Source organism: Carex rostrata, chromosome 22 (genome assembly GCF_964058835.1).
Source record: "Carex rostrata chromosome 22, lpCarRost1.2, whole genome shotgun sequence".
Classification (NCBI taxonomy): domain Eukaryota; kingdom Viridiplantae; phylum Streptophyta; class Magnoliopsida; order Poales; family Cyperaceae; genus Carex; species Carex rostrata.
In genome coordinates this window covers 94,730-166,818 of record NC_135939.1, presented here as the reverse complement: position 1 = coordinate 166,818, position 72,089 = coordinate 94,730, and the positions used below count along the sequence as shown (strand labels likewise).

The 72,089-nt window shown below is 32.7% G+C and overlaps 6 protein-coding genes across 9 annotated transcripts; 2 read left to right on the top strand and 4 right to left on the bottom strand.

Moving 5' to 3' along the window:
- Positions 1-3,526: 3,526 nt before the first annotated feature.
- On the top strand, positions 3,527-5,568 carry LOC144574114 (uncharacterized). The gene is made up of 3 exons (XM_078323977.1): positions 3,527-4,154; positions 4,261-4,453; positions 4,830-5,568. The coding sequence occupies exons 1-3, from the start codon at positions 3,771-3,773 to the stop codon at positions 5,270-5,272; spliced, it is 1,020 nt and encodes a 339-aa protein (XP_078180103.1). The 5' UTR covers positions 3,527-3,770; the 3' UTR covers positions 5,273-5,568.
- A 15,301-nt stretch (positions 5,569-20,869) lies between these two features.
- LOC144573786 (Guanylate-binding family protein) lies at positions 20,870-30,234 on the top strand. Of its 3 annotated transcripts, none has more exons than XM_078323532.1 (17): positions 20,870-21,348; positions 22,439-22,541; positions 23,013-23,082; positions 23,176-23,214; positions 23,331-23,448; positions 23,633-23,690; positions 23,988-24,052; positions 24,436-24,442; positions 24,530-24,590; positions 25,117-25,176; positions 25,278-25,297; positions 25,407-25,472; positions 25,998-26,165; positions 27,380-27,637; positions 27,923-28,135; positions 29,189-29,460; positions 29,615-30,234. In XM_078323532.1, exons 1-17 carry the CDS (start codon positions 21,245-21,247, stop codon positions 29,751-29,753), a joined length of 1,821 nt encoding a protein of 606 aa, XP_078179658.1. In that variant the 5' UTR covers positions 20,870-21,244; the 3' UTR covers positions 29,754-30,234. The 3 variants fall into 3 exon arrangements, with proteins under 3 accessions (XP_078179658.1, XP_078179660.1, XP_078179659.1); XM_078323534.1 differs by having other exon boundaries at positions 20,904-21,348; positions 22,450-22,541; XM_078323533.1 differs by having other exon boundaries at positions 21,256-21,381.
- Positions 30,235-30,867: 633 nt separating this feature from the next.
- On the bottom strand, positions 30,868-32,568 carry LOC144573787 (uncharacterized). Its single transcript, XM_078323535.1, has 2 exons — positions 32,312-32,568; positions 30,868-31,352 (listed from the first exon to the last, which is right to left on the bottom strand). The coding sequence occupies exons 1-2, from the start codon at positions 32,438-32,440 to the stop codon at positions 31,251-31,253; spliced, it is 231 nt and encodes a 76-aa protein (XP_078179661.1). The 5' UTR covers positions 32,441-32,568; the 3' UTR covers positions 30,868-31,250.
- Positions 32,569-37,327: 4,759 nt separating this feature from the next.
- LOC144574193 (bZIP transcription factor RISBZ2-like) lies at positions 37,328-41,207 on the bottom strand. 2 transcript variants are annotated; one of them, XM_078324082.1, is made up of 6 exons: positions 40,620-41,207; positions 39,806-39,905; positions 39,499-39,694; positions 38,992-39,067; positions 38,656-38,781; positions 37,328-37,908 (listed from the first exon to the last, which is right to left on the bottom strand). In XM_078324082.1, the coding sequence occupies exons 1-6, from the start codon at positions 41,037-41,039 to the stop codon at positions 37,483-37,485; spliced, it is 1,344 nt and encodes a 447-aa protein (XP_078180208.1). In that variant the 5' UTR covers positions 41,040-41,207; the 3' UTR covers positions 37,328-37,482. The 2 variants fall into 2 exon arrangements, with proteins under 2 accessions (XP_078180208.1, XP_078180207.1); XM_078324081.1 differs by having other exon boundaries at positions 39,806-39,908; positions 40,620-41,195.
- Positions 41,208-47,352: 6,145 nt separating this feature from the next.
- LOC144573964 (tryptophan synthase alpha chain-like) lies at positions 47,353-52,609 on the bottom strand. Its single transcript, XM_078323758.1, has 9 exons — positions 52,348-52,609; positions 51,732-51,878; positions 51,548-51,613; positions 50,953-51,061; positions 50,396-50,472; positions 49,248-49,325; positions 48,587-48,664; positions 48,237-48,296; positions 47,353-47,615 (listed from the first exon to the last, which is right to left on the bottom strand). Exons 1-9 carry the CDS (start codon positions 52,546-52,548, stop codon positions 47,481-47,483), a joined length of 951 nt encoding a protein of 316 aa, XP_078179884.1. The 5' UTR covers positions 52,549-52,609; the 3' UTR covers positions 47,353-47,480.
- Positions 52,610-55,772: 3,163 nt separating this feature from the next.
- On the bottom strand, positions 55,773-56,741 carry LOC144573714 (F-box protein At3g56470-like). Its single transcript, XM_078323468.1, has one exon. The coding sequence runs from the start codon at positions 56,739-56,741 to the stop codon at positions 55,869-55,871; it is 873 nt and encodes a 290-aa protein (XP_078179594.1). The 3' UTR covers positions 55,773-55,868.
- Positions 56,742-72,089: the final 15,348 nt, after the last annotated feature.

The window sequence follows — 72,089 nt, the reverse complement described above, 5'->3', positions numbered from 1 at the left end:
TTTTTAAGTTATTGCTTGTTTCATTTTACCGAAACAAAAGGTTACCAAGTTTTGCATAACAAGAGGGAATCACTGTTTTGGATGGTCTAGAATCAAACAGTGATTTTGTACCGATATAAACGAAATAGTAAACAAAGTTCCAAAATAAAAGAATCTGATCTCTAAGGATATTTTAATATGAAAATTATATTGATCGGTTTGAATTGCATGTTCAAGCTTTGAAAATAAAAATAAAAATAAAAATGTGGGGCGTGATTAAAGCACAAAATTAATAATGCATTTTAACCCTACTATCATTAAATATATTATTTTTATAATTTGTGTTCCTTGAATTTATGATTTGCCCTATTCTTCTTTTTGAAATATAAATATAATTTTTCTTGATTATTATATACATAATCACAAGTTTACGATCTTCATTTATGTTTTGTAATTTATAATAAGTACATAAGCCGAAGTTGCATGGATGTCTCAAAAATTAAAAGGATAATAAAATGGATTCAATTTCACCCCCCTTTGCTCCCTTGGATGCTGACAACAGCGTACATTTTCTTTCGTTGTAACGCTTAATTACCTATTCTACATGGACAAGCTAGTGCGGTAATTAAAACTTTCTAGAAAGAAAGAGATCTCGGAAATTAATGTAAAAACAAGAAAAATTCACTCTCGGACTCTCGGTGGTGGGTTAATTGACGAAATTGCCCCTCAACGTCTTCATCCTTACTCCTTTCTTCAATTCGAATACCTACAGTACACGGAAGGCATAATTCCTCTACTCGGTCCCGAGTGCGCATCCTCTAAGATATCTCAACTTTTGCGTGACCAACGTGTTCGGTTCCTATTCGGGGAAAGAAGGGGGGCCAGTATTTTTTTGCTTTGAGATTCGTGTAGAAAGTATTTGAACAGTTGAGAATTTCCAAAAAAACACGCAACAGTTTAGTTATCTCAGAGGATGTGAATTGCTCGGTGCCGTGATGCTAATTATAATAAATATTCTCTGTGACACAATCAAAGTAACTATCTGTGCAGACATGACTGCGGAAATGCTTCACCACAAATTTCCCAGAACACAACTCGCCGCAGTGGCTTCATTTCTAGTGTGAATTTTTCTGTGTAGAGGAAAATGTAACGGATCGTAATGCTATCACTGAGATTTGGGACGGATCGAGATAATAACCAGTACCGCCGTACGGGATTTGGAAAAAAGAAAAAAATAATGACGACATCAAATGACACGTGTCCACCAAGAGAGAGTTTTTGCTTCTGCAGCGGTCTCCGCTATTAGCTAAACGACAAACGAAAAAATAGCCCAGAGACCACAGTACCAGACACTAGGGATTTACTTTACTGAATCTTTATGTTTCTCCCCTTTGAAGTTACCTATTTGCAAATTGTACAGTCGTAATGTTTTTATGAATTTTTTTAGAAACCATAGATAAAAAAATAGATTTTTTTAAATTAATTTGATTACTTTGTTTTTTGCTTAAATCATGAAAATCAAGATGCTATTTCGGTTCCTCTTTTTTTGGGATCAAATTCTCATTTCGGTCTCAACCGTTTTCACAGATTTCAAGAAAAAAATATATTGAAAAATTGTGAAAATACCTCGAACCGAATTGTCATTTCGGACTCAGCCGTTTTCACAGATTTCGAGAAAAAAATACGATAAAAAATTGTGAAAATATCTCGGACTGAAATGGCATTTCAATTCTTATGGTTTTGTAAAAAAATAAATAATTTATGTTGGTTTCAAAAAGTTTTCTTTTTTACTATGGTTTCTAAAAAAAAATCTTTTTTATTGCAACATATAAATATTGGATTTAAAAATATTTACAAGACACTAGTTACCGACAATTTCTGAACTTTCGTTCCAGAAAAAAGTTGGAAACATCCTACAAAATTGAAGATAGTATATAATAATTCTGAGTTTCACAAGGGTCTGAATGTAAATTTCATAAATTTTCTAAGCAGGCTTTCCCTCGTACAGTTGGGTCCCTTATTTGTAACTACAGCCCACTAAGTTCTCCCTATACTCTAAACTGCCACTAGTGCACAGAATAAAAAGACTACACACAATCCAGTTATTACCTCTCTCTCTCTCTCTGATTTTCTATGTACCTAACTTTGTATCCAACTCTATTTCTAGCAACTGAAAGCCCCCTATCCGTTCGACAAACTGATCCAGTTAGGCAGTTACACGACAAATCATTAACAGAGATACTGCTATAACAGATCAAAAGGTAACTGTAGTTACACACCGCCTTTACTTCTCTGTTCCCGAGGTAGGTACCTCGCGCTCTCACACGGGCAGTAGCAGGTCGTACAGGTGCGGACACGAGGCTGAGGTCAAGCAGTTTCTCGCCTCGTACGAACCTGGGGCCATTTTGGTAATTTCACAACACCCTGTCTTTGCCCATGGTTTGATTGTATGGACACGTGGAACGATCTCACGTCTATACGGAACCACAACAATGGGCCTTGCCACGTAGCCAGTGCGCCTTATCCTCCAGTTACTCACTTCCGTGAAATCATTCGCATATCCGCTTTGAGCAACTGCAACTCTGGAAGTTTCCATATGCGCTTAAAAGTATTTTTGTTTTTCATAAATGTCAACAAGTTCATTTTAACTAGAGTTTTAACCTATCATGCAATACATTCGTAATTAGTTATAATTGTAGTCAAACATTACATATTCATATCCGTTTGTCAAAATTAAGATAACATGCGAAAAAAACTGACATAATATTGATGAATAGACTTATTAAATTTATAAAAGGTGTTTCTTAAAATATACGTTAGTATATTCAAGAACGCTTGTCGTTTATTCATTTATTTGAACGAAAAAGAAAATCGTAAGGTATATTATTTCAATATAGCTACACAACAATAGATCACTGAAAGCTGACTGAGTAATTGATTTCTACTTAATTAGCTCGTTTTTGTGGCCAATCATCGCGCTTGATTAATTATTAAAAAACTATAAATATACGACAACGAAATATTTTATCTTGTAGTCAAATTTATTTATTCACATGCATCTACTAACGCTGACATTTTTAAAATATTATAATTAAATTACATGATTACTTTTTATATATTTAAATTCAATACAATTTAAATGAGCTCTGAAAATAAAAAAATAAACACAGCTACACAAATACGCCAATCTCTTGATAGTGCATATTTCTAAATTGATCATTTTATTATTTTTTCATAAATATTTTATTTATTCATTCTAAAAGCATTGAAATAAAAATTTAAGTTCACCACTGTAAACAACCCATACAAAAAATTAAAACCAGTTCATATAAGTAAACTTGAAAATATTTTCGTTAGTAAAACTTTTGAATTCCATTTTAAAATTTGATTTTGTTTCGGAATTAACATTCTGCATTGTTTGAAACCAAGTCATAGCGATGTTCCCTGCTACATTTCTTGGAGATCCCGATCAGAGCCACTCCACAGTTCTACTAAGTACTAATCGGGTCTTTTTAAATCGCTCTCACCAGTCACCACTAGCCCGAAAGCCCCCCCTCCTCTTTCTTCTTCCCAAAAAGAGCGAAACCATGGCGAAATCGCTCCCTCTAACCCCTCTCTAACCTTCGGCCTAAACCCTCCTGATTTCTCCAAATCTTAAAACCTTCTCTCTGAGATTATCGTCTTACTAAACTGTACTCCCTCACCAGAAAGATTTTGCATCCAAACGGTGTTTTCGTGTTTCTGGGGATGGAAAATAGACAGTAGAGGGGTATTTTGGGGATTCCAGTGTGATGCCATTCCAAACTAAGATCCAACCCATGGACTTGGGATCAGCGGCCAGGATTGATCCGGTGAGGACTCGGCCATCTCTGCTTCGCCGCTTCTTTGTGCCGAGGACCACCGTCACGGCAGCACCAACTAAGGCTGACGTTGACAGGGACTCCGACGACTCCGGTGGGGGCGGAGCAAAGGCTGATGTGGACTGCACGGGGTCCCTAGATCACATGGTCCTGAGCTTCATGGAGGATAATACTGAGATGAACAAACCACTCAAGAGCCGGTGTAATTGCTTTAACGGTAATTATGACGAGAGCTCAGACGATGAAATCGACTTGCTGTTTGGTGATATAACTCCTGTTTTGCCAACTCCTGGGGATGCCTCAGAGATCATCAAAGTATGAAACCTTCTTAATTTGAGTTATATATGCATAATGCAAAATAAGATTTGGACTTTATTTTGAACAAAGATATTCAATGAGGGTTGTTTTTGTAACTTTACAGGGTTTGGTGCCGTGTACAAATGTAACGGAGAGAAATCTATTGGCTGATGCATCCAAGATTATGGACAGAACAAGGAGCTTCAAATGCGGCAAGTCAGAAACCCGCAAGATCGTCTGTGATGGGCTCAAATCGCTCGGGTACGATGCGGCTGTGTGCAAGTCGAAATGGGAGAAAACCACTTCCGTCCCTGCTGGTAAGTCATTTTACTGCAATTTGCGTGTTAGATTAGATTTACTTATTCATTGCTCGCCTTAACTGTTTGATGTGTAAGTTTCAATTTTTGGGAAATTGCGGAGACACCTTGTAAGCCACTCAGAGGAGGAAATTGAAAGGGTTAAATTTCTGCTGTGAAAAAGAAATACGAACTTTTGTGGGGTTGTACGTAAATTTTAGTTTCTTAATTGAAATAGGCAGATAGCACCCTAGCAGGTTAATCATTGCCAATTAGGAAAGTTAGTTGCACTAAAATTACAGAATAAGAAATATAAATAACGTAGCACTTGTCAAAATTACCCCTTCTTTTGTCTTACACTTGTGATTATCCCTAATATAATTTGAAATCTAAACAGGAGAGCATGAGTACATAGATGTGATAACCAGTGGAGCCCGCCTGTTGGTAGAGGTTGACTTCCGTTCTGAGTTCGAGATCGCAAGGTCAACCAAGACCTACCGTACCTTGCTCCAATCCCTGCCATCCATCTATGTTGGCACTACTGATCGGTTAGTCAAAATTGTCGCACTCGTAACAGAGGCAGTTAAACAGAGCATGCGCAAGAAGGGGCTCCACTTCCCGCCTTGGAGGAAGTGTGAGTACATGAAGTCGAAGTGGTTGTCAAAGCATGAGAGGTTGGGGATAGCCAGCTTGGATTCGCCAGGTGACGATATACGTGATATTTCGGTCAATTTTGAGGTGTGTAGTGTGGAGAAGATAACAGTAGTAGTGCGCCCGTCGGAGGTGGTTATTGGCAAACCGAAAAATAAACCGGTGGCCGGATTAACAGCTGTCCTGTGAGAGGCGAGGCGAGGCGGTTTTGAAGGAGGCTTTTGGGGGTCCTTCGATTTTATTTCATTTTTTTTCCTTTTCTTTTTGGGGTTTTGGTTTTTTCTCATTTTGGAAAACAGAGAAAATAGTTGGTGCTGTTGGGTGTTTTCTGGAGAAAAGAAAAGGGGTGATGTGGTTTTTTTTTCCAAAACCCCTCCCGGTTTGTTTGTAAGAGCTTGTGGTAAACTATTTGCTAGTGAAATTAGTAAGAGACTTGTAGTATTCTATAAATGGCTTATAATTAATAGAGTTAAATTTTATGGAAATTTCTCTTCAAATTTCTTTATTTTGCTCTTTTTTGGGTTGATTTTATGAAGCACTCCCCTACATTTTAAATTTAAACAAATACAGTATTTTCCTAATGAGTGTTAATTACTCTTTTTAATTTTATTTTAGCCAACCTTCTGGCTTTGAAATCCTATTGAGTATAACTTTTAGGATCCTTCGAACTTCGACGAAAAGGTATGAAACTGCCAATTAACTTTAAATATATCCCCTAATCCAAATTGATCAAGTTTAACCAAATCATGTGAGAGAAGAATTTACTGTTAAAAATCTAGTAGCCAAGTTAGTAGAGCGACTACAGCTTTAGCTTCTGTTTTACACTACATTTTTTAGATTACATGTATGTATATTTTTGCAAATTTTTCTATTAAGTCTTTGTTAAAATGAAGAATTCTCTTTCAAATAAATCCTCATGATCAGAATTGATGTTCAATCAGTACAAACTACAAAATACAAAGTTAAGATTTTTTTTTTCTTCAGTTAAATTTGTTGGAGAAAAATTGAAACGCCAGAGATAATGACGAAAATATATGTATTTTCATGATGCGGTAAAATGAATATATCAATGTTAGTTTAGTGCCTCTTTAAAAAAATATAAAATATATCTTTATATTTATAAAGAAGGGATATTAAATATGGAGTAAGGCTACCATACATTACAATATATAGACATTTTTGTACATTGAACTATAAATTATCAGATTTAAAGTTCAAATAACCGATTCAAATCGTTCATCTTGTTCTCCATATTAATATATTATCAGATTCAAAGTTCAAATAACCGATTCAAATCGTTCATCTTGTTCTCCATATTAATATGTGTTTGGAGATCGAATTTTACATCTTTTTTAAAAAAAAAATTACTATTTTTTAGATTTATTGAAAATTATTATTTTTCATATAAATCTGGACCATAAAAAACAATAATTTTTAAAAAAAATATAAAATTTGATCTCCAAAATCATATTAATATGGAGAACAGGATAAATTATTTGAATGGATTATTTAAAGTTTGAATCTGCTAATTTATAGTTCACTATATAAAAATAGATATGAATTACAATGTACTGTAGCTTTACTCATTTATCTTGATAAACAAATTTATAAAATGTAAAGGTCTTTGAACCTTTTTTCTTTACCAAAAGAGGAAATATAGTACAGGCAGAGTCGGAGGCAGTTACTGAGAAGGGAAACAGAGAGCTGTCGGCGAGAGAAAGGGAAGAAAGAATTTAAAGGGCTTCTGAAATTTGACCCCTTTTATTTTAATAAAATTTTCTGTTTTGGTCCTGGACGATTATTTTATTGCTCAGATATGCGGTGACTGGAAGTCTGGAAGTTAGAGAGAGAGAGAGAGAAGAGTTCAGGTCAGGTCTGGTATCCGTGCCTCGTGCCATCTCGAAAACCGTGCAGGTAAAGAATCCCCATAAGAATTGCGTGATCTCTCCCTCTCTCTCTCTCTCTCTCTCTCTCTCTCTCTCTCGCCTTCTGTTGTTAATTTTTAATTATTTTATTCTGGGTTTCTTTATTTATCCCAGGTATTATTCCAGTCGAGTCGGAATATAATATGCTCTGTTCTTGGACTTGAAAATATCGTGCCTAGCTCCGTTCACTTCACTTTTATTGTTCCTCTCCGTTTTCTTTGAAAGATAGATCTCCAGTACCTGTTGAAAAGAAACGAACGGTCAAAATTATCGGTTTGGACTTGAGAGGTTTTGGAAAAGTTGGCATTCATATTTACTGTCCAGAATAGTAGAATCTTTCAACCTTCTGCTTTAACTGACGTCATCTACATTTTTTTTCTCTTTTTTACGACAATCTACATTTTGTCGTACTCGTAGTCTTCTACCGGACTTCGAGGCTTCGAGCTAATACCACTTGGCAAAATTTCGTCGGAGATTTGGTTTAGTTGTGGTTGTGGTCCCGCATCAGCACTGCGTAAGTAAGCGTAAATTTTTTTAGGTGCTAAAACTTTTGCGTTTGCAGTGAAACTCTTTTTCAGTATGAGGTTTGCAATCTTTGAAAATCTGGGAAGCAATGATGACGCTTTTTCCCAGGCGTTGGAAGTAGAGGGGGCAAAAGGTAACGAAAAATGAAATCGAGGGGGGTAAACGATAAAAGTAAGTAATGAAATAGTACTGGGGTCGGTGACCTCTTGTTGTTTCGTAGTGGGGGCAGTGGGCCCGGCTCCGACTTTGAGGCGATAAAGCTAATCACACTTATTAGGCCTTAATCCTATTACAATAATTTTTACCATACTCCCTCCTTTACTTATTTATTCTTTTTCCTAGTAGGAAACACTAAATTTAATCAAAATCATCCACAATAATTTGTCTAATTATTTTCAAAAGGAAATTAGTTTAAATGTATCCATCGTATCATACCTCCACTTTTTAAATTTTCTGATAATAAGTTTAAAATTTAAATGTCAAAATAAATTTTGACGCACATAAAAAATTATCATATTTTTAATTTTATTTTTTATTAATTAATAAGTTAAAAAATCCAAATTGGTATATTTTTACAAGCACTTGATATCAATAAAAACAAAATTAATTGGATGTGGTTGTACAGTCTATGGGAATCATTAGCAGTAAACGATAAAAAAAAAAAATTAAGAAGAAAACAAGTCTTTGAGTAGGTCTATACCCTCGTAATAACGACATTGTATTAATTGTAGAGATAATGCATTTTGTCTTCGTGAAAGCTACTTCTTACCTACTCTTTCTTTCTCTCTTTTTTATTTTCTTTAAACCCTTCCTAATACATGATATATCAAAGCTGTAATTTTTTTGTGAAGTGTTCAAATGCCTTCATTTTTTTGTACCCTCCATCGTGTCTCTATTTTTAAAACTTTTAATAATTCAAAATTTAAAATTAAAAGTCAAAATAAAACCATTGGATGTAATCTATATCATTTTAACTATGCACATTTAAAATATTACGATATTTCAATTTTCCATCATTGTAAAAAAAATGTATTAATGTGAATAATTTCGAGACGTTGATTTTTCAACTTATTAATTCTCATAAAAATAAAATTGAAATGTGATAGTATTTTATGAGCATATGGAAAAAATAACATAGATCACGTTTAACGGTTTTATTTTGATATTTATAATTTAAATTTGAGTTATTAAAGTTTTTAAAAATCGAGACATGATGCAGACACAAAATATGAAAATGAAGGCATTTGAACTCTTCTCAATTTTTTTTTCTCTGTTTTGTAAACTAGCTTTGGCCCACCTGTTCAACGCAGATGCATTATGGATTATGTCCGGGCAATTTTGAGTTTGGATTCGGACCGTCCGATCAGAATCTAGATTAACAAAGTCCGAAATAAAATTTACGATGTACCTTTAATATTTGTGTTGATTTTGATATGACGGGCCGGATCCAAATTTAAATTTTGAGTTTTTTTTTAGTAAAATCTGGCACAGGAATATTTTTGAGGTATAAACGGATCGCCGATTTTTTTATATATATCCAACAATTAAATCAAATTACAAAAAATAACCGAAGCACCGTTGAATTTCAATTATTACCCAATCCGGTTATCCAATAACCGGATTTGATAGAAATGTTCGGTTATCCACTCCCCGGACTCAAAATGCACAAATCCGGTTAATGGTTAACCGGATTTGGGAATTTTGCTTTTTTTTTTTTTTTTTTTTTTTTTTTTTTAAACAGAAATTTTTATTTTTTGTATTAAAATATTAGAAATATTGAATATATTTCTTTGAAAATAGATAGAATAGAATATAATTTGATTTATTAGAAAGACTGCAACAAATAACCCGGATCAATATTTTTCAGATCGGATTTTTCGCGGCTGTAAGAAAAATTAATATATTTCTTTATGTGTTATTGGAAAAAAATAAAAATAATTAGATTCTGAGTTATTGATCCCGGTTCAAAAGTCACTTCTAGGTAATTTAGAAAATATTGTGATCCTTCTAGTACATTTAATTTATAAAAAGTTGTATCTATTTTGAGAATTCTTTTTGAAAAACAATAATTAAATAAATTAAAGTTACCAACGTTACCAACGTTTTAGTTTAAAATGTGATTTAGGGTTTTAATTTTCTGACAGCCCAGTAAAATGTTACAACGTTTGTAAAATGTTGTGTAATGTTTTCTACTGTAAAAACTTTGATAAAAAAAACAGGAATTTATGAAGCTCAGATTTAATTAAAAACGTTATAACGGTTTTCAAACGTTACAACGTTTGTAACCTAAATTTTGAATTTGATACAACTGTACTTAACGTTTTGACATTCCTAAAACGTTACAACGTTTCAAGTTGATACTGTACAGCTATGCTTCAGCAGTTCTGTCAGTCCTAAAACGTTACAATGTTTTAAGATGTTTCTGAGTTTGATCAAATTATTACTTCAGCGTTTCTGACAGACATAAAACGTTACCAACCCTGTTTAAACAGCTTCAAACATACTTTACCAAGCTTCTGATTTTAAAATTTGTATTCTTGATAAGTGTCTTCGTGATCTATTTAGTCCAAGTATTCCATAATGTAATTCCATTTGACTTGAACCTACATATCTTTCTAAAAAATAGAAGACATCGTAAAATTAAATAATTGTATGTTTTTGCAAATTAGTCAAATAAACGAAAAAGATTATTGCTCGAACAACAATTATAATGTAAAAATATTATTTTGTTGAGTGGGTTTGATTGGTAATATTTAAGGGTTTAATATGTGAGATGTGATAGAGAGCGATTCCTCTGAAAAACTTCATCCTCTGGACAATTTATAATTGTTGGTAAAATGAAACGATCAGAGCACCTAATTGTTAAACGCAACAGAAATTACAAATTTTCTATTTAAGTTGTTGACTTTGTTAAGATGTGATTATATATGTTTCTAAATGCCGAAATTACTTCAGGTCCTCAAATTAGATAAATTAATTTCTACTCTTTTAGTTGATATATGATAAATTGTTTGGGGTAACAATTATAATTAGACTTTCATCAATTTTATATAATTTTTTCATATTTTGTGCACACTCAAATTTATTCAAGACCTCTTTTACTACACACCCGATACAACTAAAAATATAAAAATAATTATCGACTCAAGAACAACTACAATTACAATCAGTTTCATTCACATACCAAAATTATAGTAAAAAAAATATTGATCCGAAGTCAACGAATTAAAAATAAATAAAGAAGGTCAGTAGGAATTTGAATGTCTGAGGACCACAACCAAATAAAAGTATGATATTCAACGGACCAAAATTGTAAAAAAAAATTTGAAAAAAAATCTTAAATTATCTGTAAATTTTAAAATTTTAAAAATTTAAACGATTCCGTAAATCTAAATTATTTGTGTCGATTTTAATACTAGAAACGGTTTAAGTACGGTATGAATAAAACTTTACTCAAAGTTTTTTTTTAACAAAAACCCCACCTAAAAGTAAATCTATCTATAGGAATTAGGAACCTTCACCGTGAAGGAAAAGTGGAAAACTTGAAATGAAAAGGAAGGAAAGAGAATTCCCGTGGGTGAAAGGGTTAAATGTCACTCTCAACTTTGCTTTTTTTTTTTTTTTTTTTCCTTTCCTTTTCTTAAATTCAAGACTCTCTATCGCTAAAAAGTAAATTACAACTTAGAGAATTTTTTTTTCTTTTTGGCTACCATAAAAGATTAAGACATTTTTGTTATTTTCTTTGTTGTCATTAACTAATGAAACCAGGTGCGGTTCCATAGGATCCACAAACCAGGAGCGGTTCGATAGGCATTGGATCGTGTTCAATTTTACGTGAGATCAAAGCTTAGGAATGTTTAGCCATGATTTCAAATTTTTTAATCATATATGTTGAAATTTAATTGAATTTTTATTTATCTTAAAGATGTTATATAATTCAACTTTTTTTTTCATAAATTATCACATTTTTATTTGTAGCTTGATGGTTTAGAACTTTAATATGTTATTGTGAAGGCGTTCAAATCATAGCCATACATTACATTTTAAAATTCAGCTACTCTTATCTAAATTTGCTAATCATGTCTCTACATCTACAATAAGATTTGTATGAAAATCTATAAATAAAGTATGCACAAATCTTAATACAGATCAGACAGTTCTTACTAAACACCATACCAAATTTAGTTGATGCTTGTGGGATATTGGGACCACCCCCTCCTTAATTAATACATTTGATATGGAGTTTTTGTTTTTACTATTGTATAGTAATGGGTTTGAGAAAGGTTCAAATGCCTCCATTTTTTGTGTCTTCATCATGCCTCTATTTTTAAAAACTTCAATAACTCAAAATTTAAATTATAAATATCAAAATAAAACCGTTAGATGTGATCTATGTTATTTTCTCTATATGCTAATACAATATTATCACATTTCAATATTGTTTTTATGTGAATTAATAAGTTGAAAAATCAACGTCTATAAATTATTCACATTAGTACATTTTTTTATAATGTCTTGATGACAAAAAAAAGTTAAAATATTGTAATATTTTACATGTGCATAGATAGAATGATGTAGATCATATCCAACAGTTAAATTTTGACTTTTAAGTTTCAAATTTTGAGTTATTAAAATTTAAAAAACTAGAGGCATGATGGAGACACAAAAAATGAAGACATTTGAATACTCCTCAATGGGTATTTAATGTTCTACAATAGCTTGGGGGATAACTAATATTTATGAGATGGTACATCAAAATAGGTTATTGTATAAGCTCGTAATATTTATGAAACGCTAAATGAAAATTAACCTGTTGTAAGGTTCTGTACCTTTCAATTAAAATTATCTTTAATATTATAATTATGCCTCAAAAAGTGAGTATGCTAATTGAAATTACACCAACGGAACGGAAGGGTGAATAATAGAAGCACATTTTAGGGTTGACGAAATAAATCGGAGCTCGTGATTCGTTCAAGATCCATTCAGAATTTTTTTTGTTTAATTCGATTCGCTCAGCTCGCTTATAACATTGTGCATATTAAGTAAATAATATGATTTTTTTTTTATCCGTTGCTGTCAAAGACTTGGAGACTATTCTGCATCATTATATTATTATTATTATTATTTTTTAATTTGAATTGGTAGGTAATACGTCTGCTAGCCAATTTTTATGAAAAAAATAACAAGTACCAGAAATAATTAGAAAAAAAAGGTAAAAAAGAGAGAAATTTACCAAAATGAGAGCCACTCGTTACTATCGCCTTTAATTGTTGGGACGTGATATGAGTACCCGCACTCTCATTCCTTCATTATTCTCCCAATTTTATTTGTTCAATCTCATCCACATTTCTCATGATCTATAAGAAATTTTGCGAATCTAAAACCACGAACGTCTTCTACGCAATTTTATCTTTCAAATGAGATCCATGATGACATACTTTCGAGCTCGTCATCACACAAGTATTTATACCTAGTATTTTTCACATATGACACTGCTGACATTTAAAAGTATTAATATCAAGTATTACAAGTATTTATACCTACGCACGGAAGTATTTATACCTATGTGGTCAACTATTTTTGTTAGAGAGAGGTTGACGCAGGGACGATTAGGGAAATGTGATGCCGAGATGCGGGGTCCAAGATTAGGGATAAAATACTTACAAGTATAGGTATAAATACTTGCACGATGAGGTATAAAATACTTGCACAATGAGGTATAAATACTTGTGTGACGATGAATCTGAAAGTACGTCATTATGGATCTCATTTGAAAGATAAAATTACGTAGAATACGTTCATGGTTTTAGATTCGCAAAATTCCTCATAGAACGTGAGAAATGTGGAAAATATTGAAAAAAAATGTGTATGATTCTTCTCCCATGTAGTTTAAGTGGTCCCTCTATATAGTTATATCAAGTTAGACATGCAAGTATTAATATCTTAATTTGAAAGTATTAATTTATTATCTTCCAAGTATTTATATCCATGAATTTAATTAAACTTTGAAGATCACAGTATTGTGAATAAATTTAATTAAACTAGTTAGTTGAGTTATTTTATGGGAAGTTAAAATCTGCTTAAGAGATGGAGGTACAATGCGGGCACTGGAGTGTGGGGATTGAAATAATTATTCTTAATTGTTTAACATTTTATTTGTCTCGAATTTTTTTCTTAAAATTTGAGCCCTGCGTACATTCCAAAATTCGCAAAGCACGGTGATGCATCGCTTCAATTGTCGATGTTATCCGGAAGGAACTCAAAAAATAATTTGTATTGTTGCATAATTGTGCATTTTGTCGGAATGTGAAGTGCAACTATGCTTTTTATTTTATATTTTTACCTAAATAAATTCGTTGGGTTAAAAATTGTACAACACCCTTCTAATTCTGTTTTCAATGATTCAAATTTTTTTTTCCGCTATTTATTAAAATTAGCGATTTTAAAACTGACTTAATAAGTAGTAAACAAATTTCTAAAAAATATAAAATTTTGTCTCTAAATACATTTTAATATATAGAGATCACATCTAACAGCTTGGATCGACCGTTTAAAATTTAAAAATTAAAAAACTAATTGATTGTACAACAGTTCTAGAACAAACATTTTGATATTAACCAATCTCTCTCTCTCTCTCTCTCTCTCTCTCTCTCTCTCTATATATATATATGAGATGGGCTACGGTGAGTTGTGAAGTAAAACGCGTTTCTACTTCACGCCGTATTTTTATTTTGAAAGTCCAAACGACCGATCCGAGCCGTTAGATGTTTAATCCATATTGAAATGTGTTTGGAGACCAAATTTTACATTTTTTGGAATTTGTTAACTATTTATCAAGCATTTTTGAAAATTGCTGTTTTGCTGTGAACAGTGAAAAACAGTAAAATTTTCTGGACCATCAGATCAGCGACTTTCAAAATTGCTTAATAAATAGTAAAAAAATTCAAAAAAATGTAAAATTTGGTCTCCAAGCACATTTCAGTATGGAGAACAAGATGAACGGTTTGGATCGACGTTTTGATCTTTAAAATCACAAAATATGAGCGTGAAGTAAAATAGTCGCTTTACTTCGCAACTCACCGTAGCCCATCTCTCTCTCTATATGTAAAAAATGTAAAATTTGGTCTCCAAGCACATTTCAGTATGGAGAACAAGATGAACGGTTTGGATCGACGTTTGGAGAACAATGATTTTCAATAAATCTAAAAAAATAGTAAAAAATTTCCAAAAAATGTGAAATTTGGTCTCCAAACACATATTAATATGGAGAACAAGATGAACGGTTCGGATCGACCGTTAGGAATTTGAAAACTCGAATATTGAGCCGTAGCACAGGAGGCCTCTATGCAACCCATAGCACCGTAGCCAAGTCCATATATATAGGATTTGGCTAATATGCTATGGGTTGCATAGAGGCCTCCCATGCTACGGCTCAATATTCGAGTTTTCAAAATTCTAACGGTCGATCCGAACCGTTCATCTTGTTTTTCATATTAATATGTGTTTGGAGACCAAATTTTACATTTTTTGGAAAATTTTTACTATTTTTTTAGATTTATTGAATATCGCTGTTTTTTATGGTCCAGATTTGTCTCAAAAACAATGATTTTCAATAAATCTAAAAAAATAGTAAAAAATTTCCAAAAAATGTAAAATTTGGTCTCCAAACACATATTAATATGGAGAACAAGATGAACGGTTCGGATCGACCGTTAGGAATTTGAAAACTCAAATATTGAGCCGTAGCACAGGAGGCCTCTATGCAACCCATAGCACCGTAGCCAAGTCATATATATATATATTTTATCTCTATTGATTGTATGTTGAAATCAAACTAGCTCTGTAAATATATTTTATCTGTCTTTTTAACACTTGATCCATGTATTTTTCTTTTTATATATCTTATCTAAAAGAAGGTGGTATAGAAGATATTAGACAGATATGAGATGATGAGAATTTTTTTTGGAAGAATTCATTGTACTCTAAATATTTTTAATTCAAGTCATAGTTGCCCGATTTTTTTATTTATATCCAAAAATTAAATCAAATTACAAAAAATAACCAATTTGCCGTTGAATTTCGAAAACTACCCAATCCGGTTACCTAGTAACCGGATTTTTTTTTTTTTCCGGTTACCCAATTCCCAGATTATTGAAATGGGTCAAGTTATTGGTTAACCGGAAATGAGCAAAAAAAATTGGTATGGTATATGTCCGGTTAATGGTGCACCGGTTTTGTGTTTTTTTTTTTTTTTTTAAAACAGAATTTTTTATTTTTTTTATTAAAATATTAGAAATGTTGAATATATTTCTTTGAAAATAGATGAAATACAATATAATTTGATTTATTAGAAAGACTGCAACAAATAACCCGGATCAATATTTTTCAGATCGGATTTTTCGCGGCTGTAAGAAAAATTAATATATTTATTTATGTGTTATTGGAAAAAAATAAAAATGCTTAGATTCCGAGTTATTGATCCCGGTTCAAAAGTCACTTCTAGGTAATCCAGAAAATAGTATGAACTTTCTAGTACATTTAATTTATTAAAAATTGTTTCTATTTTGAGAATTATTTTTGAATAACAATTATTAAATAAATTAAAGTTTTTGTTTTTTTTTCAAAATAGATACAACTTTTAATAAATTAAATGTAATAGAAAGATCATAATATTTTCTGGATTATCTAGAAGTCACTTTTGAACCGGGATCAATAACTCGGAATCTAAGCATTTTTATTTTTTTCCAATAACACATAAATAAATATATTAATTTTTCTTACAGCCGCGAAAAATCCGATCTGAAAAATATTGATCCGGGTTATTTGTTGCAGTCTTTCTAATAAATCAAATTATATTGTATTCCATCTATTTTCAAAGAAATATATTCAACATTTATAATATTTCAATACAAAAAAAAAAAAAAAATTCTGTTTTTTAAAAAAAAAGAAAAAGAAAAAAGAAGGCCAAATCCTATATTTCATGTACCCACCGTATATTCGGTTAACAAATAACCGGATCCTTCTCATTTTTCCGGTTATCCAATAACCGGACATTTTTCCCAATTCCGGGAATTGGGTAACCGGAAAGAAAAAAAAAATCCGGTTACCCAGGAACCGGATTGGATAGTTTTGCAAATTCAACATCCAAGTGGTTATTTTTTGTAATTTGATTTATGTTTTGGATATAAATAAAAAAATCGGCATAGTTGCAATAAGATTCAAGAAACCTAAAAAAATTAATATCCTTAAGAATAGTAAAAGGAATATAATATCCCTAAATTGCACTATAATTGACACTTGTCAGAAAAGACAAATCTATTATCACAATTGACTCCGACGAAAACAATATAGAATCTTATTCTTTTTATTGTATGACTTTTTTGTCGCATTGAATTTATTTCTGCTATTAATCGCGTGGTGGTAATGTACTATTGGATGCTTCCATCTTGACCCAATAAAAGATTTTTATTTTTGATGGGGATAGTATTTGGTTTAATTTCTTTTATCCAAATTTTAAAAATAAGATATTCGGTTAAAAAAATAAAATCTAATTAGATTCACTGCATTTTCACTATAATTAGTTTCTATTGTATTTTTGGAATCAATGATTTATTGTATGAGATTTAATTAATTATTTATTGAGTCCATTTAAGCGTCTTTTTTCTTTCTATGAAATCTAATTGTCTTGACTTGTATTACATATTTACATTCACATGGCTTAGATTTCATGTGTCTTTTTATCTATTTGTCTTTCGCTATCTCCTCTATACCGCGTTTCTCTCTTTTTCTTTCACTATTATCTTTATCGCACCTCTCATATTTTAACTTTTAAGGAGAAAAAAAATACCACCGCGTAACCATTCCTTATCACAAATAATATAAGATATTTTGGTGGACCCGCATGCCAAATTTTCAAATTTTTTTTGTTTTGTTGCTCTATGTACCTTAATCCTTTCTTTTTATGGAATTACATACTAGGTGATTTACAAACTTCTTGAAGAAAAAAATGCACTGCTGCATATTGCGGTGATATGAAAAATGCACATAATTAGAATTTTTCACTTTCACACCCCTGTAAGTTATGAAATTGTAAGTCTATTAAGTTGTAAAACAACATTTTCAAGCATGTCCTGCCTTTAATAAAGAGGAATTAGGAGGTGTCCGTTGGATATTGAACTAAATTCGCGGTTTGATGTCTATTTGAAGCTGTTTGATCTGCTTTAAAATCCGTACAAATGAGTTATTATAGGATTCCGTCCAGACATGAAACCGAATTTTGTTAAAGGGTCATTAGACCTGCCCCTTTTCTTAATTTTTAATGGAGAACTAAGGAACTCTGGAAAATTTTCTCCTCTTCTATATTTAATTTTGTTTAGTAAATTTGCATTTAACAGGAACTTTTGCGTAAATAATATGATTATTAGGTTGAATTGAGGGTTACAACTCTTGTCATACTTTATTTTAATCTGGTGTCTATCAATACATTATACGTACATAGATTGACTTAGACCCAAAAATTGAGAATAATCCAAAAATAGTTACTATTTGCATTGAGAGACAACGAAACAAATGTGAATTGTACGGTTTAATATATAATCGTTCAATCCTCACAGTGACAGGTACGAAAATGGCATATATACCTCTGTGTAAATGCGATCTTATTAGTGGAAGTTACACACACACACACACGCTTTCTTAATTTGAAGTTCTGTTAATGTCGTTATTTTCAGATGCCTTCTGTAGAAAAGGAGCAAATACCATATGGTAAAAAGCATGGGTTGTTCATCACTGCTATATCCGTTGATCAAACTGTTTAAATATTTAATATAAGAGGAATCACCATGATTATTATTTTGACAATTTTAACAATTATGACAATAATATTTTAAAGAAATTAAAATAAAATTAGATATTAAAGATATGTTATTTGACATATAAATAGTCTAGAATTCTAATTTCATATAATTCTAATATTGTTTGATGATGTACCAACAACCGTCATTTTTTTTTTTTTACTATTGAAATTTCAGACAACTTAATATATACAATAAAACATAGAAGAAATCTCATTAGTTGAAGACATGATGTTTTTATAGCATAGATCATATATACCTGTAAGCTGTAATGTTAAAATTAAAATTTAAGGTTTATTTATGTGATTGTTAAGATTGTATAATAAGATAATATTGGGCTTTAAAGATAAATAAGCCAAATCGGAAAGTTGTTGAATTTGTGTTTTTCTCTCGAGTTTGAATGATAGTGACAAAAATGGAAAATAAAATTCCAAGTATAATTAAGTCCATCTGAGATGGTCAAAGTCAGAAACAGTATTTAGATAAAGACTTGAAAAATAAAAGCTCAAATATTTTTGAAGATTTGAATTCTTTGTCTTTTAAATATATATCTTGTCCCGTCTATAGAATAATGAGCCCCTGGAAGTTTTAAGATCCATTTCTTCTGTTGCATCCGCATCGTGCCTCCCCCCGTATTGTTATGTTATAATGAGCGAAAATGCATCTCCAAAAACTGCAGGCGTCTGAACATGACCACATGATGTGTTCTGTCGTCTCTACACTCTACTCCGGTATCATTGCACAAATGGGAATGGCATTGGCATTGGCATTGGCATTGGCACCCCAATTGAACCAATACAACCTAGTTTTCAAACAAGCAATTAAAAGTAGTTCCATAAATCAGAATGGATCATTCCTATATTTTGCAATTCTTTCGAGTATAAAATGATAAACCGTCCACGTTGACTGCTTCCATTTTTATTTTTTTATGCATTAAAAATGGATGCTTTGATTGTTCTTATGTAAAACAATACGCATATCTGTGTCAGTATTTTGGCTAATTTCAAGCATCCATCTCTCTTTGACGCTGATGTTGGAGAGAATATTCATGGTATAGTTTAAAAATTGCGAGAATATGGCAATAAACAATTAATTGTTACAATGAGGACTGTTTGAAAAAGAATTTCTGAATCAGTCTTCTTTGACATGCATCACCTGATGCATGTATATATAGTTCATAGTTGTATACTCAAATCTTATAACATGACTCGGATTGATATGATATGATATGATATGATATGATTGAGGTGCCACGTCATTTTGACAGGAGGACAAAAATAGGAAATTGATAGTTTCCCTTGTCTTTCTACACCTGTCTTGTCATGCAAAATTGATCCAGTTAAAGAAATCATTTTAACTGGGCTTATATGGGCCAGTTTGGGAGATGCAAATAATTTCCTAAGATCCAACGAAAGGGCATAACATCCAACTAAGAGCCCAACAAAAGTGTAAATTAATAGCACTATTTTTTTTAACGATCCTAACACAAACCACCCCTTTTGTTTATTGATTATTCAGACTCAGAGGTTTTGTGTTCTTTTATGTTTATTTCTTGATTGTAAAATTAAATCATTAGCTTAACTTTTAGTTGTGTATAATGAGGCTACTTTATTATTGGAAAACACTAATTGGACTTTATAGATATGACCCCTATAGTTATCAAAATTCAAATCAACTGAACAAAAAATTCAAAACCATTGTGCTTTCAATGTAGGGTAATTTGCAAACAGCACAACATTCAATAGATGAAAGATATAACAAACATGGAATTAACTTTTTTGTGGTGCAAGTAATTGACTTGATGGACTTGTCATTTTCGTGCTTGTGGAATAATTGGCCTATTTCTTTCATTGCCTTAATTTGTTTACAGCCTTTTTTTGATAGGTGCACTAGTTTATTGAATTAATGAAATCGACAACACATAACATATGCTGGAGCCTGGAGCTGGAGCTGGACCATGAAGAAAATAAAAGAGAAAGATTTCTTATGGCTCTTCCTTTTGTAAGATCACCTATTCACGTGCCATATATTTCTCTACAACATTTAAAACATTATAAATGACATATAACCAAATATAACTCGAGCGGTAAATTAATTAGATTTAAAAGGAAATCGAAAAATGTTACAATCACGGAAGATGTCAATTTTGATAGGTCAATATTCCTGACAGTTTTAAACTGTGCTGTAATAACTAACCAAATTTAATTAGAACCCGACCGACCCGGTCTAGAGTCTAGACTTGGACAATTGGGTCCGGGTCCGGGAATTGAATTGTGCAGTAAACAAATCAGTTTAAATGGTTCCGGGCCCACGAGACACGGAGTCTCACAGACTTTATTTCCTCTATTTCCTTCTCCTCGTATACATTACGTGTTAGGTTGCTGACACGTGGGCTCACCAATACAAAAAGATCCTTCTAGTGACTCGCTACAAGACTTGTTCTCTTCCCCGTCAATCTGTCATCCTTGCGACCTTGCCTTCTCTGATTCTCTCGGCCCCTCCTTTCTCTCTTGGCTCTCACCCTGCAAAAAAAAAAAAAAAAAAAAAAAAAAACAATTCCTTCCCGCAAGCACATGGTGATACATGGTGTAAGTCTTTGATTTAGTTTACCTCGCCTTGAAGTAAATCTGAAACCAAAACCAAAACCAACACCAAATCCAAACTTTTACTGGAAATAAATACACACATACACTTATGCCCTCAATCTTCTCTCTCTCTGTTTCTCTTCTACTGTATGTTCGTTGAAATTCTACGGAGAAGCGACCACTGGTCTAAGGAGTTGTGCTAGATAACAGCCTTCCATTGTAAGCTGGGAGTTAGTTTGATTTAGTGAAGGGATCTGAGGCGCACGGAAGTAGATGGGATCTAAGAGGTGGGGCCGCGTGACCTTTGGGGTGGTGCTGCTATTTGGTTTGCTTGTTTTAGGATCTGCTTTGCCTGATCCTGAGGATTTTGATCGAGCGTAAGTGCAAATTTCCCAAGGATCTCATCTCTGGTAGTCTTTTAGCTCAATTTGGCATTGAATTTGAAAATGTGCATTACTGGCTGTACAAATAGGGGTCAGAATCTTAAATCAGAATTTTAATTTATTTAGATTTCTGAAATTATAGGCTTCTTCCTCCTCAAAAGTGTTTTCCTTGATACAATGGTAATGTAATTATTGATTTAATTGTGTTCATTTTACTGAGGAAAGTATAAAATAAGAGATTGGACTTTCTCATGTTGCTACTTTTGTTTTGACCTGTTGTAAAGACTTGCCACATTTGATTTTGGTACCAGATCGATTGTGCTAAGGATTCTGATTTCAATGAAATCGGTGGTATATACCACTATTTTTCAGAAAAAAAAAAAAAAAGAGATTGGACTTTAACTATCTTTATCTACTAAATGTTTTCATCTTTAATGAGATATGCTTTGTTCGCACAACAGTCGCTATAAAATTAGGAATAGAAGTTTTCGTATAATTTTACGAAATCTGATGTCTTTGTGGAGCTGTTGCTCAGGTGCCAATGGTATCATCATAAATCTAAAATGAAAAAGGTTCAAACTATGTGACAACTTGATGAAAAAAAAAGACAGTAGAAGTGTTGAAGACTTGAAGTGCTATATTTTGTATTGTAAGCTGTGTATGACAGCACTAATGCACACACAACTACCAAGTGGGTTTTAGCAAATCCTATTTAATGCTATTAGAGATCAAAACCAACCAACCAACCAAAAAAAACAAATAATCTATAGTGTTACATGGTACCAATTTATCAGACTCTTGATGACCAACCGCTCTAGCTTCAAAAATTTTGAAATTGACAACATGTCAGTTTCTGTCAAACCCAACTAGTCTATAGTGTTACTTGGTACCATTTTACCAAATGGATTGCGCTTCCCATTTTTTGAAAGGGGCAGGGAAGTTGGTGTTGTGCTATCTTTTAGGGGTTGATAACTATTTGCCTAGACGCAGAAAAATCTAACTACTGTACTAGTGCATGATGAATTGGTTGGTTCAATATTTTGTGATAAATACTTTCATATAGAGCTGACATGTTAATTTATAGGTTCCCAATAGTGGAGCCAGATTCAGGTCATACCAAACTCCGTTTATCGAGAGAAGGTTTGGAGGCCATTCGGAGAATTAAAACCCCGATTGCAGCTATTTCGGTATGTCATTACCAAATTTTTGAACTGGTACTTAAACAGTTTGATCTGTTACTTGTACAGTCATGCACTAGCTTGTACTTGTACAATACCAGTTGAGTACTGGTTAAGGCTCTCCATTTATCATTTTTTTTCTTTTGTGCTTTCTATATATATTCTTCAGGTAACACTATTGCATATCATAGTCATTTTAAACCCATAGGCCATAGCACTGGTCTTGAAATTTTTTCTCAAATGGATTTTATAATAATCCATTGATATATATTTGTGGAACTTCATTTTTGTGATTCAATGATTTGCATATTCATTAAAGCATTTTTCTAGCTCTTTATTTCTAATAAAATGAGTTTTTGTGGCATCAATTTTAAATATACTTACTAGGAAGCAAATATTTGCATTTTTTTCCGCATTCCTTATGCTACTTGTTGTTGCTAATGTATTATCTTCACCAATTTTTGCTCTGAAAAATGTTAGGTTATCGGCCCGTACCGGTCCGGGAAATCTTTCCTCCTAAATCAACTCCTCAACTTATCATGTGACAAAGGTAATGTTTGTGGCAGCATTTGTCTTAATCATTAGCATTTAACTAGTTAGTATTCAAGTGTGTTGCTGTGCTTTAATGAAATTGTATTTGCAGGTTTTGGTGTTGGGCATATGCGTGATACAAAAACAAAAGGTTCTCTTAATGCGATATAATTCTTTTAGACATACTCATCATATCATATGTCTATCCTATTCTCATCTTTGCTAATATGCCGGTTTTTTTCGAACTATTGTCTTGGAATTTTGCAGGAATTTGGGTATGGGGTACGCCTGTAGAGTTAACCATTGATGGTACAAAAGTCTCAGTATTGTACCTAGATACAGAGGGATTTGAAAGTGTCGGCAAGTCAAATGTATATGATGATAGGTATAAACTGAAGATGCTATATAGTAACAGTACAGAACAATCTGGAGAATTTCACTTGTTCACTTAATCACTTGGGTGTCCAAAAAAAAATTAAACAGAAAAAGATTTGAATACATTTTCTTAGAAACTAAAATAAATTTCTGAACTAGTTCATAAAGAATTGTCATTTCCATTTTTATTGTAGGATCTTTGCACTGGCTACTGTTTTGAGCTCTGTGCTTATCTACAATCTCCCTGAGACGGTTTGCTTCTTACCTAGTATTGCATTTATATGGCTTCATTTATTTTATTTGACTTTACAGACGTCAGGCTACTCACTGCTGGCACATTAATACCAGGACTAGACTTGAGTACCGATCAGTTTCGTAGAAAATGGTGTTTGAGGCTCAAATAAGCTTCACTACTGCAGTTATCACCAAACATACAAAGAGTAGAGGCTAGAATAAGGGGGGAAAATGTGGAACTTAGATGCTATGATAAGAATTACTTTTTGTTTATTCAAAATTGTAAGTAAAGTTTGCTTCCACCTTTGATTGTAGATTAGGGAGGCTGATATATCTCGCCTCTCCTTTGCTGTAGAAATTGCTGAGGAATTCTATGGACGGTATTTTCTCACCACAGTTTTTATTGAAAATTAAAAAAAGTAACGACCCCAGCTATTCTACCAGCTTAAGCTTTTAGAAGAATAGTTGGTTAACATCAGGGCTATATATCCTGAATTGAAATCTCACCGGGCCTCTACTATAAATTAGTTTCTTCATTTTAATATTTCTTCCTTGGATTTGGCTTATTTATGAACAAATCACCATGTATTATGGGGAGCATTAAAAATATGATGAGTAACTACTAACCTACTCTATCAGCTTAAGCTTTAAATATGAAAAATAATTGAGTGAAAGATTCTAAATTTCTGTTTACTATATTTTTTAATGTTCTAACTACCTGCTGTTTTTTGGTGGTTTTGTTCTTCTCGTTGCTTGTGAATAGAGTGAAGGTAAATCCTGATTATTCCCACTTTCTGTGTTATACAATATTTAAAAACTGTGTGCTTTAATTTTAAATTAGCGATTATTTGTTGAAGGGACAAGATGTTGCATTTGAACCATCTAAACTTCTCTGGCTTATCCAGCGTGATTTCCTCCGTGAGTTGTTTTCTCCATCCATTCATTTTAAGAATCAGCTTGTTTGATGTTCATTCTATCAAATACTTTCTCATTTTAAAATCCAAATAGTCGATCTGAACCGTACTATGGATCCATATCTCCATTTTTAAAATCTAAATAGTCAATATGAACCGTTCAACATGATCCAAATAGGTAGCTAGAAAGTCATTACTTTCGGATGGTCCAGAATTTTTGGATTAGGTGATTATCTACTTATCTAAAAAATAGCAAGAAAATTCTAAAATATATAAAATTTGATCTCCGAGTACATTTTCATATGGAATCATGTTGACCGGTTTGGATCGACTGTTTGGACTTTGAAAACGAAGATATGAATCCATAGCACGGGCCAATCCGCGCTTTGCAAAGTACCATAGTCTCACTCAAATTTAAATTGCACGTATTAGTTCTTGTGAAAGTAGCTTCCACAAAAGTATATTAAAGAAATTAAGCAAAGATTAATAATTCTATGTGCTCATTTAACAAACCTCATTCTGGTACGCAGAAGGCAAATCTGTTCAAGAAATGGTAAATGAAGCTCTCAGGCGGGTTCCTAATAATAACGGTTTGCCTTTTTTTTTTGTTTTATTCGTCTCTTATATGGTACTTTCAATATTGTGGAAGCCTCAGGAAGTATTTAATTTGTTACTCTTTTGTTACTTTCAGGTGAGAGGTACATTGATCAGGTATGATTGCAGCAAATTGGAAGTGTAACATGGAAATTTGTTGTGCTGTACACTTGTGCAATTTTTTTTTTTTTTTTCAAAAAGGACTAATTTGATGTTTCTATCAAAGGTGAACCAAATTAGGGATTCATTGGCAGTGATGGGGGATAATAGTACAGCCTTCAGCTTGCCACAGGTGTGTTTCTTTGCTTTCGTCGAGGACTACCGTACTATCTGGTACCACCTGGCTAATATATACCATTACTGAACCGACCGGTACAGCCCCTAGCAGGTTCAGTTTGATAACAGAGCTGGTGGTTTGTTCAAGGACTATAGTTTTGATCCTTTTTGGTTGTCAGTCCTAACGTTTCCCTGGTAAATTTTGTGCAGCTTTGTTATTTTCTATTATGATGTAGTAGTTGCATTGGTTTTGTTTCTTTCTTCATACTTTTTTATTGTATCTCAATGTTTGGCATCAAGAAGTTGCAGACGGACTGAGTATAAATTATATTAAAACATGCTTAGAAGTCCAACACTTCCCATATCCTATAATTGCTACACCCACCTTACCTTGAGATAAACCCAGTTTAAATCATTTTTAATAGTATATCGACCAGACCAGGCCAGATATTAAAAGAAAAGAAAAAAAAAAACTGATCTGATTTGACCTGATTTGTTATTGGGAAGCTTTTCATTTTTTACTTTTCCATTTTTCTGACAGCCTCATCTGCAAAGAACAAAGTTGTGCGAGTTGAAGGATAGTGAATTGGATCAGTCATATGTGGCCAAAAGGGACCAGTTGAAAGAATTAGTTGCCTCCATTACTAGACCCAAACTTGTACAGGGGAAGCTTCTCAATGGAAATGAGTTTGTTTCCTTTCTTGAGCAAGTAATCTACTTTCTTCATTCTTTTCTTTAATTTTGGATGTATAATTCCCTTTTGCATCATTTCTAGTTCTTTTTGTTTGTTCTTGCCATGCCATAGCTGAAAATTAGTTAATACCAAGTAGTGAAGTCTTGGATTCTGATACTACCAGCGATGTCTTTAATTATTTGTTTACCTATGTTCTTTTGTCTGGTCTGTGTTTACTCGTAGGTTACGAACAGTGTTTTGATAATAGCACCCAACAGTTTATGTATGTGCAAGTCATCAAATGTTTTGCTATATTTACAAATAGCATGATTTTTTTTTATATATTCTTTTATTGATACCAGCCTTCAGACCCAACTGCATAGGACCAATAAGGTCCAGACTTCAAATATTGATGTTGAAGCTTTTGCAAGAGCTTATGTTGAATTTACATGAAAATGACGGGCACTAGTTGCAAATATGATAAAATATGGGTGTTTTCTTTCAAATAAAAATAAGCTATTGGGTGTTATAAAATAGTGATGTTAACGACATCATGCTATGCTGCGTATGACAATGAACATTATGCTATATATTAAAGAGGAGGGTTCAAATGCCTCCATTTTTTGTGCCTCCACCATGCCTCTATTTTTTAAAACTTTAATAACTCAAAATTTAAAACTTAAAAGTCAAAATAAAACTGTTAGATGTGATCTATGTTATTTTCTCTATGTGCTCATAAAAAATTATCACATTTCAATTTTGTTTTAATGTGAATCAATAAGTTCAAAAATCAACGTCTAGAAATCATCCACATTAATGCATTTTTTACAAGCTCTTGATGACAATCAAAATAAAATTGAAATGTCATAATTTTTTACACGTGCATAAATAAAATAACGTAGATCATATTCAACGGTTTTATTTTGACTTTTAAGTTTTAAAGTTTGAGTTATTAAAGTTTTGAAAAATGGAGGCATGGTGGAGGCACAAAAAATGGAGGCATTTGAACCCTCCTCTATATTAAAATCTGATTTCTTTTCTGCATTTGACTATTTCCAAAAGGTGAAGATTCAAGACACAGGAAATGAACCAATAGAATTGTTCCTCTTGTCCTGACATTTTTAATAATTGTATAGTGTCTTAACTGAACCTTTTGACTTTTGTCAAAAACGTATGAACTAAACTAATGCTTAAATTGGTACCTAGAACTGTCCACCTACGCAATGTTTAATGTTATGTTGTTATTTTAGATTCTTGAAGCATTGAATAAGGGGGAAATTCCAACAACTGGTTCTCTAGTTGAGGTGTTTAACAAAGCAATTCTGGAGAGATGCATGAAAGTGTATAGTGAAAAGATGGAATCTTTGGGCCTACCTGTAAATTTGGACAAGTTGCATGAATCACATGAAGAAGCTAAAGATAAAGCAAGGGAGGTATTCGACCGACAGCATTTCGGCCGTCATCATGCCACTCAGTCGATGCTTAAGCTTGATGAAGAGATACAAAAGGTACGCTCATTACTGTACCAGTCAGGGCAGCATTGTTAGTTGTTACTGAGGTAAGCCTACAGCTTTCTGTCTCGGCATAATCAAATCTGTTAAGGGTGGTATTGTAATTTTAGTGACTTAATGTTTTTTAAATTGTTTTTTTGAGAAACTTGGTAGTGAATGTTTTTTAAATTGTTGGTTGTCATTTGCAAATGACAAGAAATATCAGGTCTCAGTGAAATCAAGCACCTACTTTATGGAAAAGGCCCTCTACCAGTAATCTGATAATTTCTTTTTCTTATATAGGTATACAGAAATATCCAAATAGCAAATGAGTACCAATCATCAAAGCTGTGTGAAGTGCGCTATTCTGAGTGCGAGGATAAAATGGACCACCTCCAAGTCTTACGTCTTCCTTCCATGGCCAAATTTAATGCCGGTTTCCTACAATGCAATGAAAGCTTTGAAATAGAGTGCGTGGGTCCTGCAAAAGAAAGCTACGAGCGGAGGATGAGTAAGGTTTGGTTTCTTGACTCCATTTTTATTGTACTGTTTTCTTGTTTGTTATAAATTTGTTTCTTTTCATTTCTCATTGGTATTCCCTAGGTAGAGTGCCAAAATAGTTCATTCTGATATTCCATTGAGTACTGGTGGGAGCTATGAATGAATACAATCATAATGATTGAACTTACATAGAAACATACAATTTTCTATAGTACAAAGCATTTTTAGGGTGGGACAAAGTTTGCAATTACTTTTAATTATTATCTTTTTCCTTCTATTTTTAACCCTCACATCATAAAGAAAAACTTTAGTGTATATATATCTTGTGTTAGTGAGAAAGTTTGCATTTAATTCCATTACATGCATTTTTTTCCTTTGTTTTATGAACCTTTTTATTAGAAAGAAAATGTCAAGTATATATGTTAAGCCAGGGTGGAGCAAATGCCTCATGCTGGGACCACTTGGCTCTGCCCCTGATTGGAATATCCTCTTTTATGAAGCCAATGTTTCATGAGATATTAGAGTATCATATGCTTTATTTAAATCAAAATACTATTTCCAGATTTTAGCTTCCATATTCTAGATGTTCAAAACATCAAAATTGGACACAAAACACAAAATTGCATTAAAATAACTCCACAAATTACATAAACAATGATGTAATCTACATGCAGCATTAAACCGAAAGCAGTTTTTAAAATAAATTTTCCAATTGCCCTTACAATAAATTTTGGTTCCCTTCATATGCTTGGGTGGTTGAGACTTTTCATACAAAAAATTAGTCAAAATAGAAATCCAACAATATTCTAATTTTTTTCTTTCTAATTTTGGTATGATTATTGTGATCATTATACATTATTTTCGTTTATGTCGTTTACTTTTCTTGTTAGTTTCTTTTCTTTTATTCAAATAACAGCTAGTAAAACAAATCCTAGCCAGTTACACTGGGACTATACTAACTAAAACCTAAAATTAAGGAGGGAAATCAAATAATGCTACACACCACAAACACCAATTGCCTCTGAAATGAATTGACAAAATCAATTCTTTTCCTGGTTGCCTCTACAGATGCTAGGTCGCTCGAAGGCCCTATTTATAAAGGAGTACAATAACAGGCTGTTCAACTGGCTTGTGACGTTTGCATTGGTAATGGTGGTTGTCGGGCGCTTCGTGGTGAAGTTCTTGTTACTTGAAGTTGGCGCTTGGATTATGTTTATTTTCCTCGAGACGTATACTCGCATGTTCTGGTCTGCGGAGTCACTCTACTACAATCCGGCCTGGCATCTCATTGTCTCTGTCTGGGAGACCATTGTCTACAGCCCTTTTCTTGATCTCGATAGGTATGGACCATTTAATTTTTGAGTGAGGCTATGCTACTATCATGCATAGTGCAGATTGTAAATCAATCTATGTAGTATATGCTCGATGATACCTTTTTCTGTGATACCTTGAAATCTTGTTTTTGACACTTCTCTTCTCTGCTCCATGCCACAGATGGGCAATTCAAATTTGTATCTTCGTAGCAGCTTTTGTTATATACTGGAGGTGCTATGGTAGTAGGAGAAAAAGGAGCGGTCGATCACTGTTACCATTGTACACCAGAGGGGGATCTAATAGGCCAAGATCAGACTAATTGATGGCAGCTGAATTGTTGGAAATCTGTAGGGGTAGTTAAATACATTGCACTGTTGCATTGGGCCTTATTTTAGTAGGGCCCACGGCAGTGGATTTGTCAAATTCTCTAGAGTTGGGGTTTGCACGTGCCGGAGGAGGATGGGGGTGTCAGGGCCGGATGTAATGATGGAATATTGCAGTAGGGTTGCCGATATGCATGTTACATTATTATCACACCAAGTTCGTTCATTCATTTAGTTGAAACGTAGATTTATGATATGTTTACCAAGTGCTGTGATGAGATTGTATTGATGGGCGTAAAAATGTAGATAATAGTCGCCAAATGATGAACTTGTGCGTTGATTACTGTTACATTCATTTATGTTCTACATTGCTGGTCCCACATCACATGTAATTTTTTTTCTTTCAATACATGCACAGATTATTGATCACTTTGTTTTTCCTTTTAATTACTAATGAAATGTCAGTTTTTTCAAAAACTTGTTGCCATAAGCCGATTAATATTGTGGGCTAGATAACTCTCTCTCTTCATGCACTTCAAACGTTGTCTCCATTTTTTCATGCATCTTATAAAACATATTAGGTATTACGAAATGCACATTTGACTATTGTAGAATGGATATTTGGTTGTTGCAAAGTGCACCTGTCAATTTATTTTGAACCAATTAGTTGAAGTGGAATCATTATCCGAATCTTAAAACATACACTTGCGAATTTGAGTTTTCATACTCATTAATCATAATCTAAGCCGTTCTTAAGACGAACTTAGATACACACTTCCCTATTTTGTTCATTACAACGAATGCTTGGCTATTGCAGAATAAATACTTCATTATTATAAAAATACACACCTGACTATTTAGCTTTTTTTTTTTTTTGAAAAATTAGTCAAAAAATCAGAATATAACGGGTGAGGATTTGAAGATTTTGTAAAATATCCATAAAAAATTTCAATCTGCCACAATGGCGTATGTCCTTTACCATTCATCTATCATTTGCAAAAGTCCACTTCCTAAAGAGTAAAGAGTAAGACTATTCATTTCATTCAGTGAATATTTGAGATTTCATTCTGTCCCTAATCAAGCTTTTGGGGCAAGAATTGGTGCCGGTTATTTGTAATAGCTAGTCACCACGAAATCAAATTAATGTCCCGCTTCAAAAAACCAACCCTTCATAAATCCCTATTCATTACATGAAGGTGACTGCTTAATCACAGCACCCCGAACTCTTAACATGCAAATACACAGGGATTTGCATGAGCGCACTGCCTCTGAACATCTCACCGAGAAGCCACTGCAAAAGCATAGTCTGAAATTATGCTCTTTAAAGAACACTGAGCAGTGCAAAAAAGCTAAGCTTCTTCACACAAAGAGCCCTTTATTAGATGCTAAGACATTTATTACATCTATCTGTACATATTTAAAGTCATTTAAAAGAGAACAGGCAAGGCAAGCACAGGGCTATGAATTTCTCTCAATACAAAGTGAAGTAGTGCTTAGTTGGCTTTATTCTTGCGAGAAATTTCACGAGCCATCTCACGTAATTCCTCTGGCGATGGGGGCCTAGGCCCCTCTGGAGGATACACCACATATGGCTTCTGTTAAAAAATGACAGACACAGTTTAATAAATAATTGATGAGTGTCAAGTGATTCTTTAAAGGAACAAGAAAGGAATCAAAGTCGGTATCATTTTAGTCAAATTATCTAACACAAATTTCAATTTAAACTAATATATGATTTTCGTCAGCAGCTTTATTGTCAAATTTGCTATGACTGAGGCTAAACTGAACCTCTTTTAAATTTCAGTTAAAGAAATAAGACAGAGACATAGTCTGATAAAAATTTAAGAAACTAAAACCAATAGAACAAAGTGTGATAAAGCAAGGTATGAGTGAGTTCACTACAGGAGTTCAACAAGCACTTTGATAAAGTGTGGTATACTGGTATGATACCAAAATAGCTAACTGATCTCAAAATTCTCTCCTTGGTTGTCTATTACTTAACTCAGGCTAATTGGATTTGTTCAAAAGCTCATTTCAGGCTTAAGCAAATAAAAACGAAGTGTGATATATTACACAAGAAAAACCTCACCACAAATAGTAAACAAAGTAATCACTCATAACAAGCACTCACAACAAGAAATCATAATAGAAGACTGATTTCAACATTTATCTTGGCCTCGGTACAAACCAGCTGTGGAATTTCCTCACTTCAGCATGTTTTTATTCTTCAATACTTATCATTCCTATTTGGTTTAAAGTTTAAACTTTAAACTAAGCAATTTGGTTAAAATGCTAACTCTCAGATCAATCGTCCGCTCCAAGCACAAATTGATGTCAAAAGACCATTCCAAGATTGGTAAATCTACAATCTGGTTCATTGTGGGAGTCGCCTAACTAGACTTCTATAGGCAATTCAAATTATCCAATAATCTCGCATAGGCAAATCAAATTAAATCACAGCACTGCCAAAGCAAGAAAAAAAATTGAAAGAACAAATAACTGAAAGAGAAACAAAAGGGGGAGGGACAGGGAGAGAGAGAGAGAGAGAGCGTACGAGGCCCATGAGCTTCTGAAAGGTTTTGTTTTCGGTGGCGACGGCGTACGTCAGTGCCACCGGGACGGCGACATAGACCGCGAATTTCCCGATCTCCAGCAGCCCCTTCCCTGTTCCCAGCGCAGACATCTCTCTCTCCTTGCTCTTGCTCGCTGGATCGATCACGACGGGGTATCGTATCGATGGAGCAGAATGAAGCGGTTTAGTCTGGATCAGAGAGAGAGAGGATGGAGTCCCGTTCCGAAATCGTATCCTCTGAGATATCTCAAACTTTGCGTGACTTTACGGAAAATGGCAACCGTTTAAATACGCTCTGCACGAATCTGAAAGCACTCATAATACTGACCCCCGACATCACTCCCGAATAGGCACCGTTTAAAATATTAAACTATTTGTCAGTTGAATAACAGCGAAAAGTTGTACGGCGGCCAAGGTGATACCGTCAACCGTCGTGTAAGCGCAGGTCATGATTAATTATACTAAAAGATGTTAGTAAAAGATAATCCTGCTATTTTATATTTCTTTATAATTTTCCCTTTTTCTTTTGCTGATGTCAATCCCGGTATATGACCGACCCAATTGCTTGTGCCGCTGCTTCGAGAAATCATCGACTAACTCATCGCATCGGTATCCCGTATCCCACGGTATTTCCATCAAAACCGGTGCCGCATTTCTCAAGCAACAACTCATTATATCCATCCATCAAACAATAAACTATAATGTATCACCAATTTCCCGGAGGCATTATAGAAATAGGCACCGTGGGTGTTGGCAATGTATCACCAATAGGCCTACGGGCCATGGCTGTAACCAAAAAAAAAAAAAAAAAAAAAAAAAAAAAAAAAATGTATCACCAATTAATTCAAAAGCTCAAAATTATAATTTTTACAGTACTATTGATTATCTGTAAATGATGTAATTTTTCCTTTTGCTTCAAACTGAAATCCAAGCAAAGCAAAACAAGGAAAAATGTTTGTTACTTAATTATAAGAACCAACATAGTCAAATCATGTAATGGAAACATTAATGGTACGCAATCAATATCATTTCCGGCTTATAGAGTGAAGGAGAAGAACATGTTTTACTGAAGGAGAATTATATTTCCTTGCCAGAAAATTATTATATTTCCTTGTATTTCACGTTTAGATTTCAATTTATGGTAAAAACCAAACGATAATATCAAAGGCTCTTATTTAGTGATTACAATAGTGTAACACAAGAAAAAAAAATACCAATCCATGCTTTAACATGTTATTTAATCAAGGTATGAAACATAACAAATGAAACAGCTTGTTGGCTAAAGACAACCTTCAAATATATATATATATATATATATATGAAACAGCAACGGACCGATTTTTTTTATTTATATCAAAAAAAATATATAAATTTAAAAAACTAGCCAAACCGCTTGTTTTTTTCGAAAACTACCCAAACCGGAAAAAAAATTTCCGGATTCAATACCAATTTCCGGAAATTGGATCCTAAATCCGGAATAATTTTTTCCGGATTTAGAATTTTTTTTTTGTAGGAATTTTTTTTTTCAGGAATTTTTTTTTTCGGATTTTTTTTTCAGTTTTTATTTATAATTTATTTATTTTTTGTATTGAAGTATTACAAATATTTAATATATTTTTTAAAAAATAGATGGAACACTATATAATTTGATTTATTTGAAAGACTGCTACAAATAATCCGGATCAACATTTTTCATGCCGGATTTTTTATGGCCGTAAGAAAAATTAATATACTATAATATATGTATATGTATATGTATAGGTATATATAATATAATATATGTATATATAATATATATGTTAAAATGTGCTTGCATATCAAATTTTATATTTTTTTGAATTTTTTTACTATTTATTAAGTATTTAACAAAATCGCTATATTCAAACCATTGAATTTTTATACCCATCTTAATAAATAGTAAAAAAAAATTAGAAAAATGTAAAATTTGATCTGCAAGCACATTTTAAAATATTCATCATGTTGAACGGTTTGGATCGACTGTTTGGACTTTGAAAATTTTGAAAATACCGATCGTTGAATGCCTACCGTTGAACGAAAACTTAAACTGAATTTTTCAGGCACTAAACGAGAGTTCCAATGCCCCATTTTTTTTTATACCTCATCACACCTCATATTTTATATCTTCATTTTGCTTCATATTCAAAGTCTAAATTGTCGATGCGAACCGTTCAACATGATATCCATATTAAAATATGGTTAGGGATGAAATTTTATAATTTTTGAAATTTTTTTACTATTTTTTAAGATGGGTAGAAAATCACTGTTTTTTGAATGGTTCGGATCGAATAAAATTTTTTGTTGAACGGTTCGGGTCGAATAAAATTTTTAACATATATATTATATTATACATACATATACATATATTATATTACATATACATATACATATACATATATTAGAGTTAGGCTGGGGTGCTATGGATAGCATAGTGGCCTCTATGCTACGGCTCAATATTCAAGTTTTCAAAATCCAAAAGGTCGATCCGAACCATTCATCTTATTCTCCATATTAATATCTGCTTGGAGACCAAATTTTACATTTTTCTGAATTTTTTTACTATTTATTAAGTATTTTACAAAATTGTTGATCCAATGGTGGCTGCACAAACAGTAAAACCGTTGGATTAGCGATTTTCAAAGTGGCTTAATAAATAGTAAAAAAATTCAGAAAATTATAAAATTTGGTCTCCAAGCAGATATTAATATGGAGAATAAGATGAACGGTTCGGATCGACCGTTTGAATTTTGAAAACTCAAATATTGAGCCGTAGCATAGAGGCCACTATGCTATCCATAGCAACCCAGCCTAACTCCATATATTATATTATATATACATATACATATACATATACATATACATATACATATACATATACATATACATATACATATACATATACATATACATATACATATACATATACATATACATATACATATACATATACATATATTATATTATTATTTTTTACGGCCGTAAAAAATCCGGCATGAAAAATGTTGATCCGGATTATTTGTAGCAGTCTTTCGAATAAATCAAATTATATAGTATTTCATCTATTTTTTAAAAAATATATTAAATATTTGTAATACTTCAATACAAAAAATAAATAAATTATAAATAAAAACTGAAAAATGAAAAAAAAAAATTTCTAAATCCGGAAAAAATTATTCCGGATTTAGAAAAAAAAAGAAAAGAAATCCTAAATCCGGAAAAAATTATTCCGGATTTAGGATCCAATTTCCGGAAATTGGTATGGAAACCGGAATTTTTTTTTCCGGTTTGGGTAGTTTTCGAAAAAAATAAGCGGCTTGGTTAGTTTTTTAAATTTATATATTTTTTTGGATATAAATAAAAAAATCGGGCAACGGATTGTATCTGCAACCTCCTCCCACCGAGATTTTTAAAAATACCCAAAAAAAATATATTTTATTAAAAATAATCAGGTTCCAGCCAGATTTTTAAAAATACCCAGACCGCGGAAAAAATCCGCGCCCCGAAATTTTTATTCCGGGTCGCGGAAAAAATCCGCACCCCGGATTTTTTTTATTTTTATTTTTAGAGTTTGGAGAAAGAAAATATTCATGATTTGTTTTTTTTTTTTAGAATATATGTATAATATATGTATAATATATGTATATGTGTATATATATAATATGGAGAACAAGTAAAAAAAATTCAAAAAATGTAAAATTTGGTCTCCAAGCACATATTATTATGGAGAACAAGATGAATGGTTTGGATCGGTCATTTGGACTTTGAATCGGTGATTTATGGTCCAATGCACAAGGGTGCCTATGCATTGCAATGCACCATAGCCCATCTCTATATATATTATACATATATTAAAAAAAAAAATCAAACCATGAATATTTTTTTTCTTCAAACTCTAAAAAAATAAAAATAAAATAAAATAATCCGGAGCGCGAATTTTTTCTGTAGCCCGGAATAAAAATTCCGGGACGCGAATTTTTTCCGCAGTCTGGGTATTTTTAAAATTCTGACTAGAACTTGGTTATTTTTTTGAGGTATTTTTAAAAATCCCGGCTCCCGAGTTGATGGCGAATCCGCCATGAGCAACAACAAATTGATCCAAGTTGTAAACCCAAAACTCTCTCTTGCTCAGCGCGACAGAGAGAGAGAGAGAGAGAGAGAGAGAGAGAGAGAGGAGAAAAGATGAGAAAGAGTTCGGATTAAATGGTTTAGGGTTTATGCCGTTGAGCAGGGAAGCAGTGTGTTTACTGTATGCGGTTTTTTTTTGTTTATAACTTTATATGATTCGATTCGGTGAATTTTTGAATGACTACGGTTTTATTTGATTTGATTTAATCATTTCTTTTATTTCCGTTCAATCAAATCAATCAAATAAATCGAAATGTATTTAATATTTTCTTGAATTATTTCGACTTATAATTTATATTTGATTCAATTTAATATTTCTTATTTTGATTCAGCTAATATATATCTTGATATAATTATTAAATATATTTGTGCATGTATTAAAATTTGATATTTTGAAATTTAATTATCTTTTATTTTGTTTCAATCAAACAAATTAGAATTTAGTTTAATTATTTTATTTTAGTTGCTATTAAGTTAACAAGTTTTTAATTTAATTGGTTTGATTTATTTTTAAAATTAAATTAAATGTATGTTTAACTATTTTAATTCACTTTAAATCGAATCGATTTTTGAACACCTCTAATAATATCGTAGCCTCACTCTAATATAAAATTGGAAATGGTAAAAGATTTACATAAATAAAAAAAAAAAAAAAAATGAAAAATCAATTATTCGGTATCTAGATGGAGTCCTTGGCCGAAGTAAATCCGAGATAAAACCATTTGCTACTGTCGGTCGACTAGCAAGCAAGAATGCAAGAGAGTAGTTTAGTCTTTTAAAAGATGCTCTACTTGTTACAGTTTTAGAGATGCTTTTATTAAAGAATTTGGAGTACCTTCCCATTTCCCAACTATATGCAAAACAAAGGTTACTGTTATTTGGTCCTAACCATAATTTAACCACATCCAATGAGAAGGTATGTTCACCATCACAACAACTAGCATGAACACATGGCATCTCCAGTCAAAACAAAACAAAACAAAACAATAAATCCAAAAGACCAGTTCTACCTACTTCTTCCCTCCATGTCCCATGGTCCCCATCTGCTCAGGTTCCCACGTCGCATTGGGCCCACCACCCCCACTGCAAATTTTCTTCTGTAAATGCTCAAGGCTCTCAATACGTTGCATGGATGCAGTGCGTCCTGTCTTTGCATGGATTTCATCTAAAATAGCAGGGTTCGAGACCAACACTGCTGCATTTATTGTGGTCCCATGGGAAGTTGCAGGACCCGTCACCGGCAGTGTGGGGGGATTTGGTGCAAAGTACTGGTCAGGGTCATCTTGTACTGGCATTCTGATGTCAGAGGCTGCATCGGATGGGCTGTTTGAATATGGTACACTGAGAGATGCCGACAAGTCAGGTACAGGTAACAAGCTTGGGTAGAGAGAGCTTGTACCAGTTACCCTCTTCACAGAATCCTCTGCCATCTTTACCTAAATAGAATAAAAAGAACATATTCATACCTGTTAAAAGAGTGGCAAAGGCATTGTGACTAGGCATAGCAACAACCAAGCCAACATAATTGAGACTGCCCGTATTTTTGAGGGGTATACATGAAATAATAAGACCAATAGAAGACTGAAATTTTTCTTAAACATGCTACACATTTTTTATTTTTCTTAATGAAGGGTAAAATGTGTATTATGTAAATTTAAAATGAGTTTTAATAAAGACAATAAAATGGGCAAGTTTTTGTGAGTTTTTGAAATTTAGAAGGGTATAAAATGATATTATGAATTTTAGAGGGGAAAATACATAATTTTGAAATTTTTTAGGGCTAGACATGAAATTTCCCCAAGTTCTAATAAATTAGGTCTACATCAGGTGCTCTCAACCAGCTAGACTGACCCTAGGTGTTTATGTTGGATTTCATTTACATTTATTATTCTTTTTTGAACAATGAGGAAATTAAACTCCTCATTGGCACAGTGAAAATTTTAAAAGAAAACAGAGAACTAGGGTATTTTTTAAACTTCAGTCAATACTTGTTGACCTGCTAGCTGATTGGATTTAGATATGACACATTTAAAATAAGGAGAATCCAGAAAGTATCCTATTTTTGTTACCAGTGCAAGATAACCAAAACCACCTCAACAAGTGTGGTACAATAATATATAATTTCATTATATCAGGGGATTGGGCTGCAGTGAAATTGAGACAGAGAAAGGAAGAGTGAGTACCTTGGCCCGCATGGTCTCCACATCAGCTTTTAGGACTCTGTTATCAACAGCTGCATCGTTAAATTTTTGGTTTATTTCAGAGAGGCGCTTCAGCAAAGAAGAGTTTTCGACTCTCAGTTGGGACACCTGCAGCGAAACATTGAAAAAATTAGACAGATAGTTTTGCGGATAAAAGTATCACACGAACATGTATTGGTGAAATTTCAGAAATGACAAAGAAGCTTCAAAAACAGGAATAAGAAAAACAAAATATGCTTTGTTGTTTTCAAAATATGAAAAAAGAAAAATGGTGTGAAAACATCAAAGTAAGTAAAAAAGTTGAAACAAAACGTTAACCTGTGTCTCAAGTTCAGTTAAATGAGCTTGCTTTCTTCTTCTAGAACGTCTTGCTGACTCTCGGTTCGAAAGCATCCTAAAATTATAGACAATTTATAGGATAACAAATTATATGCAAAATCATGATTAAATAAAAATTCACGAGTGTCTTATTTCCTATAGAAAAATTGGTCATACATTGCATAGAACTGAACTGTGCGTGTTCTGCACATCCCAAAAAGGTTAACAAAGAGAAAAACAAGCTACAAAAATCAAATTTTGATTCTGACACTGTACCAGTATGTACAGGACAGGGATAATCACAAATTTCATATATTTCTGAATTTTTAGGCTTTTTGACTTGAGTTAATATTTCAATTAAAGTTAAGGCGAGGAAGAATATATGTACCGATGGTTTTACCACTATGACTTTTGTATCTCTCTCTGTTTATTTTCATATCTTAAAACCCACCAATCCCGTACCAGTCAAGTTTGTTATACCTATGAGTCGACTCAAATGAGAGTTACCTTCTCATTCGCTTGGCATCAACAGGATCCATATTTTCAAGGTTTTCAAACTCTCCCTCTATATCATCATCATCTGACTGCTCGGACCCACTTGTAGTTGATTTTACTGAAATTTCTGCATTTTTCAGTATATGCTGAGCTGGACTTACACTGGGTCCACCAGCAGCTTTATTTTGCACAGAACCACTGCTATTTGCTGATAATATCAAAAGAGAATAAAATATTAGGGCCTTAAGATAGAGAAAATGTACTCGGGTGACAGGTAACCAGACCCGCTAAATGAAATTATATGAAGATAGAATGGAACCTCTGGCAGAGGATTGAGAATCAAACTGAGAAGAGTCAGATGTCTGAGATTTCGCATCACCTGAAGGTGCTTCTGGGGGTTGAGATATACCATTTGTACCCTGCTTATTTCAAAAAACAAAATAGAAATAAATAGAAGGAAACCATGTCATAGCTTTTAATATGTTATGACTTGAGCATTAACAAGAACTACATAAAGAGGGATTAAGACCAGCTGGCATTAACAGGTTTTAATCTGAAATGATTAAAGGCCATCTAAACTATAATATGTTGGTACAGACCTGACTGACTGACTTGGTATCCAGGGGCGGACCCATGTGGAACCGGGGAGGGAGGGGTAGCCGCCCCTCGATTTTGAGTTTTAGTGGTGATTTATCGATTCTGATCGACTTTGCCCCTCCCTTAAATTTTTATTTTTCCCCTATCTGGATGTTTAATTTATAATTCGGGTTAAATATAGAGTTAAAATTAAAATAAATTTATTGAATTATGATTAGTAATTAGAATTATAAGTTAGAGGATCAGAAATTACAAGTCAGAGTATTGAAAAATATAAGTCAAAGCATTTTTTTTTATCAAGTACCCAATTAGTTTGTGGATTTAAACCCGATTAGCTATTTAAATCCGGTTTGATAATTTTTTGCCTCCCCCCGGATGAGAATCCTGGATCCACCCCTGTTGGTATTGGTATCAGTCCTTAGAAGATGATTTCTCCAAAATTATTTTTTACACACAACAATCGTAGTCATTTTTTCCCACTACGATTAAGCTAAAATTGAAACTCAAATTCCACCAAAAAGAATAAAATTGCCCACCCGAGACATAGCAACAGCCTTGCAATAGATCTCAAGCTGTTGTTTCAGATGCTGAGCATATTTCTCTGGATCACTCGCGGCCTGCTGTTCCAAAGCCGGTGGTTTGATTTCCACCACGTCATCACCTCCACAACCCACCAAGCTTTTTCCTACTCCCCCATTAGCACTCGAGCTCGGGCTAGGGTTAGGGTTAGGGTTAGGGTTTATATTTCTCGGTACGCTTGAGTTGGGGACAGCCTTCGGGCTAAGCATCGCTGTTTCTTCTAGAAATTTCTGGAATAACCATTCCGAGGGGCTCCGGTTCATCGCCGACGCCGTGGCTCCGCCTGAGGTGGAGTAAGAGGACAACGGAGCTGGCGGCGCAGATGATGAAGTCCAGAAGGTCTCCGAGATGTCATCCACAGAGAATGCTCTGTCCATGGACGACTCCAGTGAAGGGGGAAAAAGGTACGATTCTGTTGAAGGATTTAATGAGGTGAAGAGAGAGAGAGAGAGAGTCGCAAGTTCGGATTTGGTGGTCGAAGAAGGAAAGGAGAGAGAAATGGGGGACAGTAGAACTTATTAGGTGGAGATGGTGCATGATCGGACGAAGAAAAGGCATGCCCAATTGCTGGCTTCCAATGAATTACGAACCTTCTTCTTTTTGGGAATTTTATGTATGCCCCTAAAATTCATAATATCGTATTCACCCCTCTGAAATTTTAAAAACTCAAAATTTCCAAATTATTGATCAAATAGTCGTATTTGGAGATCAAACTGTCATGTATGATGTATATACCGTGCTGAACGGTTAACTGAATGTTAAGAAGACTAATCGTACATACATAACCAGTAGTTATCCTTATCCTCGTTATTATTATTATTATTGTTATTATTTTTTTTAAAGGGCTCTTTAGGTGCCCAACTATTAATATAAAGTCTTACATTCGGTCGTTCGGCAACAAAAGATTAAGAGCTTAAGGAACGTTAAGAAACCGATTTTCGGTTGTCTTAATCCGTAAGTGAAAGTTAAAAAAGGTAAAAGAAGGGGAAGATGTGTCTTAAGATCCGGACAAAGAATTAAGATCCGAGCAAAAGAAGGTTAAAGGAGGTGTTCTTAATCTGCGATAAGGAACCGGTGTTCTTAATCTGCGTTAAGGAACCAGTGTTCGGCAAGATTAAGCGGCTAAAGAAGTTTTAGGAAGCGGGTTAAAACTTAAAGAGGCTTAATCGTTTATTTCCGAACAACCCTTAAAAGTTTTAGTTATTTTCTCCTACTACCTTTGAAAAACCCTTGGATGCCTTTTTCGTGAAATATTTCGTTCAATATGGATTGTCCAATTTCAAATGATGTGTTTATTTAAATTTTTAGTGTATTTTATTATATCAGCAAATTAATTTGGTGCATTTACTTCAAATCGTTTGATTCAAATTAACAAAATATAATCTTATTAAAATCGTCATGCATAGTATGTAGTGTATTGCAAACGGGACGGTGCGGTCCGGATCCGTCCAGTCCACGATTTTGCGCGGTCCATGGTTCTCATAGGTCTACGGGTCTACATGGTCCAAGTTTGGCGGGCCCGTCTTAAAATGGTTGGCTCAAACCTGTGCTAGGACCATGGTCCAGATTCACACAGTTCGGTCCGGTTCAATGTTCAATTCGGTTCTGATCCGGTCAGTATGGGTCCACGGGTCGTTTTTTTTTAATTGTTAAAAATATTAGAACCAACATATCTATTTTTGTATGGGTACGGGTCCAATTTTTTTCTTAGATTAAAAATTCAATTTAGAGAAAATGGTCACATAGAATTTTGTGTTTTTTTATATTCAAATAAAGATATGGAAGTCTAGTTTTCAGATAATATAATTTTTCTATACAAAAATATAACATATTGGTACAGTTTTAACGATTAATTGACAGAGGTTAGAAATCAGAAAAACTGAAATTCCAGTGATCAGTCCCAATTTTTTTATCAGATTCAAAATTCAATTTAGAAAAAATGGCTACGTAGAATTTTATGTTCTTTATATGCAAATAAAGGTATGAAAATCTAGTTTCCAGATAATATAACTTTTATATACAAAAATATTACAGATTGGTACAATTTTAACGATTAATTGACAAAGGCCAGAAATCAGAAAAGCTGAAATTCCAGTGAACAGTTCCAGTTTTTGACCAGATTCAAAATTCAATTTAGAGAAAATAGATACATGAAATTTGGTGTTCTTTATATTCAAATAAAGGTATGTAAGTCTAGTTTTCAGATAATATAATTTCTCTATTCAAAAATATTACATAGTGGTACATTTTTAACGATTAATTGACAGAGGTTAGAAATCAGGAAACCTAAAATTTCAGTGAGCAGTTTCAGTTTTTGACTAGATTTAAAATTCAATTTAATGAAAATGGCTACATGAAATTTTTTGTTCTTTATATCAAAATAAAGGTATGGAAGTCTAGCTTTAGATAATATAATTTCTCTATAGAAAAATATTACAGATTAGTATAGTTTTAATGATTAATTGACAGATGTCAGAATAGCTTGAAAGGAGGTCTGGTCCGGTCCGGTCCGGGTTTGGTCTAGTCCGGTTCTACATGGTTCCATGGATTAGTCTAGTCCGGTTCTACACGGTCCTATTAAAAAAATTCGACCCAAACCCTTGCTAGACTTGTTTCTAACTACAGTATGATCCAATCTGGATTTGGAGCACGGGTTGGGTCCGAACCATGGGTGGTCTGGTCCAGTTTTGAATCGACGGGTCCATTTCAATACACTAATGGTGTGCGGTTGGCTTTAATATTGTCTTATGTATGATAATGCAAATTTGAAATCTAATTTTATGTCACAAGAAAAAAAAAAGCAAAGAAGACAATCAATCATCTTAGTCTAGAATAACAATATAAACAAAGTTCGCTTTGTACCGAGGCAGTGGTGGAACTCAAGTCAAGTCAAAAATAGCCAAGTCACTCATATGAATTGAAATTTTTTTACTCATCTTTTAAATTTGTTAGTATTTATCAAAATTATTACAATTAGCGTCCCTCATAAAATGAAATTACATCACTGTTATCACACATATTTATGTAGCTTTCTCTATCTCAATTTTGTAATTCCGCTCTTGTACTGAGGTTACTTAAACTATGATGAAATCAGGACATAAATAAATTATTGAATTAAATTATAAAAATAAATATTGGATTATTGAATTAAATTATTGTGAAGGACTCTTTTGCAAAGTTATCCTTCACGTAGTATATGGCTGCTAGCCAGCGAGTTAATTGGTTGCGTGACGTGTAGGAAGAAACTGGCCATGCCCCATCCCCCATGCATGAAGATATGAGTTGATTGGTTGTCTTGTTTTTTTTTTTTTTTTTTTTTTTTTGAGAGAAGATTGCATTTTTTACGTACCGTACCGTATTGTTCCGATACGCGTCTTTTCTTTGGACTTTTTTTGAAAATGTTACTTTTCTATTATCCTTATCCTTATAGCAGGCTACTAAATTCGCACAAAGATTGCGCAGTCATACTAAAAAGGCCCAGATTAAGATTAAGTACGGAATTGTAATACAAGTCGAACAGGAATAAAATGGATAATATAAGTTTTCTAGAGTAATATAGTTTTGTGTAATCGAAATCGAAATCGAAATCGAAATCGAAATTGTATTTGCCGTGAAAAAGTCAATTCTCATGCTTGATTGACTGATCTAATCTAGGTCGTCGGATAAGATCGGAGGCTCTGCTTAAAGTCTCCAACTTTAGGTTCCATTGGATTTGGATGGGTGATTGAATGATTGTCATGGATTTTAAAAATATTTAGGTGACTTTGACATGTAAAATGTGATCTTACTGCTCAATTCAGTACCATCTAATTTGCTCAGATCAATCTGAAATCTTTGTTATTTGTTTATTTTGCATGAATGATTACTAATTCTCCTCTTCAATTAAGTATTGATTGGTCAATTAATTCGTTTGCTTCTATCTAAAATACACATTTAGGATGATTAATTCTATCACATATGAAACATTCTGAGATTGGGACCAATTATTGGAAAAGATAAAATCAGGAGTCGCTGTCAAAGGGAGACAAATAAGATAAACCAACGAAAAAAAAATGTGACAAAATATTTAAAAAGGTCCTGCTGTCATGTCATGATGTCCCAAGTGGCCAAGTCTATTTATTTCTGAACATACAGGCTACAGCCTACAGCCATGGATTCACATCTGCGTATTTCGTAATGACACGTGTGCCATCGGATCTCTCATAGATAAGTCCCTAAAACACTTTTCTGAAATATCACAGAGCGGAATTGTGATGAATTCGTATCCTCTGAGATATCTCAAACTTTGCGTGACTTTATGGAAAATTCCAACCGTTTAAATACGTTCTGCACGAATCTCATATACTGACCCCTACATCACCCCCGAATAGGCACTGGACACGTCGATCACACAAAAGTTGAGATATCTCAGAGGATACTGACCCAATTGTGATCTGGTAAGGTATCTGGGTTCGTATTTTTGAAGCAAGCAACTCTGAAATTAATTTTAAAATTTCTATTAAGTCACATAGCAACAAATTAAAAAGAAAAAATAATTTGAGCTAATTATTTAACTAGCATATAATTTATAAACAATTTCTTAATAAGAAACTTTACTGCATAATTTCAAATTAAAAATTGCCATATCAGACTAAGAACTATAATAATATCATGAATGTAGATGCTCTAACTCAAAAGTTTAAATCTAAATCTGAATCATCCTATTAGAATTCTAACAAATCCGGTTTGAAGTAGAATTTACAGCCCTTGACAGCCCTTGATAGCCACTGTCATTTTAGATGTTGATTGGACTGGTACGATCCAAATTTAAATTTTGAATCATTTTAGAAGATCTGAATTAAGATACATGACAGGATTAATTGGATCCAAACCATTTAATATAAATTTGTATAATTTTTAAAGTAAATTCCTTATATTCTAAATAGGTTTGCAATTTGTACTTGTCTGGAAATTTTATTTCCTGCGGTTACTGCAGAGAATATGCACTCCTGTCAGTGCAGGGCAGGCTCATGTATTAGTGATTCATGATCAAATGTGGCAGCGAATATGAATTTATAAATAGTCTTGTTATGTTTTGGCCTTTTAGAAATACTTTAAGATAATCTTATAGACCCCACTTTGAAAATTATATTTTTCATACGTAGTATTTGTTTTCTTCTCAAAATTATTGATTGTGCTGATTTCATACTGGGTATTTTGAACTGTTAACATGTAACCCAAAGTTCATAATTTGATATTGCTTCTTTTAATAGTGTAATTTTCAAGAGGAGAGTTCAAACGCCGATTTTTTTATTTATAACCAAAAAATAAATAAAATTTTAAAAAATAACCCAATTGCGACTGAAATTCGAAATTTACCCAAACCGGTTATCCAATAACCGGATTTGGGATAAATGTCCGGTTAGTGGTTTACCGAACTCAAGAAATAAAACCGGTTAACCACTAACCGGAAAGTTGTTTTTTTTTTTTATTTAACCGGTTAATCACTAACCGGAATTTTTTTTTTTTAAAAAAAAAAACATAAATTTCTATTTTTTTATTTTTTGTATTAAAATATTAGAAATGTTGAATATATTTCTTTGAAAATAGATGGAATACAATATAATTTGATTTATTAGAAAGACTGCAACAAATAACTCGGTTCAATATTTTTCAGGCCGAATTTTTCGCGGTTGTAAGAAAAATTAATATATTTCTTTATGTGTTATTGGAAAAAAATAAAAATGTTTAGATTCTGAGTTATTGATCCCGGTTCAAAAGTCACTTCTAGGTAATCCATAAAATATTGTGATATTTCTAGGACATTTAATTTATGAAAAGTTGTATCTATTTTTGAAAAAAAATAAAAACTTTAATTTATTTAATGATTTTTTTTCAAAAAGAATTTTCAAAATAGATACAACTTTTTATAAATTAAATGTACTAGAAAGATCACAATATTTTCTGGATTACCGAGAAGTGACTTTTGAACCGGGATCAATAACTCAGAATCTAAACATTTTTATTTTTTTCCAATAACACAAAGAAATATATTAATTTTTCTTACAGCTGCGAAAAATCCGACCTGAAAAATATTGATCCGGGTTATTTGTTGCAGTCTTTCTAATAAATCAAATTATATTCTATTCCATCTATTTTCAAAGAAATATATTCAACATTTCTAATATTTTAATACAAAAAATTAAAAAATAGAAATTTCTGTTTTTAAAAAAAAAAACTTTCGGTTAGTGATTAACCGGTTAAATAAAAAAAACACAACTTTTTGGTTAGTGGTTAACCGGTTTTATTTCTTAAGTTCGGTAAACCACTAACCGGTTTGGGTAAATTTCGAATTTCAGTTGCAATTGGGTTATTTTTTAAAATTTTATTTATTTTTTGGATATAAATAAAAAAATCGGGTTCAAACGCCTAATATTCTTTATTTTTATTTTCAAAGTCCAAACTGTCAATCTGAATCAACATGAACTCCATATTAAAATATGCTTGGAAACAACATTTTATATTTTTTGGAAATTTTGATACATGTAGTTGATCATTACATAGGGCACAAGTGCGGATCATACGCAATAAGATGTGCCAATAATGTATGTGGATGTGTATTTTGGAAAAAAAAAATAGAAACGAAAAAAAAATGCATAAACGACGATCAGCTTTTCAATTGAAAAATGAATGACAAAAAGGAAAATGCAATTAAAACAGAAAGTGATGAAGTACATAAATAAGCCATTTATTTATTGAGAAGAGCGTTTATCTTACTCCAATTAGTCAAACCGCCAGTGAATTAAATTTATAAGAGAAATTCATTATTATTATTATTCTCAAGGGAGTGCTGCTTTAAGGGACTTAGTTAAAGCCTCAAGCTCCTTTAATCCCTCTTCAGGTGAGGTCGATTCACCCAAGAGCCTCACCATTGCACTACCAACTATCACTCCATCGGCCCCCCATCCAGCTATCTGTGACATCATATACGGTGAATTAATGTAAATGTATGTGACATGGTTTATATACAATTACCAAATAATAAAAAATTAAAGTTCAAATGGCTTAACATAAGATTTCAAAATCAGACAGCAATTCGGGTTTCTTCCGAGACACATGAACCAGGATGGACACAATCATCAACATATATGCTTAAAACACACGTGTCTGGGCTTCAGTTTTTAGTTTATAGACCTATTACTATTTTCTATGTTTACTGGGAGGTAGTTTCTTTCTTAATTTAGTGGTACTGTTTTTCTGTTTACTGGTTAGATAGTTTTTTTTTTTTATTATTTTTTTAATCATCAGAAGGGCTATTTGACGTCCTAATGTAGTTGGTAGTTTTTATTTCATCTATGCCTTTTCTGATATGTAGGGGTAATTTTTAGTTAAAGGCTGTAATGAATCCGTACTTGGCTTTCTTTTCAATAAAATACCTACGGGTTTTGAAAAAAAACAAATGGGACAGCCAATATACAAAGCAGAAGCATTTGAAGAAACAAGATACCGTGAGATGCCATTTTAGTGGTCTTGGTTCAATACTGGCACATTAACTCAAGGCAACAATATTACTTAAGATTAGGATGTGATTTTACCTGTTGAACATGCTCAGGCTTTGATATGCCAAACCCAACTGCAACAGGTTTGCTAGTTGCCTATCATCATTTGATAAAAAAAGCTTCAAATGTACGAAATAATGAGATTTAACGTAGAAGAGAAATTAAGAGAAAAAATAGTTTAGCCAAAGGTCTGCACTGGTCATTTATTTTTCTGAAAAATATTAAAATGTCCAAACTATCACCCGTTCCTGGAATCTTTGTCTCACTATAACTAGATTTGGTGTATATGGTTTAGTAATACATGGTTATTTGGAATATTCCTAGGGTTTACTGTTTACACATGAAAAACTTGACTAAGCAAAAATTAGGGTTTACTAAGCTCAAACCTGTTTAATGTCCTGAAGAAGAGATTTCACACGCAGACTTACGGATTCACGAGCACCTGTTACCCCAATAGAACTCACCTACATGGTAAACAAATGCTAGTGTCTTTCAAGATGCACTATAAAATTTTCTGGCTCATAGCCTTGTATAAAGGAGACGTGAACCAAAATATAACTGTATTGGATATTTCATTAGTTGCAATAAGTATTTCATTATAGTTGCAGGTGGTCTTCTCACCCATATCTAAATTTGTTGAGTTAAAGCTGAAAAGAAAATTTTGACCTTGGTCTTCTTTTTCAACAAATGTCCTTCAGATTTCACTTTCAGATTTACTTGCAAATATGAGGAATATTTGGTATTATTTGCAAGTACACAGATGATATGTGTTTGGATTAGGAGTGGGGTTAGAAATAATAGCGACCTAATCCAAGATTTGAAACAGTCGCTAACCCAACATCTCAATGGAATAGCGGAATAGCGAACTAACACATGCTAACCGAACAGTTCGGAACATCTACCTTTACATCCAAACTTGGAATAGCGATCTACTTTTTCATAACCCAAACTCTTTGCTATTCCTTTGCCATCCAAACAAAAAAGGAACATAAACATTAAAGTACAAGAAAGTACACTACACATTGTAAATATTAGTAAATGACTTACAAGGTATACAAAGCCTTCAGAAGCTTCCACAATGTCCTTCATTCTTTCTTTTGGTGTAGTTGGTGTTGTAAGGAGGACCTAACTAATACAAATAAAAAATCACAACAGGAACAGAAGAAAAAAAAACTCCAAAGCAACAGGTTCATTTATAAGCTTTTACATCCAAAATCTGCAAGTAAGATACCCAGCAGAAACTTTTACAGTTTTATTTACCGCACCAGTAAATACTTGTGATAGAAGTTTTGGTGTTGCTCTTTTTTGGGCTTAGTTTGGGATATGTGAGGTTAATGCACTGATTTTTTATCGGTACCAATATATATATATATATATATAGAGAGAGAGAGAGAGAGAGAGGGAGAGAGAGAGTGACTAATATGCATTCGGTAGCATATGGGCCGATATGCATATGGTCCAAATTTGAAATTTCAAAATCCAAAAAGTCGATCTGAACCGTTCATCTTGTTCTCTATATTAATATGTGCTTGGAGACCAAATTTTACATTTTTCTGAATTTTTTTACTATTTATTAAGCCACTTTGAAAATTGCTGATCCAACGGTGACTGCTGATTTTACTGTTTTGTTAAGCCACCGTTGGATCAACAATTTTCAAAGTGGCTTAATAAATAGTAAAAAAATTCAGAAGAATATAAAATTTGGTCTCCAAGCACATATTAATATGGAGAACAAGATGAACGGTTTAGATCGACTTTTTGAATTTTGAAATTTCAAATTTAGACCGTATGCATATCGGCCCATATGCTACCGAATGCATATTAGTCACTCTCTCTCTCTCTCTCTATATATATATATATTAAAGATATACCATTGATTTCAGACAACTTCGTTTTATACCACAACCGCTGAATTATTCGGCGGTTGAAATAAGTTCTATGAGAGAGCTGGTTTCACCACGTAGATTTCAACCGCTGAATTATTCAGCGGCAATATAAAACGAAAGTTGTCCAAAATCGATGGTATGTGTGAAACTTTGTTATTCGTTTATGCTACTGATAAAATAATCGGGTTATTGCAGGTTGTAGTAGAAAAACTGTCCTTATTGGCATTGCAGTGCCTCAGTCGTCAGTACCAGCAAATACAGTATTGTTATAATTAAAAAAAAATAAAAGAAATGTATATAGGGGCTTGCCAACTCGATGCCGTGTTTAGCAGCTTCAGTTCTTAGGTTTTCAGTCTCCTCCAAAGGAACATCTGGTACAACAATACCTACACCATAATAGCAACATACCATAATATCAGAGTAATTATATCTCACCACAGCACTGTACCAGACAGCAGGCATACACATATAATACTGGTACGTAGGTAGCGGTCATTTTAAGGTAGTACACTACCAAGAAATTGAAAAAAACTCTTATATAATTTCTGGAATAAAATGATTTTAATCGGATAGCATATACTATTAGCATTAGATAAAAAATTTAATCAACCGCAAAATAATGAGTACCCAGTGCAATATTTGGAAGAGCAAAAGATAATAACTTATCACTTCTATTATCATTAGTTTGCATCAGTCTACTATTCAAAATTGTTTTATAATTGAATAAGAATAAGAGGTGTTCAAAGCTAAGCAGTTGTAATGACTATACACAAATGCTGGGGGCTTTTCTGTAATTGTCTGCAAAAAGAAGCATCCAAACAAAAATAACCTGATATTAGAACAAATCTAGGTAGAAGAGCGATTACCTTGAATACCAACATCTCTTAAAGTGATCATGAACTTCTCTATCCCACGCTTCAAAATTGGATTGTAGTATGTGAAAAGGGCTACTGGACATGACAACTCTGGTATAACCTGTATATGAACAATAAATTTAGCACATTTCAGAAGAAATTAAAGAAGGAAAATAAATAAAAATAATTGTTTTTATCCAATCCTACTCCAAATGTTATGTTATAATAGTTTTAAATGCTGCCCAAGCTGCCCCTCCTTATTTGCTCATGCAATAAGAAATGCGCATCCATGCTTTTTGGACAGATGTGACATTTCTTATATCTAATTGAGCATAACACGATAATTTATTATAACAGAGCCGAAATAGGCATATGTAATAGTTTCATATTTTGAAAAGACTAATATTGATACAAAATATTTAATCCAATAATTGCAAAAACAAAATCCATATTCTTGCTTTCTGATTAATAAAAGATGAACTACATGAGTTCTGGCTGGTGCTGAGTTGGCATTCTAATATAAATGAAAATGAAAATGAAAATACTAATGCAAGCTTGCTTTTGTAAAACCAAGGTCTACAATCTAATCAAAGCCAATTGTTCACACCTCCCTCAACATGGAAATGACTGCATCAAAGTTCATGCCATTTGCTAAGGCCCGTGTTGCAGCAGCCTGTGATAACATGCACAATATAAAACAGAACAAATTTGAAAGTTAAATTTTATGATAGTAATGTCATAATGTTTGTTTGCACAAATTCATTGAAAGGATAACTTGTGGGAAGAGGAACCTGGATAACGGGTCCATCAGCTAAGGGGTCAGAATAGGGCACACCCAATTCAATCAAATCTGACCCGCAAGAGTCTAGAACCTTCAGTGCTTTTGACGTGGTTGTCAGATCAGGGTCTCCAGCAGTTATAAAAGGAATAAGAGCAACCTGTAGATTTATTTATCATTTTATTTTAATTATTTATGATCTGATTTTAACCCAATAAGTTTCTCCACTAAATGAATTAATCAACGTTTATTGTTTCAAATGTATCTGAAATTACCAATTTACACTTGAAAAAAAAATCATTTGTAATACTGCATCATTATAAAAGTCACTGCAATTACAAATTTACAAAGTCACCAGTCACCACCCAAAATGTGATCTATACAAAAATATCAAACTCGCAACAATAATTCAGAAGGTGGTTAACCATTAATTGAGAAAATAAGAAATTTTTTAGCCGTAAATGCAACTGAAACAAGAGTTCAGATGTCCATGCAATCATTTTACTGAACTCAGGGAATGAAAATATAAACTTTCATGCCCCGTGCAAGTGAGGTGATAGCACAAAAGCACAAATAAACTTTAGGTATCAACATGAGAGAGAGAGAGAGAGAGAGAGAGAGAGACTTACCTTGCCTTGCTCTTTAAGCTTGGAGAAGGTCTGTGAAATGCTCCTTGTTTGAGTGACCTCCAGCGAAGCCATTGCAACAGCAGATTTGAACCTCACTGAAGCGAGAGATTTGAAAAAGGAATTTGAGCAAGAGAGGTAAGAGATGGAGGGGACTTGCTTCGAAGGGAGAACAGAAAGAGAAGACTTGAGCGCGAGCGCCATTGCAGCTGTGAAGTGCCTTCACGGCTTCACCCAAAATTTGTTCAGTGCTTGAAAAGGGCAAAAGGCTGTTACCCTTCTCTTAATCCTCTGTGGTTCATTCGGTCCGAGACTCCGAGGGGGGGGGGGGGGGGGGGGGGGCACGGGATCCCTTTAATATTCGTGTATATCAGATCGAACGGTTGAAATCTAAATGCAGAATTCGTAATTCCTGGGTTTTTGAGGGTTGCAAACTTGCAATGGTGGGCCGGGCAGGATTTGTGTTAAACCCTAGGCCTAGGTATTAGGTCCGGTCTTTTATCTTAATTATTAGATCCGGTCCATCCCGTTCTTACCGATTTAAAAGATTCAGTCCGCTTTGCTTTAAATACATTCTCAATTTGGGTTCGATCTGATTCATTCGGCTCAGTCAATTTTTTTTAACAAATTGAAACCTTTTCTTTTCCGAATTATTGAGCTGTTAACAACAAATTTAAATTATTTTAAAAATATTTGCTATTTCTAATTGCATTCAGCGATTTAATTTGAATCCCAAAGAGTGTGTGTGTGTGTGTGTGTATTGTATATGATTATTTCAAATAAAAATATATAAAGTCATTAAAATACCGGTTTGGACAAAGGAATTTACTAAAGATCGATGTATATATAACTAATTGGTATTTGATTACTTAATTACAGAATCGCCAAGAATCATCACCTTTCCCCATTTAGCACACCGGATATCATTTTATTATCTGGATCCAGAGTTTTATGTTTTAACTTTTTTTGAGAGAGTGTTTTCTGTTTAACTTATCATATATATTAATTGTACATGCGTAGCACCGAATATATATTGTACATGACTAGTATCATGGACATGCGTTGCAACGGAGACACATTATAAGATTAAATAAAATATAAAGAGACTTTTTAATTTGAAATTCACACAAAATTTTAAAAAATAAATGAAAATAAAAGAGAAATTGAAAAAATAGAAATCCAAATAATAATAACAATAAAAGAAACTACAACAAATGAAAAAAAAGGAGCAAATATAACATGAATATTTTTTTTAATATCATTGCGATTTAATATCTAATTTTTTTGCACAAGCGAGACAGATCATTAAACGATTTAGAGGAGATGATATGTAAAGAAACAAATTTGAAAAATATATAATTAAATGATTCAAATAAAAATTTTCTCTACATATATATTCTTGATGAAAATTATTTTAACAATAGAAATTTATCTACATATCATTTATCTACAAGAAAGTCCTAGATATTCTTCATTTTATCTTCAGATTAGAAAAATTTATTGCTTTTGTCAGCACAAGATCTGCTATTCATCTATTCACAAAAAATATAATAATCCTAAACAAAATACAGAAAGATATGATTGTTTCCATTTTCATTGTTAAAACTATAGAGGGAGAGGAGAAATGAAGGAATCAAATTCTCTGTCCACCAGTGGGCAGACGGGCATAATTTTCCTGCCATCTATGAAAACTAATCAATCCTGGCCTGCCATGTTTTGGACCTCTTAATATGGTTTTCACAATAATTAAATACTTGACCCGTCATTAATATTTCTAAGCATAGAAAAATTGACTCACGTGATCAACAAAAATACAGTTTATTTTTATGAAATCTCCATTCTTATATTATGATACCACAAGTAAAATAAATTTATAACAAATTATCACAAGATATTTTTTTTATAAAAAAAAAGTAAGTTATATAGAAGAGAGTTCCAATACAATAAATTTTATGTGCAATCTGAGTTATAAATTTTCAAATACAAATGAAAAGATAAACTTTGAACATTTTATAGCACAAAAAAATTGCCAGCAAATTTTGAATTTTAAAAATTATATTAAATAATATAGAAAAATAGATTGAGTACATTAGATTTTCAATGGTCTAGAAGGCTTTGAGTTAGCGGTTTGAATTGAAACTTTTGAACCAAGTTAGTAGTTCAGATTCAAACTTTGAAGCCCAATTAGTGGTTCAAACTTAAACTTTGGATCCAGACTACTAACTCAATTCCAAAATTTAAATCCGGGTTACCCACTCAGCGCCTTCTAAGCCATAAAAACAATTCACGTACTGAATCTATATTCTTATATTATTTAATAATAATTTCTAAAAATAAAAATATTCAATATAATGCTACGACATTTTGTAGCAATTTTTTTTGTTTATATTTGAAAATTTATAACCCAAATTGCACATTTAAAATTTGTTATATTGAAACTCTCCTCTGAATAACTTCATATAAAAGAATATGTGATATTCTTATTATTAATTTTTTGTATTTTTTATATTCATTATAATGACTATTCTCTAGATAACTTGTGGTATTATTAATTATTTCATAAAATACATTGGATTGTATTTTTCTATCTTTGTTCATTATGCGAGTTAATTTTTTGGTATTTAAAAAACTTTCTATATAAGTTAGTCTACACATATTAATGACAATTGATTATTGTAAAAACCTTCATTGAGAGTTAACAAAACATGGCATGCACAAATTAATTAGTTTTTATAGATGGCAGGGAAATGAAACGGAGAAAATAGAGAAATAAAGAAATAATTTAATTGCAATCATAAAAGATAGTTGTTAGGAGAAATAAGGAAACAAATTTGCTAAAGATTTATTTAGTTTTAATGTGATAAACCATATAGCAGTCTGTGTGACAAGCATGTTTTTAACTAAATTTAAACTTTTACACATAAAATAGATGTATTTAATCAAAAGAAAACATATTATATGATTGGAGGGTTGATATTCAATTCGAAAATTTATTTTTTAATCTCAACCGTTGGCGGATCAGAACAACTACGTGCAATAATATAAGAATAGAGAAGAGATACAACACAGTATATCAGTTCGATTTAATTTTCACTTAAATATAGGTGTCCGGATGCTATATATAGAAGTACGTAGTATTTTGAGATTAAAAATAACAGATTCTCTTTTAATTAGATATGATGTTCGTTGAAAATCAATGCAATGTGGTAAGAACTTTGGCTATCATATTACATCTGAAAATTAATAATTAAAATGGATAGAAGGTAAGCAACAACTGCGTACACGCCATCACTATAAGCTAGCTAGCTAGGGTTCGTCCATCAAACTTTTCAATTCTCACCAAGTTTGGTTCAAGCCAAACACAGTCCAATGGCTTTTTTGTATCACAAAAGTTCATTTTGTATCTTTTGCTTTCCATGCAATACGATGCACACGTCTTGGTTGTATCAGAGTAAATTGTTGTGAAGAAAATCTTGTTAGACCAGCTTTTGTGCGGCGACGGCTTAGCGAAAGAACTTGTCGGATCAAGAAAAAATGTCCAACCTGTAAGGTCTTCTACTTAATTGTATCCATTCCATTTTCAATTTGTCCAACTTAAAAACGCATATCTCGTAATTGAAATAGTTGTATCTAAATACTGATACCAAATCCCCACCTAACTCTAGCAGATAACAATCTTCAGTGCCCATGAAAGGAAGGTTATCCTCCGTATAAACTGGTTCTGGTTTATCGAGCATCTCCCAATTCTGTTCAACCGGATCAAAAACCCCAAGCTCACCGGCCTCTCCCAAATAATATAGTTTTCCATGGAGATAAACAGGATTGGTATTGGCAATACTAAAAGGAATTTCATCATCATAAATTATAGTCAATTCCTCCTCCCCAGAGTGCCATACATGGAATTCAATGGAATATTTATCACTTCTGTTAGTACAAATTCCCATCACTACACAATCTAGCAAAGTCGGAATTGATGTAAATGTGATACCATGAAAATCTTCGTCAGTTACTTGTAGAGTGGGTAGTTTGACAATATGTTGAATTATTGGGTTGACCATGAACACCGCACGATTGCCACCAAGCACGATAACCCAACCATCTTTGGAACAGAGCATCTTTGTTGGGAAAACAGACCAAGGCAACCCAATTTTTGTTGTATACTCTTTCCTATTTAAAGAGTCAAGCAACTTGTATGTGCCATCCAATTTTTCCTGGTACATGAGCCATGGACATGTTTTCGCCATTGGAATTGAATTTGAAGTTAAATTCCATACCTTACATGATGCACAAAGGCGTATGGAGTCAACTAAAGTCACATGACGTACAAGTAACTCCAATAAATCCATAGGAAGATCATTCCATGGTCTAGAGATATTGCTCGTAATTTTCTCCTTCATAAATACCTCATAATCACTATCCTGTGAAATGATTGATTCACAAGAGATAATTAAGTGGTTAAGCTAATCATACAAGGACAATATATGCATTATTTATCTCTTATCAATAAAACTAGCTAATGAATTATATCATACCTTATTTAGAACTATTGTAGGAGATGTGGAAGAATTAGTAATCATCTTTCGTGACCTATGATGCATATAATAAGATTAGAACTTACAAAAAGATTAATAACTGTGATGGTAAAATTTGCATCTTTGGAACTTTGAAATATGAAAAAAAAAATCTTAGAGCTTTAGTGTCCTGCATTAATGTATTTAATTCTTAAATGAAATTGAAGCTAGTGATTATTTCTCACCTTCTAGGTACAAACCAACAAAATCTGCTCTCATGTTCTGTTTGTTCTATTGATATAAAACTGAAAGTTATTGTATGATCATTCAAACAAAATTTGTAGATCCTTCGTTCCTTTTCACTGCATAGTGGCACGTAATATATACAATTGCACGACACACCAACATCCATTGCACAAACTGATGTGTAACACATGTTTGATAAGAAAAAAGCACGTTCACCAATGTTATTGATCCTCGACCATTTATCGGAGGAAGTATCTAAACGGTAGATGTCCATGTTAATGGTTGGTCCCATACCATATGAGTACATTCTCACTAGATAAATATGTCCGCATGATTCGACCAAGTGTGTACTAACCATGTTGGTTTGGGGGTATATAGCCAACATTGGTCCTGTTATGGTCGTCGTATCTATCTGACCTTTGAGCAAGGACATAACATCAAACACAATAAGTTCATGAATGCCATATGCATATAGTTTCCCGTCCAAGATAACACATGTTATGTTTCTCCAGTAAGAAGTTGATCATCTTCATCTTCATCAACAAGTAATTTAGTCCACTTCTAGCTCGTCATTTAGCCGCGCCGGCAACACAAGAGAACAGATTCTTGATAGTTGAAGACGGCAAAAAAGCAGTTTTGAGTTTTTATGGAAATTAAAGCCGATCGAGGAAATGAAGGGGATCCGGATGGATCTGCTTCAAAAACTCAATTTTTATGAGCTTTTGAGATAGTTATGAAAGAGGATGCCATGAATTATAGCTGCAAAAATATATATATATATATATATTTGGAAAGACGGCAAAAATGCTTAAAATAAAATAATGAAATTCCACTTTTGAGTGCCGAGAGCCGGTTCCTCAAATAATGAATTTTTTGGGTGCTCATATTAGCATAATAAAATTAAATTTTATATTAGCACAACAGGTTCAAATATTCAAATTTTATAGACAATTAATTCTGCCCCCTCCATATATATTTCTTTCAGATGCCATATTTGGTCCCCGATGATTATGCAATCTATTATCACAAATACCATTATTAGTTACTATATATATGTATTCTTCAATGTCGTTAAATCTTCATCTAATTAATTTGAAATAACAACAATAAGAAAAATATCCCATGCAGATCTATAGTTGTACATCAATGATTTTAACTTTCATAAATATGTATTTCGGTTCTTTTTTGCTTGAATATATTTAGTTGGCATAAGAAATATAAAACTAAATTTCACTGTCTAATTTTAATACGGCCATATATTATATTGTTATGTAATTTAATAATAGATTTTTATTTTGTCTCTAAAAATTAAGATCAATAATAAAATAATATAAGAGATGAAAGATTTAGATTAATTTCAATCAAAATAAAAATTCACACAAAAAACATGTTTATTTTAATGAACCAAATCTGAGGAGATAAAGATAAAAAATTATGAAGAAACAAATTGTGGATAACCAACAAATAAAATACATGTTTATTTTTTCGTTAATATATTAATGGCTATTTGTTATTCGGAAAGTAATTATACTTTAGGACCAATTTCAAAATAACCTGTTTAATCATAATAAACTTCAAATTGATCTATTTATTTTTAATCAAGATATTAATTCTTTAAAATGTGGTATTTTACAGAAACGGATAAATACCCTAGAAAATCTTAAATACTCGTTCCAAAATATTTTGTTCAAAACTTCATCTCAAATAGTTTCACAAATTCCTATTTAATTACCTAGCTAGCTACTTGCACACTACTAAATTAAATTATATGAAAATGCAAACTATATGCATGCTAGGTCAAAACCCTAATAAATCCTTCTAAGGTAATTTGGTGAAACTTTTGTCATGATTAGATAATTAAAACTCCTAGCAAAAATGAAAAAGAAATCCCTAAAATGCAACTACATGTTATGATTCTAAATACAATACAATCCTAAATTAATGTTTTTATTTCTACTTAAAAAAATTCTTCACCAATATATCCAATTAAACAAAAATAAATAAAGATAAGAATCGGAAAAACAAGACTCCCATAAGCTCAATCGATAAGATGTCCTCGTAGAAATTAAATCACGAAATTAAATAGCCACAAAAGTTACCATCAATCATCTATCACTCACACAATACACAATGTACGTAGGAAAATACACAGAGAAATTTACTGCAAACTTTATTAAATCAAACCAAGCATTGTTCAACGAATAAGTGAGAACAAAATACAAATTAATGTTTGCACTGATTCAAACTACTTTCTTTTGTTTCTCTGATGCTTATTAACCTTCTTTTCTGCCTCTTTCTCTTTTTTCTTGAGCATGCTGCTTCGATCTTTGCAGTTCCCAGTGTGTTGTCCTTTTTTCTGCAGTATATCCTGTGGTTTGAGAGAGTTTGCGTCATCAGCCAGCCTCATATTACATGCTCTACACACTAGGGCCATTTTCCTGTTTATATAAATATTTATTATAATTGATAGAACGAATCAAGAATTCATCTTGAAATTAAAAAAAAAACAGTGAAAATGAATGGTGTACTAATAACCAAGAACGAAAAAAAGATTGAGCCATACAAGAAAACCCAATTGCTGAAAGGCAACCACCGCAAATGAGATCTTATTCTTGATCGCCATGTGTTTCTGGCTGAATTCTTATCGAAGTATTAATTTAAGACTGACTATGAAAGAACAGTGAAAGAATTTCGTAATTACTTTATAACCCGTTTTATAAACGTATATATGGTTAATATATATATAGTTGGGTTTACCGTTAGAGGTTTGGATATGGATATGGATATGAAGTTGAGTGGAGTCTCCATACTCACATCCGTATACAATTAATTTAATTAAATAATTAATAACAAAATAAATATTAATCGGCCAATCGGGTAAACCGTAAACGGTTAAAACGGTTTTCATTGACATTACGGACCAGGCCTAATAGATTTTGTAATAAAATGGGCCCAAATACAACTACTAGTCATTCAATTTTAAAGTTAGTTATTGATAAAGATGACCAACAATAACTTTTAACTTTTAGTTGTCACAGCTACTCACTCTATGTCTCTATATCCTTACTGGGGTGCTAATTGCCGCAAACATATAAATCTGTAAAAATATTGCAGGTCATACAAATTGGATAAAAATTAATAATTCTAATATAATAAAAAAAAAGTAACATTCAAAAGAAAAACATACACAAATTTAATCATGTTTGGTATTTGATAAATATAGCCGGCAAACTTGTTGAAACTTAAATATATATATATATATATATATTTTTTTTTTTGAGAAAAAACATGGGTCGATGCCCATATTCGATTAATCAAAGGTCCAGTTATATACAGAGATTCGTAACTCCTATTGGAGAAACATAAAAGAGATGCTCAAAATAGTTTCTGACTTGCGATGTGGCAGTGAATATGAGTTTCCATAGTGTAGGTTGTGGTTTCTCCCAATACCATCTCCACTTCAATAGCAACGCAATATTGAATGTTTGCAGGTCCATAACCCCCATTCCCCCTAACTGCTTCGGTTTGCAAACTAGCTCCCAGTTAGCAAGGTTTATTTTGCCTGAATTTGCGGATACGCCATGCCACAAAAATCTTCGTCTCGTCTTATCAATTTCGTTGACTACCCAAATTGGGAGCCGAAGTACTGACATGTAGTAGGTTGGTATGCTTGACAGTACTGCGTTTAGAAGTTCTAATCTCCCTGCTATGGATAGGTGTCGGGCTGCCCATCCCGTTAGTCGCGTATTCAGTTTGGTTATGAGTGGTAGGTATGCAGTTTTTGGCAGTTTCTTGTTTGAATGGGGTAGGCCTAAATATTTAAATGGAAAAGTGCCCAAGGGGCAACCCATTATATTTATTAGGTCTTCTTCAGGTTGAGTGCCAGCTTGGGAGATCGAAAGTTCAGATTTGGTCATGTTGATATTCGGTGTGGACAATTTTTATACTTCCGGATTGTATAAAATTCAATTTTAATTCAACCTGCGCCAATGAATGGGTCCATAATTGTTTGAAAAAAATGCATTTTGTTTCCACTGAGGCTTGAACCCATAACCTATACCATGAGAGACTAAAGCCTTACCACTACACTACATAGACTTTCTTGTTATTTTCTTGATTCTCTATATTAAATATACATACTATAAAACAGTCGCTATTCAATCCAAATAATTTTGATGAAATTTTTTTTTGAAAGTTATTAATAATTGTTTTTTGGAAGTTTTTTTTTAAGTACGTTTTTTTTATATGTGCAATTTTTTTTATGATGATATTCCAGTACGGTTTAGGTACTGATATTATTAAATGAATTTTTTTTGAAATTTATACAATTAGTTGTATAAATATTCTCTGTATCAATTTTTTTTTATATAAATTTTTCATTAAATACATTATTTATATAATTTTAGTGGGAGTTTTGCACAGTGAAATAATTAATGATAATAAAATTTATAGAATTAAAGGATGATTGTGAAACTTAGCGATCTTTCGATTTTAATCTATAAGTATTATTATTATTAAATTATTTCACAGTTGTTGTAAAACTAGAAGTGTTATGCTAGGTATTAAATAATTTATATTAAGCCATCAAAACTGTGATATGTCCTAACTTAGTTTAATTATAATTTCTTAGTGAAATGACATCTGCATCTAGGAATATTGTGGCAGAACTCAATAAGGGTGAAAAACTGAATGACGATAATTATGAAATTTGGGCCATGAAAATTCAGTATGTCATGGAAGAACAAGAGGTTCTTTCGGTCCTGGATCATATTCTAACCGAACCAGAAAAAGGTACAATTGAAAAGCACATTGCTGATAGTGCTGCATATGAGTCCTGGAAAAAGAAGAACTTCATTGCTCGCATTACATTGCTGAGCAGTATGGACAATGATGTGATGCGTGAGTTTAGGCAATATGAGATTGCAAAAGAGATGTGACTTGCTTTGAAGCAAAAGTTCGGTGGAACTTATGTTACAAAACTGAGACAACTTACCATCAAGTTTGACACTTACAAGAAACGTCCTAATCATAGCATGCGGCAACATCTTAGGGAGATGTCAAATATGATTAGTGAGTTGAAGGACGCTGGCCATGTTTTGACTGATGAGCAACAACTTCAAGCAGTGATTCGTTCACTTCCTCATACATGAGAACACATGAAGGTGAATTTGAAGGTGAATTTGACCCACAATGAGAGTATTAAAACTCTCAACAATGCAGCAAGGCATCTGGAACTTGAGGAAGATCGCATTGAGGCATCAAAGCCTCAAGAAACTGAATCTGCTGTGCATTTGGCTGGTTCAAACTCTCATGGAGGGCAAGGCCAGAAGCATAAGTCAAATTATGGTCACAAGGGCAAACAAGAGAAAAAGTATAAGGGGCAAGATCGTGGCAAGGGAAAGGCTTCTCAGAATAATTTTAAGAAGCATAATAAAGCCAAGATCAAGTGTTTCAATTGTGGCAAGAAGGGTCACTATGCTCGTGAATGCAAAGAGCCCCGCAAGGTACAAATTATAGAAAAACTTTCATATTTTTCATATGTTTCCAGTTCTGTTTTTATTGCTGATTCTCATCCTTTGTGGACTGTAGACTCAGGGGCAACAGACCATGTAGCCAAAGACCGTGACTTGTTTGTGGATTTTTGTCGAATTCCGCAAGGTTCAAAATGGCTTTATGTAGGAAACAACTCTTGTGTACCAGTCAAGGGTATAGGCACATGCAAGTTGGATATGCGTGATGGTCGAACCCTCCTCTTACATGATGTTCTCTTTGCACCTGACATTCGACGAAATCTTGTATCTGTAGTTGTTCTTCTTAGATTTGGATTTACTTTGAACATGTGTGACACTAGTATTAAGTTGTATCTGGATGATGTGTATTATGGTTATGGATATGTATCGAATGGTTTTATTATTCTGGATGTTATTAATATAATGACTTTTTCTAATACCCATTTTTCTTTAATTACATCATATGCTGATGAAAATGTTGATGTGAATGTATGGCATATGAGATTAGGCCATATTGGATAGCAACGAATGGATAGATTAGCCAAGGAAGACATGTTAGGCCAAATTGAAAGGGTTAGTCTACCAACATGTGAAAATTGTTTAAAAGGAAAAATGGCAAGAAAACCATTTGGAACAGGAACCAGATCTGAATTTCCGTTGCAATTAATTCATTCAGACATTTGTGGACCAATGAATGTGAGATCACGACATGGCGGTAGATACTTTATCACCTTCATTGACGATTTTACGTGATATGGTCACGTCTATTTGATCTCTCATAAATCCGAAGCTCTTACATGTTTCACGAAATTTATAATCTTATGTGAAAATCAATTAGACAGAAAGGTTAAGGCCTTAAGAACGGATCGCGGTCGCGAATATTTGTCTGATGAGTTCAAACAAATGTGCGAAGAAAAAGGAATACTAAGGCAACTAACCATACCATATACTCCACAACAAAACAGAGTGGCTGAAAGGAGAAATCAGACTCTTTTGGAAATGGTTAGGTCAATGATGGCTCAAGCACATTTGCCAATCAATTTTTGGGGTGATGCGTTATTGACTGCTGCCTATATTCTAAATCGTGTACCTTCTAAATCTGTTTCTTCAACTCCTTACGAACTTTGGACTAATAGAAAACCAGATCTTAGTAATCTGAGACCTTGGGGACGCGCTGCCTTTGTTCATGATTCGTCTCATCAACATGGTAAATTGGGTCCACGAGATAAAAAGAGTATATTTATAAGATACTCTGAACATTCCAAAGGTTATGTGTTCATTGGTGAACAATCGAGTGGGAGTGTAACAGAATTTGAGTTCCGAGATGTCATTTTCTTATAAAATGAATTTCCAAGAAAGGGTGAGATAGGTCAGGAATTTTTTTGGTATGTCTCTATCTATGTATTTGAAGATGTATAATTTTCTTTGAATAATCAATCATCTTTATTATTTATCGTATTCATGGAAAATGTTCAAGCAGGTAGTTTGTATGTTTCTTGAATTAGGGCTATATTACTAGAGGAGGGTTCAAATGCCTCTATTTTTTGTGCCTCTATTTGTTAAAATTTTAATTACTCAAAAGTTAAAACTTAAAAGTTAAAATAAAACTGTTAGATGTAATCTATGTTATTTTCTCTCTGTGCTCATAAAAAATTATCACATTTCAATTTCATTTTTATGTGAATCAATAAGTTCAAAAATCAACGTCTAGAAATTATCCAAATTAGTATGTTTTTTGTAAGCTCTTGATGACAACCAAAATAAAATTGAAATGTCCAAATTTTTTACACGTGTATAGATAAAATGATATAGATCATATCCAACGGTTTTATTTTGACTTTTAAGTTTTAAATTTTGAATTATTAAAGTTTAAAAAAATGGAGACATGATGGAGGCACAAAAAATGGAGGCATTTGAACCCTCCTCATATTACTATGCATAGTGTGGATTGATCTATACTACAGAGCAATATCTTTATTTTTAATATTTAAATAGTCAATCTGAATTGTTAAACATGATCTTCATATAAAAATATACTTGCAGATTAAATTTTACATTTTGTTAGAATTTTATTATTATTTTTAGATAGAAAATTTCTTTTTTTGAATGGTTTAGAAATTTTTAGATCAAATATTTTTCTACTATGTAAACAAATAGTAAAAGGAATGTAAAATTTGTCTAAACCGATTGTAATCATATATAAACCAATTGTTTAGACTTTCAATACAAAAATATTAATCAATAGTACAAATCAATCTGCGGCTATGCATATATAGTACCATAGTTTCACTCGTGTTTTCTAATAAAAATCAATCTAGTTTGAGTTTATCTAAAGCTGGGTCAAATCTTTTTCGGTGTCTATTGGAAATGCTAAGGTCATTATTATTGAGCTTTGAAATTCGTGCAGAAAAAAGTTGAACGGTCAGATTTTCCACATATCAACTCAATGTTTGAGATATCACGTACAGGAGATGGGAATTCAGTTATATCAGAGCTGGTAAGATAAAAGGTGCTTAAATGTATTCTAGCTATCATAACGCTAATTCGTCATAGATCAACGTTGTTTACTTAACATTTTAAAATTTAAAACTTTTATGATATATTTAAATACTAGCTAGATCTTGTTATTTTTTACAATGATAATCACCAAAAGAAAATTTAACTAAAATAAGGGCACTGAAGGCAAATATACATTTTTCTTAGTGTGGCAGGCACTAGATCAAGATGTTAAAAAATAAGTATTTTGAAATTTACGAGAATTTGTTTTACCCGCGAGAATAAGTAATAAGTAATGACTATTGTCGAGGATAACTAATATTTTTGAGGATATGATTACTACCGATGTGATGGGTGTATCAGCAAGGGTACTGATCATGTCGTTAAGCAATTTTGCAGATAACACATGAACTTGTGTTATCTAAATAAAATACTAGTTAATCTAAATATGCAATCCTTTTCTATTCCAGTAGCGTTGATGGCAAAATCTGTTATCGAATGTACCAAGAGCATACACATGAACTTGTGGCTAGCTATCATATTTCTCAATCCATTAAAGCGCATGCTCCTTTATAATCAATATAAAATCATGTTATTGTTCTTCTCACTTACCATGCGTTTATCAAACATTCAGATAGCATATATAGTTTTCACAGAAATATTTACAAACATCTATAATTAACTATTTCAAACTCTCCCTAAAAATAGTTGAATAGTGGTAACACAAACACTTCGAAAATAAAGGGATAGAAGGTAATTAAGCAACAATAAAAGCTAATTAAATAACAATTGCGTAAATGACATTACTACTTAATTTACTAGCTGAGTTTGTCGTCTATCAAACCTTTTGTAATCAAGTTTGGTTCAAGCCAAATACACTCTAGTGGCTTCTTTGTATCACAAAAGTTCATTTCATATCTTTTGCTTTCCATGCAATACGATGCACACGTCTTGGTTGTACCAGAGTAAATTGTTGTGAATAATATCTTGTTGGACCAGCTTTTGTGCGGCGACAACTTAGCGAAAGAACTTCTCGGATCAAGGAAAAGTGTCCAGCCTGCAAGGTCTTCTAATTCTATCCATTTGATTTTCAATTTGTCCAACTTGAAAATGCGCATCTCGTAATCCAAATAGTTGTGTTTGAAAACTGATATCAAATCCTCACCTAACTCTAACAGAAAACGATCATGGGTGCCCCTAAAATAAGAATCATCCTCCAAGCAAACCAGTTCTGTATCTGTATAATTAATGAGAATATCCCAAGTTTGTTCAATTGGGTTAAAAACCCCAAGCTCCCCGTACTCTCCCAAAAAATATAGCTCTCCATGATGAAAAACAGGATTTGTATTGGCAATATCAAATTCAATTTGGTCAGCGAAAATGAAAGTCCATTCTTCCTCCCCAAAGTGCCATACATGGATTTCAATATCAATTTTGTCTGTAAAAAATCCTATCACAATACAATCTGGAGAAGTTGGAACTGACGTAAATGTGATACCATGGAATTTTTCATCAAATACTGTGAGAGCAGGTAATTTGACTACATGTTGAATCATTGGGTTGACCATGAACATTGCATGATCGCCACCGTGCATGACAACCCACCCATCTTTGGAACAGAGCATCTGAGTAGGGCAAACAGATGAAGGCAACCCAACTAATTTTGTTCTATACTCTTTCCCATTCAAAGGCTCAAGCAACTTGTACACGCCATCCAATTTTTCCTGGCACATGAGCCATGGCCATATTTTTTCCTTCGGAATTGAATATGAAGTCAAATTCCATGCCTTACATACTGCAAAAAGGTGTACGGAGTCGACCAAAGACACGTGTTGTACAAGTAACTCAAATAAATTCATAGGAAGATCATTCCATGATCTAGAGGTATTGCTTGTAATTTTCTCCTCCATAAGTACCTTATAATCACTATCCTGAGAAAATTCAGCATATGATAGGTTGTTTAAGAATACGAAGAAAAAAAAATTATATATAGAGATGCAATTATATCTCAATTCGTTATAAATTAGACTAACAAACTACGTCTTACCTCCTTCAGAACAATTGGTGGAGATACGGAAAAATCTCTAATCAACTTTCGTGGCCTGTGATGCATATAATAAGATTAGTACTTGCAAACAGATTAATGATTGTGATGGTAAAAATGCTGAAAATTTAGAACTTTGAAATTTGACAAAAATCTTTGAGCTTTAGTACCTTGCATTAATTCAGAAATTAATTATTAAACGAACTTCAAAATAGTTACCATTTCTCACCTTCTAGGCACAAACCAGCATAATTTTCTCTCATGTTCCGTTTGTTCTATTAATATCGATCTAAATGTCATTGTATTATCATCCAAGCAGAATTTATAGATCCTTTGTTCTTCTTCATCACCGCGTGGCACATAATATATGCAATTACACGACACTCCGGCATCTATTGCACAAACTGAAGTGTAACACTTATGTGATAGGAAAAATGTGCGTTCGCCAATACTATCAACTCTCGACCATTTATCACAGGAAGTATCTAAACAGTAGATGTCCATGTTAATGATGGGGCCCCTCTCATAGTTGTACATTCTCACGAGATAAACATGTCCGCACGATTCGACCAAGTGCGTACTGACCATGTCAGTTAGGGGGTATATAGTGTGCATTGGTGCTTTTATGGTCCTCATATCTACCTGACATGCGAGCAAGGATGGGATATCAAATACAATAACATGAAAAACGCTATATATATACAGTTTATCATTCAAGATGACACAAGTTTCTCCAGTAATAAGTTCCTCTCCATATAGAGGTAATAGATTATTTCTTTTTGAAGGTTCATATAGAGGTAATTTAGTCCACTTCTCATCATGTGGCCGACAGAACATGACAAAGTATTCCGTTACTTCTTCAGTGAAAGGTGTGTGTCTCTCTAATTTTTCCCCAGTGAATATGATGATACAGTCAGGATGATTGGGATATGATGAGAGACTAAAAGTGGTCATGATGCCGTACTCCCTCGGAAAGGGCTGAAGGTTCATAATGCTGAACTCCCTTGGCAAGGGCGGAAGGTGAACTTTGGATAGAGAGTTGAGCTCGAGAAAGAAACATTCTTTGCTTTGTTTGTCCCACACAAATAGCCATTCATCAATGCAGCCGAAGCATAGTTTCCCTTTAATCTCATCTATCTCTTTCTCTTCAACGTTTGTTTTCATTGGATCGATAAAAGTTGTTGTATGCTTGAATCCTCCGTGACACTGAATAATCCAAGGTTGATTGAAAAAGTCAGATGGAAATAACTCTCCATTTTTACATACGGCCATTTTCGTGAAGAGATCGATGTATGAATATATAGGCTTGCCTTGCTTGACTTCCTATACAAATTAGAATTTTTAATTAGGTAATAAACATGTTAATATTTCCATAAGCATATCATAGCGTTATTCGTCAGAGATTTTGGGTGTCCTTATTTTTCTTTCTCATTAATATTTAATGCTTTTAATTCCATTTTTTTTCTGGTTTGTCTAAAATATAAAAGATACATTTTAGTACGTGAGTTTCTTCGTTCATTGTATCATACCAGAATAACTATTTCATAATATTTTCTGCATACAGAGTACATAACTATTAGAAGATTATAAGAAGATTAATTGGGTACAATCAAATTTCATCATGGATAACTAGCGCTGTTTTGTTGAATTTTCACAAATTTAGGAGCACAATTTTTGTCATATTTTTGTACCTATAATACCAATCAGCATGCTAACTTTTTGGATATCTTGAAATTTTTACGAGCTAGTTTATAATTACATTATTGTTAGCAGACGGGAGATTTTGTCAATCAAGACCAATTGATTGAATTGATCAGATATATATATGTTTTGCTACCTCAGAACTCTTTCAAGCTTTAACTGAAAAGTACTCTTCACTGACAAAACAGAGTAATCTGATACACTTACCAGAAAAACAGATTCTTTATTGTTGAAGACGATCGAATGGATGTGAGATCGAAAAAGCCATGTGAGGTTTGATGGAAAACCGAGGAAAAGAAGGGGATCCGGGATCTGCTTCACCAAAAACTCATTTTTAATGAAGTTTTGAGATAGTTGTGATTAAATAGGGTGCCGTTAATTTTACAATATTTTACGAAAGACTGTAAATATAGATATGATAAAAATAACACTCTTCTTTTTTTAAAATATGTAAGAGCACCAGTTTTTCTATTAATACTTGTAATTCTAAGATTATAAATTTATTTCTATTCTCCGGTGGAAAACTTCTCACTCAATCCACCTATCCCTTTCGGTCTTTCGGTTTTTTTATTTTATTTAATATTCTCATACATTGCTTTTACATAAAAAGCAATTTATTTCCTTTTCAAACGTTTTTAACTCTTCTTAATTGATTAATTTAGACGTATTGAGTTGAGACTTGAGACTTGAGACTTGAGATTGGACGTAAATATCAACTTTATATAATATCTACTCGCTAGCCCAATAATTGATTGGCCTATTATAATTGAATTGAATGTTTGTCCGGATAATTTATGTAATAGAAACTGCAAATTGATGAAATTTAGGATTCATATAATCTAGGATACCTTACCGTTTGAATTTGAATCCAGATTCCTGTCCGTTCATTATATATTATATTAGAACCAACTTAATTTAAAGGCGTCCCAATCATTATAGTCTTGAGCCGGATTGATCCGGATTTTAATTGGACAGCCTGGATTCAAACTCAAATGATAAAGTAATACTGAGGATTCGGATTCGGATTCAGATTCGGATTCGGATTCGGACTCGCCGTTAGTTAGGGGTCATGCTAAAATTTGTTTGATTTTACTGGGGATGTCATTGTGTCCATGAAATGCAAATTTGTTCCGTACACTATTTGATAATAATAATATTCACACGGAGCAGTTCATTTTTAATTAAATGACAAAGTGATGAATGCAAGTTAATAAGATTGTGCATGTATCAAAAATTGATGGATCATTTTATAAAGCATTTGACATTCCATGGTTAAATTTTTTAAAATTATTTGATGAAAGGATAAACATTTTACAAAATAAGCAAAATTTGATACACATCTTATCTAAGTAATGAGAAATATGTCTAAAAATTAATTTTCTAAATAATATTTTCAAATATATATATATGTATCATAAAACTTGAATGTGCACCACAATTATACTTCTCATAATATATTTATATAACTAAAATCTGAAAATATAATTGTTATAGTTTCTAACAATTACTAGCTAGCTTCATCATCTTAATCTTTGTTCAATTGCTACAATTGTCAATGAGATTGTATTACTTTACTATTGCATATAATATTTTAGAATAAGCTACATAATTCATGGCGTATTACTGAATTTTTAATTTGTTTTGAATGACACAATATTAAGATATGCTACTTAAGTTGTCCCTGCCCAAAATTAAACTTTTGCAATATTAGTTGGTTTAGGCTTTAGCGTCCTTCGATCGTCTCTTCTCTGTATTTTCTTTTTTCTTTTTTCTTTTTTCTTTTTTCTTTTTTCTCTCTCTACTAAACGGATGTGAAGTTTTCATATACCCAGTTCTAAAGTAATTCTAAAATTTTAAACAATTAAAATTTTCATTGTGCAAGTAGTCAATTCTCCCAATATATTAAGGTCCCTGCCAAACTTTCATCCAGAAAAACAAGAACCAAGGTAAAAAAAATACTGTTTTTAGATGGTTTAGATTTACTGATTTTGTACCTATCTAAGAAAATAGTAAAAAAATTCCTAAAAATATAAAATTTGGTCTCCAAACATATTTTAGTATGGAGGTTAGGTTGAGCGGTTCGGATCGACTTTTTAAACTTTGAAAATGATGAAGAGAGATGAAGACACAAAAACACGGAGGCATTTGAACCCTCCTCATATATATATATATATATAGAGTTAGGCTGGGGTGCTATGGATAGCATAGAGGCCTCTATGCTACGGCTCAATATTCGAGTTTTCATAATCTAAACGGTCGATCCGAACCGTTCATCTTATTCTCCATATTAATATCTGCTTGGAGACCAAATTTTACATTTTTCTGAATATTTTTACTATTTATTAAGTATTTTACAAAATTGTTGATCCAACGGTGGCTGCACAAAACAGTAAAACCGTTGGATTAGCGATTTTCAAAGCGGCTTAATAAATAGTAAAAAAATTCAGAAAATTATAAAATTTGGTCTCCAAGCAGATATTAATATGGAGAATAAGATGAACGGTTCGGATCGACCGTTTGGATTTTGAAAACTCGAATATTGAGCCGTAGCATAGAGGCCACTATGCTATCCATAGCACCCCAGCCTAACTCTATATATATATATATATATATATATATGAGATGGGCTATGGTGCATTGCAATGCATAGGCCATGGTGTGCATTGGACCATAAATCACCGATTCAAAGTCCAAATGACCGATCCAAACCGTTCATCTTGTTCTCCATATTAATATGTGATTGGAGACCAAATTTTATATTTTTTGGAATTTTTTTACTATTTATTAAGGCACTTTGAAAATCGCTGATCCAACGGTGGCTTCTGATTTTACTGTTCCAAACAGTCACCGTTGGATCAGCGATTTTCAAAGTGGCTTAATAAATAGTAAAAAAATTTCAAAAAATATAAAATTTGGTCTCCAAACACATATTAATATGGAGAACAAGATGAACGGTTTGGATCGGTCATTTGGACTTTGAATCGGTGATTTATGGTCCAATGCACACCATGGCCTATGCATTGCAATGCACCATAGCCCATCTCCTATATATATATATATATATATATATATATATATATATATATATATATTTGTCTCTGTGTGTTCCTTACAAGCAGAGCGCGGCGTTCAATTACATATCCACAATATTTCTTTCAATTCTAATTTTTTTTTTCCTATTTTCTTATATATTATATTAATTTCTTTTCCAGAAGATTACCTATTTAATAGAGTTGT

Excerpts from the sequence above, each read along its gene's own strand:
- LOC144574114 (XM_078323977.1), top strand. The coding sequence starts at position 3,771 with ATGCCATTCCAAACTAAGATCCAACCCATGGACTTGGGATCAGCGGCC. Across the intron at positions 4,155-4,260 it reads ATGCCTCAGAGATCATCAAA|GGTTTGGTGCCGTGTACAAA; the intron begins GTATGAAACCTT and ends GTAACTTTACAG. Across the intron at positions 4,454-4,829 it reads AACCACTTCCGTCCCTGCTG|GAGAGCATGAGTACATAGAT; the intron begins GTAAGTCATTTT and ends AAATCTAAACAG.
- LOC144573786 (XM_078323532.1), top strand. The coding sequence starts at position 21,245 with ATGGGATCTAAGAGGTGGGGCCGCGTGACCTTTGGGGTGGTGCTGCTA. Across the intron at positions 23,083-23,175 it reads CAACTTATCATGTGACAAAG|GTTTTGGTGTTGGGCATATG; the intron begins GTAATGTTTGTG and ends TTGTATTTGCAG. Across the intron at positions 25,473-25,997 it reads CAGCCTTCAGCTTGCCACAG|CCTCATCTGCAAAGAACAAA; the intron begins GTGTGTTTCTTT and ends TTTTTCTGACAG.
- LOC144573787 (XM_078323535.1), bottom strand. The coding sequence starts at position 32,440 with ATGTCTGCGCTGGGAACAGGGAAGGGGCTGCTGGAGATCGGGAAATTC. Across the intron at positions 31,353-32,311 it reads TTCAGAAGCTCATGGGCCTC|AAGCCATATGTGGTGTATCC; the intron begins GTACGCTCTCTC and ends ATTTTTTAACAG.
- LOC144574193 (XM_078324081.1), bottom strand. The coding sequence starts at position 41,039 with ATGGACAGAGCATTCTCTGTGGATGACATCTCGGAGACCTTCTGGACT. Across the intron at positions 39,068-39,498 it reads GATGCCAAGCGAATGAGAAG|GATGCTTTCGAACCGAGAGT; the intron begins GTAACTCTCATT and ends CTATAATTTTAG. Across the intron at positions 37,909-38,655 it reads TGGAGACCATGCGGGCCAAG|GTAAAGATGGCAGAGGATTC; the intron begins GTACTCACTCTT and ends TATTCTATTTAG.
- LOC144573964 (XM_078323758.1), bottom strand. The coding sequence starts at position 52,548 with ATGGCGCTCGCGCTCAAGTCTTCTCTTTCTGTTCTCCCTTCGAAGCAA. Across the intron at positions 49,326-50,395 it reads CTAAACACGGCATCGAGTTG|GTCCTCCTTACAACACCAAC; the intron begins GCAAGCCCCTAT and ends TGTATTAGTTAG. Across the intron at positions 48,665-49,247 it reads CTGAAGGCTTTGTATACCTT|GTGAGTTCTATTGGGGTAAC; the intron begins GTAAGTCATTTA and ends TTTACCATGTAG.
- LOC144573714 (XM_078323468.1), bottom strand. The coding sequence starts at position 56,741 with ATGAAGGAGAAAATTACGAGCAATATCTCTAGACCATGGAATGATCTT.